Raw genomic sequence first — 60,915 nt, 5'->3', positions numbered from 1 at the left:
CAAAAAATTAACAAATTGGCGATCGAATTACCAAAAAATCGAAAAATTGAAAAATCGTGAAAACTAAAAATTGAAAAAAGAGATCAAAAAGCTGAAAAATAAAAAAGTTGAAAAATCTAAATTTTCAAAAATCAACAAAATTGAAAAATTTAAGAATTCGAAAAATTGAAAAACGAAAATCGAAGGACAAAACATTGAGAAAACAGAATATCGAGAAATAGAAGAATTGAGAAGCTCATAAAATTGGAAATCAAAAAATCGAAGAAACGAAAATCGAAAATGGAAAATTTGAAAAACCGAAAAATCGAAAGTCAAAAAGTTCCCAAAACTGAATATTGAGAAACCGAAAACTTGAAAAATCGAGATCTCAAAAAAATTTTTAAATCGAAAAATGTAAAACTGAAGAAACGGAAAAACTCTGAAATTTAAAAAATCAAATAATCGAAAATTTGACAAATCGAAGAAGGTTGAACAAAAAAAAATCGAAATTGAAATATCAAAAATTAAAGAAAAACCGAGATGTCGAAAAATCGGAATTCGAAATATTGGAGTATTAAAAAATTTACATATCCGAAAATCGTAACATTAAAAATCGTAAAATCGAAAAATTGAAAAATCAAGAATTCGAAAAATCAAAAATTTAAAAAGTCAAAAAATTGAAAAACTGAAAAATCCAAAACCAGCAAGTAGAAAAATTAAAAGACTGCGAATTTTAAACATGAAAAAATTGAAAAATTTAAAATCAACAATGCAAAAGTAGCGAAAAACTGAAAAATCGAGAAACTCAAATATCAAATCATTTAAAAAATGAAAAATTTAAGACTGGAAAATCTAAAATTTCCAAAAATCAAAATACTGAAAAATCTGGAAATCCAGAAATCGAAAATTTAAAAATTCGAAAAATTTAAGAGAGAAAAATCGAAGGACTGAAACAGCGAGAAATTAAATTATTGAGAAATCGAAGAATCAAAAAATTGATAGACCGAGAATTCGAAAATTTTAAAAATTGAAAAATTGAAAACCAGAAAATCCGAAATTCGACAAATGAAGAATTGAAAAACTCAAAAATCGAGAAGTTGAAAAGTTCATTCATTAATCGTGAAATTGAGAAATCGAGAATTCGAAAAATCAAGGAAACGAAAAATCAAAACATCAAAAAATTGAAAAATATAGAAATCGGAAATCGAAAAGCTAAGAAATCGAAAAATTGAAAAACGAAAATCGAAGGACAGAACACTGAGAAAACAAAATATCGAGAAATAGAAGAATTGAAAAACTCAAAAAATTGGAAATCAAAAAATCGAAGAAACGAAAATCGGAAATGGAAAATTTGAAAAACCGAAAAATCGAAAATCGAAAAATCGAAAGTCAAAAATCGAAAATTTGGAAAATCGGAAAATCAAAAATGGAAAATAAGAGATTCGAATAATAATCGAAAATCGAAGAATCCAAAAATCGAAAATTCGAAGAAACAAAAAATCGTAAATAAAAAAATCGAAAATTCGAAAAGCCTCAAATGAAAAAATAAAATCGAGAAGTAAAATTATTAAAAATCGAGAGTTCAAAAAATCGAAAATTGTAAAATCGAAGATTCGAAAACTCAAAAATCCAAGAAATTGGAAATTTGAGAAACGGAAAAATCGAAAAGTAACAAAATTGATAAGTCTAAAACTTGAAAAAACGAAAATTTGAAAAATTAAAAATTCTAAATCCAAAATTTCATGCATTGAAAATCGGAAAATTCAAAAATCCAGAAATTGAAAAAGTTCCCAAAACTGAATATTGAGAAATCGAAAATTTGAAATATCGAGATCTCAAAAAAATGTTTAAATCGAAAAATGTAGAATTGAAGAAACGGAAAAACTCTGAAATTTAAAAAATGGAAATTAAAAAATCAAATAATTGAAAATTTGACAAATCGAAGAAGGTTGAACTAAAAAAAATCGAAATTAAAATATCGAAAAATTAAAGAAAAATCGGAAATTCGAAATGTTGAAATTTTAAAAAATTTACACATCCGAAAATCGTAAAATCAAAAATCGGAAAATCGGAAAATTGAAAAATCAAGCATTCGAAAAATCAAAAATTCGAAAAATCAAAAATTGAAAAACTGAAAAATCAAAACCAGCAAGTTGAAAAATTAAATGACTGCGAATTTTAAACATGAAAAAATTGAAAAATTTAAAATCAACAAATTCGAAAAATTGTAAAAGAGAAAAATAGAAAAACTGAAAAATCGAGAAATCCAGAAATCGAAAAGTTAAGAATTCGAAAAATTGAAGAGAAAAAAATCGAAGGACTGAAACAGCGAGAAATTAAATTGATAGACCGAGAATTCGAAAATTTTGAAAATTGAAAAATGGAAAACCAGAAAAATCCGAAATTCGACAAATTGAAAAACTGAAAAACTCAAAAATCGAGAAGTTGAAAAGTTCATTCATTAATCGTGAGATCGAGAAATCGAGAATTCGAAAAATCAAGGAATCGAAAAATCAAAAAATCAAAAAATTGAAAAATATAGAAATCGGAAATCGAAAAGTTAAGAAATCGAAAAATTGAAAAACGAAAATCGAAGGACAGAACACTGAGAAAACAAAATATCGAGAAATAGAAGAATTGAAAAACTCAAAAAATTGGAAATCAAAAAATCGAAGAAACGAAAATCGGAAATAGAAAATTTGAAAAACCGAAAAATCGAAAGTCAAAAATCGGAAAATCAAAAATGGAAAATAGAGATTCGAATAATCGAAAATCGAGGAATCCAAAAATCGAAAATTCGAAGAAACAAAAAATCGTAAATAAAAAAATCGAAAAATCGAAAATTCGAAAAGCCTCAAATGAAAAAATAAAATCGAGAAGTAAAATTATTAAAAATCGAGAGTTCAAAAAATCGAAAATTGTAAAATCGAAGGTTCGAAAACTCAAAAATCCAAGAAATTGAAAATTTGAGAAACTGGAAAATCGAAAAGTAACAAAATTGAGAAGTCTGAAACTTGAAAAAACGAAAATTTAAAAAAATTTAAAATCCTAAATTAAAAATTTTATGCATTGAAAATCACAGAATTCAAAAATCCAGAAATTAAAAAGTTCCCAAAACTGAATATTGAGAAATCCAAAACTTCAAAAATCGAGATCTCAAAAAAATTTTTAAATCAAAAAATGTAAAACTTAAGAAACGAAAAAACTGAAATGTAAAAAATCGAAATTAAAAAATCAAATAATCGAAAATTTGAAAAATCGAAGAAGATTGAACTAAAAAAAATCGAAATTGAAATATCGTTAAATTAAAGAAAAACCGAGATGTCGAAAAATCGGAAATTCGAAATACATATTGGAATTTTAAAAAATTTACTTATTCGAAAATCGTATCATCAAAAATCGTAAAATCGAAAAATTGAAAAATCAAAAATTTAAAAAGTCAAAAAATTAAAAAACTGAAAAATCCAAAACCAGGAAGTTGAAAAATTTAAAATCAACAATGCAAAAGCAGCGAAAAAGTGAAAATTCTAGAAACTCAAATATCAAATCGTTGAAAAATTTAAGACTGGAAAATCTAAAATTTCAAAAATCATAACACTGAAAAATCGGGAAATCCAGAAATCGAAAATTTAAAAATTCGAAAAATCGAAGGACTGAAACAGCGAGAAATTAAATTATTGAAAAATCGAAGAATCAAAAAATTGATAGACTGAGAATTCGAAAATTTTAAAAATTGAAAAATTGAAGACCAGAAAAATCCGAAATTCGACAAATTGAAGTACAATAATACAAATCCAGCTTTTTCGAAAAATTATAAAATTTTATTATGCCAATTTTATTTTTTTTATGTGAACCCTTATTAGTTAAAATACAGATATGTACGTTTTACCATGTACATTTTACCATAAATACAAAATTTGACAACAATCGGCTCCAGTACTTTCGTAGATTATGTGTCTAATAAAAATCCGTGACAGACGGACAGACAGACAGACGGACAGAAGGACAAACAGACGGAAAATGAAGACCTATTTCTTCGTACTATAGGGGTCATGAAGGGTCGAGAAAACGTAAAAGTAGAGAGTAGGGAAGTAAAAAGTTTATTGAATACTTTATAAAATACAGTTTAGGGATGAATTCCGGGATCCGCGAAGTCTATGCACTTGTCCTTCCAGCAGATGACGGTTCGGGCCACTTTCGCCACTTCGTCGTCAGTCACGTCGTTGTAGGTGGAAAAATATTCATAAATTAGGAGCGAGTCTTTATTGCTAATTTCGTAGTTAAACTGAAACAACAAAATTATTATTATTATTTATATGGGTAGGTTACCAACCCCTGGATATCGTGAACTTTGCTCCTTCTGCGCCAGCTCGTACCCTTTGTGTAGGTGGTACCTGATGAACTCGCTCCTGTCTGCAAAACCTCGACATTCACAAAACCGAAAACCCGGCCAAAGATTTACCATTTTCGTTGACCCTCTGCAAGATCCTGTAGATTCGCTGCGCCGCCGTCAGGTGGCGCCCAGTGTCGGGGTCGGCGGCAACTGCCACCGCAAGTACCGCAACGGCGAGGGTCGCACACCACACTCTCATTTTGCGCGTTTACGGAATTTTGGGTCCACTGCGCTTATAAAAGGGCCAATAATCCTTATAAACCGTAGGTTTTGGAGCGTCTGGTGTTGATTTATGGGGCTCTGACAGCTAATCATTGTTTTAAGAGGGAAGATTTATGGCTGGTGTGGATAAATCCGACTTAAGTGTTTTGTCGAATTTTTACAAGAGTGTTGACGTTTTGCGTCATTTTTTTTTAATGTGAGATGAATGTGTCGTCTTGTGTATGCACATTGTAAGCTTACGAAAGATTTAAATGCGCTTTAAAGCGGTCTGATTTTATGGCGGCATTAACTCGCGCAAATTCAAATGTTTTATTATGCTATAAGAGTGGAAGGCTTACCTGCTTTCTGTTCCTTATTGCGGCTATAAGTTTTGATGTCTACGATTCCGTTTAAGCGATAGCTTTATGTCGGGATGCGGGGGCCAAGTTAAATTTCTTGATAAATAGGGGCTTGGGTGGTGTACGACGAACTCGGGTTGCATTATTATTAAAAAAAAAAAAAACATAAATCCATATAATAGTTGTGGATTAATTGAATTGGTTGAATGCTAGATCGAAAATAATTAATAAAGCTTATAAAACGATAAGAATAACTGCAAAAAAATTAATGTAATTGGGTTATGTACCTATAGGAAATAAATTATTATTATTATTATTATTATTATTATTATGAATATATAGAATCCTACACTTGTCGTTTATGAATCCGAGTTGAGTTTTTACCTTAGACACCCAGACTTGTAAAAAAAATAAAGTTGTGTAACAACATTTTTCCATTTAACTTCGTAGTGCAAAACCGATTGCTCTGAAATCTTATTTACGTTTTAAGGTCACAGATTCATCGAATTTTCCATTTTTGCAATATTCTACTTCTCAGTGTTCGGTTTTTCGATTTCCCGATTTTCGAACTTACAATTTTTCAAATTTTTGATTAATCGAATTTTCAAGTTCTCGATTTTCGTATTCGATTTTTGATCTTCATATTTGATTCTACAATTTTTCGATTTTAGGTTTGAATTTTCGATTTTTTTGTTCTTCGATTCTTGAATTTTTAAATTTTTTTACTTTTACTTTTTGATTTTTCGCTTCCCAATTTTTGATTTTTCGAATTTTCGATTTTTTAAGGTTCAGACTTCAATTTTGTTACTTTTCGATTTTTTAATTTAACAAATATTCGAGTTTTGAATTTTCAATTTTTCGAATCTTCGATTTTTCAATTATTTCACTTTTCAATTTCAGTTTTCAATTTTTGGATCTTTCAATTTTTTGTTTTTTAATTTTTTGATTTCTTGAAGTTCCAGTTTTACAATTTTCAATTTTTTTATTTCCTTATTTAGGATTATTTTGTTTCTTCAAATCTTCGCTTTCTGCATACGCTTTTTCAATTTCTCGTTTCTAGATTTTTCGATTTTGAACGTTTCAAATTTTCGATTTTTGGTATTTCGAATTTTCGATTTTTCAAGTTTTAGACTTTTCAATTTTGTTACTTTCCGATGTTTCGATTTCTCAAATTTTCGATTTGTGGATTTTGATTTTCCAAATCTTCGAATTTTCAATTTTTTACTTTTCGAGTTTTCAATTTTTCCATTTTCAGTTTTTGGACCTTTCAGTTTTTTGCTTTCAATTTTTTGGTTATCTGAAGTTTTAATCTTACAATTTTCGATTTTCAATATTTTTACTTTTTGATTTTATTTTTCAAATTGCGGTTTTTCGAATTTTTGATTTGTTGATTTCTTTATTCATAAAATTTTTACATTTTTCGATTTTCGAATTTTCGAATTTCCGATTTTCGATTTTCAAGTTTTTGATTTTCGTATTCGATTTTTCGAATTTTCGATTTTAGATTTGAATTTTCAATTTTTCGGTTTTTCGATTTCTTTATTTTTCGATTTTTCAGTTTTTAGAATTCTCAGTTTTTACTTTTCGATTTTTCGGTTTCCAATTTTTCGATTTTCATTGTTCAAATTTTCAATTTACGATTTTTGGTTTTTTGAATTTTTGATTTTTCAAGTTTTAGACTTTTCAGTTTTGTTATTTTTCGATTTTTCAATTGTTTACTTTCCGCTTTTCAATTTTTTGATTTCTTGAGGTCTCAGTTTAACAAAATTCGATTTTTCGAATTTTCAATTTTCAATATTTTTCCTTTCGATTTTATTCTTTGAATTGTAGTTTTTCAATTTTCGATTTTTCGATTGATTTATTTAGGATTTTGTTTCTTCGAATTTTCGATTTTCGATTTTCATATTCGATTTTTCAATTTTTCAAATTCTCGTTTTTAGATTTTTCGATTTTTCGATTTTCTTAAGTTTTCGAATTCCCGATTTTACGAATGTTCGATTTTCGGTTTTTGGATTTTCGATTATACGAATTTTTGATTTTCGATTTTTGATTTTTCGATTTTTGCGAATTTTAAATCTAGACTTTTCGTTTTTAGGTTTTTCAAATTTTCGATTTTCGATTTTCGTTTTTCCGAATTTTCGATTTTAAATTTTCGAATTTTTGATTTTCAATTTTTCGAATATTTAATTTCTCGATTTTCGAGAGAATAAAGAAATCAACAAATCAAAAATTCGAAAAACCGCAATTTGAAAAATAAAATCAAAAAGTAAAAATATTGAAAATCGAAAATTGTAAGATTAAAACTTCAGATAACCAAAAAATTGAAAGCAAAAAACTGAATTTTCTATTTTTCGGCTTTTTAATTTTCGATTTATATATTTTTCGATTTTCGATTTTCGTTTCCGATTTTTCAATTTTTCCATTCCTCGTTTTTAAATTTTTGATATTCGAGTTTTCGATTTTCCAATTTTTCGATTTTTCGACTTTTCGATTTTCGGTTATACGAATTTTCCGAATTTCGATTTTTCGGTTTTTCAAATTTTTGATTTCCGATTTCCATTTTTCGATTTTTTGAATTCCAATTTTCTGAATTCTCGATTTTCAACTTTTCGAATTTTGGATTTTCAAATTTTTGATTCATCGAAGTCTCCAGTTGTCGATTTTCTTATTCGATTTTCGGTTTATCAATTTTTCAATTCTTCAGTTTTTAGAATATGTATTTAATTTTTACTTTTCGATTTTTCGTTTGCCAATTTTTTATTTTCAATGTTTCGAATTTTTGCTTTCCGATTTTTGATTTTTCGATTTTTCAAGTTTTATACTTTTCAATTTAGTTATTTTATCGATTTTTCAATTTCTTAATTTTTTTTAATACATATTTGAATTTTCAAATTTTTGATGTTTCGATTTCTCAATTTTTCTAATTTTCAATTTTTCGGTTTCTCAATTTCTCGATTTTTATATTTTCCGATTTTTCGCTTTTCGGTTATTCGAATTTTTGATTCACTATTTTTCATTTCTTTAATTTTTAAAATTTTCGATTTTCATCCTCGATTTTCCATTTTAGAATTTTAGAATTTTTTAATTTTCAGTTTTTCGTGTCTCGATTTTTCGATTTTCAAATTTTCTTCAGGTTTTAAAATTTCCAGTTTTATTCTTTTTGGTTTTTGATTTCTGATTTTTCAAATTTTCGATTTTTCCATTTTTTTTACTTTTCGATTTTATAGTTTTCGGACTTTCAATTTTTCGGTTTTTGGATTTTCGACTTTTCGAAATTTTAATTTTCAGTAGTTTTAATTTTTGGATGTTTCGATTTTTCAATTTTTCCATTCTTCAATTTGTCGATCTTTCATTTTTTTGCTATTCGATATTTTGATTTTTCGATTTTTCCGAATTTTCGATCTTTTGACTTTCAATTTTTCGATTTTCGATTTTTAGGTTTTTCAAATTTTCGACTTCCGATTTTAGTTTTTTCCAATTTATGATTTCCAATTTTCCGAATTTTCGATTTTCAATTTTTTGAATTTTTGATCTTCAATTTTTCGAATTTTTTATTGTTCTTTATGAAGTTTTCGATTTTTGAGAGAATTGAATTGATTTTTCTATTTTTCGGCTTTTCCATTTCTCGACTTTTCGATTTTCGAATTTTCAGTTTTTCGATTCCTCAGTTTTTAAAATTTTTAATTTTTCTTTTCCATTTTTTTATTTACGATTGTTTGTTTCATCGAATTTTCGATTTTCGTATTCGATTTTTCAATTTTTCGATTTCTCGTTTTTAAATTTCTGATTTTCGAGTTTTCGATTTTCCAATTTTTAGATTTTTCGACTTTTCGATTTTCACTTTTTCGATTTTCGGTAATTCTCGATTTTCAACTTTTCGAATTTTCGATTCATCGATGTCTCCAGTTGTCGATTTTCGCTTTTGATTTTTCGATTTTCAAATTTTCTTCAGGTTTTACCAGTTTTATTCTTTTTGATTTTTGTTTTCTGATTTTTGATTTTTGTTTTCTGATTTTTCAAATTTTCGATTTTTCAATATTTTACGCTTGTCAATTTTTTTACTTTTCGATTTTGCGGCTTTTGGATTTTCGATTTTTCGAGTTTTGGATTTTGGACTTTTCGAAATTCTAATTTTCAATAGTTTTAATTTTCGATATTTCGATTTTTCAATTTTTCCATTCTTCAGTTTGTCGATCTTTCAATTTTTCTGTTATTCGATATTTTGATTTCTCGAGTTTTCAATTTTCCAATTTTTGATTTTTCGATTTTTCCGAATTTTCGATTTTTTGACTCTCAATTTTCCGATTTTCGATTTTTCGGTTTCCAGATTTTTGACTTCAGATTTCCCTTTTTCGATTTTTTGATTTCCAATTTTCTGAATTCTGAATTTTCGAATTTTCGATTCATCCTTGAAGTCTCCAGTCGATTTTCGTATTCGATTCCTCGATTTTTCGATTTTTAGTTTATCGATTTTTCAATTTTTCAGTTTTTAGAATATCTAATTTTTACTTTTCGATTTTTCGTTTGCCAATTTTTCGATTTTCACTGTTTCGAATTTTCAATTTTTTTACGTTTCAAATATTTGATGTTTCGATTTTTCATATTGAATTTTTCAATTTTTCGGTTTTTCGATTTTTCAATTTTTAGATTTCCCGATTTTCCGACTTTCGGGTATTCGAATTTTTGATTCACTGTTTTTCAATTCTGCAATTGACGAATTTTCGATTTTAGAATTTTTGAATTATTAAATTTTCGGTTTTTCGATGTCTCGATTTTTCGATTTTAGACTTTCAAGTTTTCCATTCTTCAGGTGTTAGAATTTCCAGTTTTATTCTTTTCGATTTTTGATTTCTGATTTTTCAAATTTTCGACTTTTCAATATTTACAATGGTTTTGATTTTTGAATTTTCAATTTTTCAACTTCAGATTTCTCGATTTTTGGATTTTTCGAAGTTTATCATTTTAACAGTAAATAATTAATAAATTTTAAACAAAATGTAAAAATAAAAACTAAATCAGAGGTGAAAAAGAATGTTTGGGAAAAATAAAACCGGAAAGGTTATAACAATGAGAACAAGATGAGACAAATAATTTAAAAATGTGACAAATAAATGAAGCATTTTTCTAACAATTCGTATTAGTTCATTGATAAATTTAAAACGTCTGTGCGTCATAAAACATGTCCGGAAAAGTATAATCCCTTAATCGTACTTGATCTAGATCAAAATTAAAATGACAAACAAATCACTTATTACAGTTTTTTGTCACTTTTCTTTTAGAAAGTAATGGTCTAAATCCCCAAAAAACACCTCTTCCCCCTTCACACATCTTTATTTCCAACTACTCAACACATGCCTCGAAATCACAATCTTCTGAATCTGCGACGTCCCCTCATAAATCTGGAAAATCTTCGCATCCCTCATCAGCTTCTCCACCGGGTACTCGCTATTAAACCCCGCCCCTCCGAACACCTGCACCGCCTCCGACGCATTCCTGTTAGCGACATCGCTAGCCAGCAACTTAGCAATCGACGCCGAGTACGAATTCCTCATCCCGTTGTCCACCTCCCACGCCGCCTTCATCCACATCAACCTCGAGCTCTCCACCCCCACCGCCATCTCCGCCAGGATGAACGCGATGGCCTGGTGCTGCGCGATCGGCACCCCGAACGTCTTGCGCTCCTGCGAGTACTTGGTGGCCTCTTCCAGACACCGCTGCGCCAACCCCACGGCCCCACAAGCCACCGAAGGCCGCGACTTGTCGAAAGTACCCATTGCGATCTTAAAACCGGCGCCTTCACCGAGGAGGACGTTCTCTTTGGGGACGCGCACGTCTTCGAAGGTCACGCCCCGGGTGTCGGAGGCGCGCTGACCCATGTTGAGCTCCTTGCGGCCGGGGGTGACGCCGGGGAAGTCGCGCTCGACGATGAAGCCGGTGAAGGCTTTCCCTAGACGGAGCAGATGTTAATGTGTGGGTGGGAGGAGAGTGAGGTGGTACCTGCGGGGCAGTTGGGGTCGGGGTTGGTGCGGGCGAGGACGAAGTACCAGTTGGCTACGCCTCCATTCGTAATCCACATCTTCTGACCATTGAGGATCCACTCGTCGCCTTTTTTTTCGGCGCGGGTTTTGGCGCCGGCCACGTCGGAACCGCCCCCGGGTTCGGTGACGGCGTAAGCCTAATAAAACTAACTTTTAGACACCCAAGTCCCACTACTGAAAAGTACTAGTCGTACCGATATCAGTGGTTCTTCGACCATCCGCCCCAAGTACTTTTTCTGTTGCTCTTTATTACCAGCAATGACTAGAGGTAGTTGCTACAACACAAAATTTAAGATATGCAAAAATAGCAAAAAACTGAAAAATCGAGAAACTCAAATATCAAATTTATTTAAGATGCAAAATCTAATATTTCATAAAACAAAACACTGAAAAATCGAAAATTTGAAAAATTGAAAAATCAAAAATAGAAATTAAAAAATTTAAATAACCGAAAATCGAAGAATCGAAAAATAGAAAAATGGAAAAATAAAATCGAGAAGCAAAAATATTGAAAATCGAAAATTCAAAAATTCGAAAATTGTAAAATCGAAGATTCGAAAACTCAAAAATCCAAAAATCGAAAATTTGAGAAATTGAAAAATCGAAAAGTGTTTCGATTTTTCAGATTTTCAATTTGTGGATTTTGATATTCCAAATCTTCGAATTTTCAATTTTTTACTTTTCGAGTTTTCAATTTTTCCATTTCAGTTTTTGGATCTTTCAGTTTTTTGCTTTTCAATTTTTTGATTACCTGAGGTTTTAATCTTACAATTTTCAATTTTCAATATTTTTACTTTTCGATTTTATTGCGGGTTTCGAATTTTTGATTTTTCGATTTGTTTATTCATAAATTTTTTTCTTCGAATTCTCATTTTTAGATTTTTCGATTTTCGATTTTTCAGTTTTTCGATTCATCGATTTTTAAAATTTTTAATTTTTTCTTTTCGATTTCTTTATTTTGGATTTTTTGTTTCATCGAATTTCCGATTTTCGTATTCGATTTTTCAATTTTTCGATTTCTTGTTTATAAGTTTCTGATTTTCGAGTTTTCGATTTTACAATTTTTCCGATTTTTCGGTTTTTCAAATTTTGATTTCAGATTTCCGTTTTTCGATTTTTTGATTTTCAATTTTCTGAATTATCGATTTTCAACTTTTCGAATTTTCGATTCATCGAGTCTCCAGTTGCCGATTTTCGTATTCGATTTCTCGATTTTTCAATTTTTGCTTTCCGATTTTTGGTTTTTGGAATTTTCGGTTTTTCATGTTTTATACTTTTCAATTTTATTACTTATCGGTTTATCAATTTCTAAAATTTTCAATTTTTGGATTTTCGATTTTTTAATACATATTCGAATTTTCAATTTTTTAACTTTACAAATTTTTGCTCTTTCGATATTTCGTATTCGATTTTTCAATTTTTTTAATTTTCAATTTTTCGGTTTCTCGATTTGACGATTTCTAGATTTTCCTTTTTTTCGCTTTTCGGTTATTCGAATTTTTGATTCACTATTTTTCATTTCTTTAATTTTTAAAATTTTCGATTTTCATCCTCGATTCTTCCATTTAACTAATTTTCCATTTTAGAATTTTAGAATTTTTGAATTTTCGGTTTTTCGTGTCTCGATTTTTCGATTTTCAAATTTTCTTCAAGTTTTAAAATGCCCAGTTTTTTTCTTTTTGATTTTTGATTTCTGATTTTTCAAATTTTCGATTTTTCCATTTTTTTTACTTTTCGATTTTATAGTTTTTGGACTTTCAATTTTTCGGTTTTTGGATTTTCGACTTTTCGAAATTTTAATTTTCAGTAGTTTTAATTTTTGGATGTTTCGATTTTTCCATTCTTCAATTTGTCGATCTTCCATTTTTTTGCTATTCGATATTTTGATTTTTCAATTTTTCCGAATTTTCAATCTTTTGACTCTCAATTTTTCGATTTTCGATTTTTAGGTTTTTCAAATTTTCGATTTCCGATTTTACTTTTTTCCAATTTTTGACTTCCAATTTTCCGAATTATTGATTTTCAATTTTTTGAATTATTGATCTTCAATTTTTCGATTTTTTTATTCTGTTTGAAGTTTTCGATTTTTGAGAGAATTGAATTGAATTTTCTATTTTTCGGCTTTTCCATTTCTCGACTTTTCGATTTTCGATTTTTCAGTTTTTCGATTCCTCAGTTTTTAAAATTTTTAATTTTTCTTTTCCATTTTTTTATTTACGATTGTTTGTTTCATCGAATTTTCGATTTTCGTATTCGATTTTTCAATTTTTCGATTTCTCGATTTTAAATTTCTGATTTTCGAGTTTTCGATTTTCCAATTTTTAGATTTTTCGACTTTTCGATTTTCACTTTTTCGATTTTCGGTAATTCTCGATTTTCAACTTTTCGAATTTTCGATTCATCGATGTCTCCAGTTGTCGATTTTCGTTTTTGATTTTTCGATTTTCAAATTTTCTTCAGGTTTTACCAGTTTTATTCTTTTTGATTTTTGTTTTCTGATTTTTGATTTTTGTTTTCTGATTTTTCAAATTTTCGATTTTTCAATATTTTACGCTTGTCAATTTTTTTACTTTTCGATTTTGCGGCTTTTGGATTTTCGATTTTTCGAGTTTTGGATTTTGGACTTCGAAATTCTAATTTTCAATAGTTTTAATTTTCGATATTTCGATTTTTCAATTTTTTCATTCTTCAGTTTGTCGATCTTTCAATTTTTTTGTTATTCGATATTTTGATTTCTCGAGTTTTCAATTTTCCAATTTTTGATTTTTCGATTTTTCCGAATTTTCGATTTTTTGACTCTCAATTTTCCGATTTTCGATTTTTCGGTTTTTCAAATTTTTGACTTCAGATTTCCGTTTTTCGATTTTTTGATTTCCAATTTTCTGAATTCTGAATTTTCGAATTTTCGATTCATCCTTGAAGTCTCCAGCCGATTTTCGTATTCGATTCCTCGATTTTTCGATTTTTAGTTTATCGATTTTTCAATTTTTCAGTTTTTAGAATATCTAATTTTTACTTTTCGATTTTTCGTTTGCCAATTTTTCGATTTTCACTGTTTCGAATTTTTGCTTTCTGATTTTTGGTTTATCAAATTTTCGGTTTACAAGTTTTAAACTCCGATTTTTTAATACATATTCGAATTTTCAATTTTTTACGTTTCAAATATTTGATGTTTCGATTTTTCATATTGAATTTTTCAATTTTTCGGTTTTTCGATTTCTCAATTTTTAGATTTCCCGATTTTCCGACTTTCGGCTATTCGAATTTTTGATTCACTGTTTTTCGATTCTGCAATTTTTCAAATTTTCGATTTTCATCTTCGATTCTTCAATTGACGAATTTTCGATTTTAGAATTTTTGAATTATTAAATTTTCGGTTTTTCGATGTCTCGATTTTTCGATTTTAGACTTTCAAGTTTTCCATTCTTCAGGTGTTAGAATTTCCAGTTTTATTCTTTTCGATTTTTGATTTCTGTTTTTTCAAATTTTCGACTTTTCAATATTTACAATGGTTTTGATTTTTGAATTTTCAATTTTTCAACTTCAGATTTCTCGATTTTTGGATTTTTCGAAGTTTATCATTTTAACAGTAAATAATTAATAAATTTTCAACGCACAAAAATAAAAATAAAACAATCCAAAAAACAAAATGTAAAAATAAAAACTAAATCAGAGGTGAAAAAGAATGTTTGGGAAAAATAAAACCGGAAAGGTTATAACACTGAGAACACGATGAGACAAATAATTTAAAAATGTGACAAATAAATGAAGCATTTTTCTAACAATTCGTATTAGTTCATTGATAAATTTAAAACGTCTGTGCGTCATAAAACATGTCCGGAAAAGTATAATCCCTTAATCGTACACTTGATCTAGATCAAAATTAAAATGACAAACAAATCACTTATTACAGTTTTTTGTCACTTTTCTTTTAGAAAGTAATGGTCTAAATCCCCAAAAAAAACACCTCTTCCCCCTTCACACATCTTTATTTCCAACTACTCAACACATGCCTCGAAATCACAATCTTCTGAATCTGCGACGTCCCCTCATAAATCTGGAAAATCTTCGCATCCCTCATCAGCTTCTCCACCGGGTACTCGCTATTAAACCCCGCCCCTCCGAACACCTGCACCGCCTCCGACGCATTCCTGTTAGCGACATCGCTAGCCAGCAACTTAGCAATCGACGCCGAGTACGAATTCCTCATCCCGTTGTCCACCTCCCACGCCGCCTTCATCCACATCAACCTCGAGCTCTCCACCCCCACCGCCATATCGGCCAGGATGAACGCGATGGCCTGGTGCTGCGCGATCGGAACCCCGAACGTCTTGCGCTCCTGCGAGTACTTGGTGGCCTCTTCCAGACACCGCTGCGCCAACCCCACGGCCCCACAAGCCACCGAAGGCCGCGACTTGTCGAAAGTACCCATAGCGATCTTAAAACCGGCGCCTTCACCGAGGAGGACGTTCTCTTTGGGGACGCGCACGTCTTCGAAGGTCACGCCCCGGGTGTCGGAGGCGCGCTGACCCATGTTGAGCTCCTTGCGGCCGGGGGTGACGCCGGGGAAGTCGCGCTCGACGATGAAGCCGGTGAAGGCTTTACCTAGACGGAGCAGATGTTAATGTCTGTGTGGGAGGAGAGTGAGGTGGTACCTGCGGGGCAGTTGGGGTCGGGGTTGGTGCGGGCGAGGACGAAGTACCAGTTGGCTACGCCTCCATTCGTAATCCACATCTTCTGACCGTTGAGGATCCACTCGTCGCCCTTTTTCTCGGCGCGGGTTTTGGCGCCCGCCACGTCGGAACCGCCCCCGGGCTCGGTGACGGCGTAAGCCTAATAAAACCAACTTTTAGACACAGAAGTCACACTACTGAAAAATACTAGTCGTACCGATATCAGTGGTTCTTCGACCATCCGCCCCAAGTACTTTTTCTGTTGCTCTTTATTACCAGCAATGACTAGAGGTAGTTGCTAAAACACAAAATTTAAGATATGCTAAAATAGCAAAAAACTGAAAAATCGAAAATTTGGGAAATTGAAAAATCAAAAATAGAAAATAAAAAATTCGAATAACCGAAAATCGAAGAATCGAAAAATAGAAAAATTGAAAATCAAAAAATCGGGAAATCGAAAACTGGAAGAAACAAAAAATCGTAAATAAAGAAATCGAAAACTCGAAAATTCGAAAAACGTCAAATGGAACAATAAAATCTAGAAGCAAAAATATTGAAAATCGAAAATTCAAAAATTCGAAAATTGTAAAATCGAAGATTCGAAAACTCAAAAATCCAAAAATCGAAAATTTGAGAAATTGAAAAATCGAAAAGTGTTTCGATTTCTCAGATTTACAATTTGTGGATTTTGATATTCCAAATCTTCGAATTTTCAATTTTTTACTTTTCGAGTTTTCAATTTTTCCATTTCAGTTTTTGGATCTTTCAGTTTTTTGCTTTTCAATTTTTTGGTTACCTGAGGTTTTAATCTTACAATTTTCAATTTTCAATATTTTTACTTTTCGATTTTATTTTTCAAATTGCGTCTTTTCGAATTTTTGATTTTTCGATTTGTTTATTCATAAAATTTTTTTTCTTCGAATTCTCGTTTTTAGATTTTTCGATTATCGAATTTTCGATTTTAGATTTGAATTTTCAATTTTTCGGTTTTTCAATTTCTCCATTTTTCGATTCTTGAGTTTTTAGAATTCTGTTTTTACTTTTCGATTTTTCGGTTTCCAATTTTTCGATTTTCATTGTTCAAATCTTTTGGAATTTTCGATTTTTCAAGTTTTAGACTTTTCAGTTTTGTTTTTTTCGATTTTTCAATTTTTTACTTTTTGCTGTTCAATTTTTTGATTTCTTGAGGTTTCAGTTTTACAAAATTCGATTTTTCGAATTTTCAATTTTCAATATATTTACTTTAGATTTTATTTTTCGAATTGCGGTTTTTCGATTTTCGATTTTCGATTGCTTTATTTATGATTTTTTATTTCTTCGAATTTTCGATTTTCGATTTTCATATTCGATTTTAAAAATTTTTCAAATTTTTCAAATTCGTTCGTTTTTAGATTTTTCAATTTTCGAGTTTTTGAATTTTCGAATCCCCGATTTTTCATATGTTCGATTTTCGATTTTTGATTTTTACATTTTCCGAATTTTGGATCTTTTGACTCTCGTTTTCACAATTTTTTGATTTCCAATTTTCCGAATTTTCGATTTTCAATTTTTCGAATTTTTGATTCATCGAATTTTCTGGTTCTCGATGTTCGATTTTAGAATTGAATTTTCTATTTTTCGCCTTTTCGACTTCTCGATTTTTCGCTTTCGATTTATCTATTTTTCGATTTTCGATTTTTCAGTTTTTCGATTCATCAGTTTTTAAAATTTTTAATTTTTTCTTTTCGATTTCTTTAGTTAGGATTTTTTGTTTCATCGAATTTTCGATTTTCGTATTCGATTTTTCAATTTTTCGATTTCTCGTTTTTAAGTTTCTGATTTTCGAGTTTTCGATTTTACAATTTTTCGATTTTTCAATTTTTTGACGTTTCAAATATTTGATGTTTCCATTTTTCATATAGGATTTTTCAATTTTTCTAATTTTCAATTTTTCGGTTTTTCGATTTCTCGATTTTTAGATTTCCGATTTTTCGACTTTCGGTTATTCGAATCTTTAATTCAGTATTTTTCAATTATTCAATTTTTCAAATTTTCGATTTTCATCTTGGCTTCTTCAATTTAACGAATTTTCCATTTTAGATTTTTTGAAATTTTAAATTTTCGGTTTTTCGATTTTTCAATTTTTTACTTTTTGCTGTTCAATTTTTTGATTTCTTAAGGTTTCAGTTTTACAAAATTCGATTTTTCGAATTTTCAATTTTCAAATTTTTCCGATTTTCGATTTTTCGATCGAGTCTCCAGTTGCCGATTTTCGTATTCGATTTCTCGATTTTTCAATTTTTGCTTTTCGATTTTTGGTTTTTGGAATTTTCGATTTTTCAAGTTTTATACTTTTCAATTTTATTACTTATCGGTTTATCAATTTCTAAAATTTCCAATTTTTGGATTTTCGATTTTTGAATACATATTCGAATTTTCAATTTTTTAATTTTACAAATTTTTGCTCTTTCGATCTTTCGTATTCGATTTTTCAATTTTTCTAATTTTCAATTTTTCGGTTTCTCGATTTGGCGATTTTTAGATTTCCCGTTTTTTTCGCTTTTCGGTTATTCGAATTTTTGATTCACTATTTTTCATTTCTTTAATTTTTAAAATTTTTGATTTTCATCCTCGATTCTTCCATTTAACTAATTTTCCATTTTAGAATTTTAGAATTTTTGAATTTACGGTTTTTCGTGTCTCGATTTTTCGATTTTCTTTTAAAATTTCCAGTTTTATTCTTTTTGATTTTTGATTTGATTTTTCAAATTTTCGATTTCTCCATTTTTTTTACTTTTCGATTTTATAGTTTTTGGACTTTCAATTTTTCGGTTTTTGGATTTTCGACTTTTCGAAATTTTAATTTTCAGTAGTTTTAATTTTTGGATGTTTCGATTTTTCAATTTTTCCATTCTTCAATTTGTCGATCTTTAATTTTTTTGCTATTCGATATTTTGATTTTTCGATTTTTCCGAATTTTCGATCTTTTGACTTTCAATTTTTCGATTTTCGATTATTAGGTTTTTCAAATTTTCGACTTCCGATTTTAGTTTTTTCCAATTTATGATTTCCAATTTTCCGAATTTTCGATTTTCAATTTTTTGAATTTTTGATCTTCAATTTTTCGAATTTTTTATTCTTTATGAAGTTTTCGATTTTTGAAAGAATTGAATTGAATTTTCTATTTTTCGGCTTTTCCATTTCTCGACTTTTCGATTTTCGATTTTTCAGTTTTTCGATTCCTCAGTTTTTAAAATTTTTAATTTTTCTTTTCCATTTTTTTATTTACAATTGTTTGTTTCATCGAATTTTCGATTTTCGTATTCGATTTTTCAATTTTTCGATTTCTCGTTTTTAAATTTCTGATTTTCGAGTTTTCGATTTTCCAATTTTTAGATTTTTCGACTTTTCGATTTTCACTTTTTCGATTTTCGGTAATTCGAATTTTTGATTTTCGAATTTTGATCTTCGATTTTCCGAATTTCCGATTTTTTGACTCTCAATGTTACAATTTTCTGAATTCCCGATTTTCAACTTTTTGAATTTTCGATTCATCGATGTCTCCAGTTGTCGATTTTCGTTTTTGATTTTTCGATTTTCAAATTTTCTTCAGGTTTTACCAGTTTTATTCTTTTTGATTTTTGTTTTCTGATTTTTCAAATTTTCCATTTTTCAATTTTTTACGCTTGTCAATTTTTTTACTTTTCGATTTTGCGGCTTTTGGATTTTCAATTCTTCGGTTTTTGGATTTTGGACTTTTCGAAATTCTAATTTTCAATAGTTTTAATTTTCGATATTTCGATTTTTCAATTTTTCCATTCTTCAGTTTGTCGATCTTTCAATTTTTTTGTTATTCGATATTTTGATTTCTCGAGTTTTCAATTTTCCAATTTTTGATTTTTCGATTTTTCCGAATTTTCGGTCTTTTAACTCTCAATTTTCCGATTTTCGATTTTTCGGTTTTTCAAATTTTTGACTTCAGATTTCCGTTTCTTGATTTCCAATTTTCTGAATTCTGAATTTTCGAATTTTCGATTCATCCTTGAAGTCTTTGACTTTTCGAAATTTTCAAAATGGTTTTAATTTCCGATATTTCAATTTTTCAGTTTTTCCATTCTTCAGTTTGTCGATCTTTCAATTTTTTTACTATTCGATATTTTGATTTCTCGAGTTTTCAATTTCCCAAATTTTGATTTTTGATTTTTGATTTTTCGATTTTTCCGAATTTTCGATCTTTTGACTTTCAATTTTTCGATTTTCGATTTTTTGGTTTTTCAAATTTTCGATTTGCGATTTTCGTTTTTGCATTTTTGATTTCCAATTTTCCGAATTTCGGATTTTCAATTTTTCGAATTTTCCATTTTTAATTTTCGGAATTTTTGATTCTTCAAATTTTTGAAGTTTTAGATTTTTGAGAGAATTGAATTGAATTTTCTATTTTTCGTCTTTTTGATTTTCGATTTTCGATGTTTCAGTTTTTCGATTCATCAGTTTTTAAAATTTTTAATTCTTTCTTTTCGATTTCTTTATTTTCGATTTTTTGTTTTATCGAATTTTCGATTTTTGTATTCGATTTTTCAATTTTTCGATTTCTCGTTTTTAAATTTCTAATTTTCGAGTTTTCGATTTTCCAATTTTTAGATTTTTCGACTTCGATTTTAACTTTTTCGATTTTCGGTTATTCGAATTTTGATTCTTCGATTTTTCGGATTTTCGATTTTTTGACTCTCAATTTTCCGATTTTCGGTTTTTCGGTTTTCCACATTTTTGATTTCCGATTTCCGTTTTTCGATTTTTTGATTTCCAATTTTCTGAATTCTAAATTTTCGATTCATCCTTGAAGTCTCCAGTTGTTGATTTTCGCATTCGATTTCTCGATTTTTCGATTTTTGGTTTATCGATTTTTCAATTTTTCAGTTTTTAGAATATCAAATTTTTGCTTTCCGATTTTTGTTTTACATATTCGAATTTTCAAATTTTTTGACGTTTCAAATATTGTATGTTTCGATTTTTCATTTTGGATTTTTCAATTTCCCTAATTTTCAATTTTTCTGTTTATCTATTACTAGACTATTATACTCAGTTCTAAATATTTAATTTTTGTAACATGTATTATGAAGCGCCAGTTAGTGTATATATATATATTTTTTTGTTAAATTGTAAGATTTTTGTATCTATATGGACACCTGTCCGTTGGAAAATAAATTACGAATTCTTTAACCCATTTTTTAAAACACTAGATACCTAAATACATTAGTCGTACCGATAAGTTATTCGAATCAATGGCGGTGAAAATTCCAGTACAACCAAACGCTATCTCCTCACCGGTTAAGCAAATATTGAACACACTCTGCCCCAAGCCCCCTACAACCCAAGAATTAAAAAACCATTGAGTGCGTTCCAGAAAGTACCAATATTTTCAGGGATGTGCCCGTTGGTCAAACCCAGAGACCATGCCTTCTTGATAAGTTCGTACGGGTATTCGCCAGTCTTGTCAAACTGGGCCGCCACCGGTACTATCTCTTCTCTGGCAAATTTTCGCGCCACGGCTTGAAATTCTCGCTGGGTGTCATTCAAACCTACACAAATTTATCACTGAGTATAAAAATAAACCGGTCGATAAGATAACGTGATAAAGCTGACGTCCCCAAAACATGTTTTGGGTACCAAAATACACATTTTAAGTGAACCTACCAAAATTGAACCCATTTGGGTGTGCCGCACTTTGAATAGCACTAAGAGAGAAAGTGCGCTGGGTCGTACCTCTTGTAGCAGTCAGTACCTAGAAAATTTAGACTTAACCTCACATATTTTCAATTAGTACTCACCTTTTGGATAAAAGATGCCATTTAGAAGCGGTAAAGTACACCTCCGGGAGCAAAAACAACCACAAAACGTTAACACTTTTATTATACAATCAACGCACTAAGAATAGATAAGATAAACAATGTTATGTTTCTGCTGGAGTTTGACCCGTGATGTGACAACTTTCCAACACAAAAAAATCAACCCGTTTGTTTCGTTGTGATATTCCTCGAAATCACCATCTTCTGGATTTGGGTGGTACCTTCATAAATTTGTAAGATTTTGGCGTCCCGCATTAGTTTTTCTACAGGGTACTCGCTGTTAAATCCGGCGCCTCCGAAAACCTGGACTGCGTCTGAAGCACACTTGTTGGCTACTTCAGACGCGTAGGCTTTAGCAATAGACGCAGTGTAGCTATTGCTGATCCCTTTGTCACACTCCCAGGCTGCTTTCATCCAAATTAACCTTGCCGTCTCTACACCTATGGCCATATCCGCCAGAATAAACGCGATCGCTTGGTGTTGGGCAATCGGTACTCCGAAAGTTTTACGTTCCAAAGAGTACTTAGTTGCTTCGTCGAGGCATCTTTGGGCAACACCTGTAGCGTTACAAGCAACCTAGAACAAATACGGTAACCGAAATGAGTAATCGTGGTAGTTAAAGTAGTACCGGGGGTCTGGTCTGGTCAAAAGCACCCATAGCAATTTTAAACCCGGCTCCCTCACCCAAAAGTACGTTCTCCTTAGGGACTCGCACATCTTCAAAAGTTACTGCGCGCGTGTCAGAAGCCCTTTGACCCATGTTTAGCTCCTTGCGGCCAGGGATAACACCAGGTGTGTCTCTTTCAACTATGAACCCAGTGAAAGCTTTACTAGCGGGACACTTTGGGTCTGGATTGGTCCTCGCGAGAACGAAGTACCAGTTAGCCACTCCCCCATTCGTAATCCACATTTTCTGCCCATTGAGTACATACTCGTCGCCCTTTTTCTCGGCTCTGGTTTGAACCCCGTTCACGTCGGAGCCAGTACCCGATTCGGTGACGCAGTAGCCCTACAAACACACGGTACTCAAAAGTTCGTACAATCGCACGCAAATGTTTTGAGCCTATGGGCGGATCGTTTTTGCCTGCCCTCACCGAAAAAGGCGGTTCAAATCCTTCAAGGGCAGAATTTGTAGGTAGGCTCAAACTACAACGAAATTCACATTTTACCCTATAAATTGTATTATAAAACAATATTTTGCAATTTAATTTTGAATTTGCAAAATCGAATACTTTGAAATCTTGCAGATGTTTTAAAATCATGATAAACATGATACATTTTTAATTAAAATATATTTGCTTATCCCCTCTAAAAAATTTATGACGTCACCTCAAAATTTTGCAGAATAAATCCTATCTTAAATGTATAAAATATGATGAGTTTTGTACTTGTGATTTATCACTGCATTAATATTTTTTAGATTTGGTTATACAGGGTGTCTAAAAAAAGTTAATGACTGAGTCAATTTATTTTATTGAAGAAATCAAGAATAGCAAAACTGAATACTTTGAAATATTGTAGATGTTTTGAAGTTTTTGTAAGCATGGTTACTTTTTCGAAAATTTGATTAATCAAATATGCGCAAAATCAAAAATCGGAAAAACTGAAATTCACTAATGCAAAAAACAGAAAATCGAAAAATACAAATCGTAAAAATCGAAAATCTAAAAATGGCTAATCAAAAAATCGAAAATTCAATGAATCAAATATCTAGGTCGATCGAAAAGTGGAAATTCACAAACCTCAAAAATCGAAAAATCGAAAATTGAAAAACGGGAAAACCAAAAAATCGAAAAGTCAAAAGTTTGTAATATTGAAAATTAAAAAAATCAAAAACAAGAATAAAAAAATCGGAAATTAAAATAATCAAAATATATAAAGTAAAAAAAATTGCAAAGCCTAAAAACTGAAACGAACAGAAAAATCGAAAATGCAAAAAATTGGAAAAACAAAAATTGGAAAAATCTAAAATCGAAAAAGTGGAAAATCGAAAATCTGAATAAAAAAACTTGAAAATTCTGAAAATTGGAAAATCGAAAAGCAAAAAATCGGGAAGTAACAAAATTGAAGTCTAACAGTTGAGAATGGAAAAATTGAAAACCCGAAAATTCTAAAAATCGACAATGGACAAATTGAAAATTGCAAATAAAAAAAAATCGGAAAATATCTAAACATGGAAAATCGAAAAATCCAAAATCGGAAAATGGAAAATTCGAAAAATCTAAAATCGAAAAAGTGGAAAATGGAAAATCTGAATAAAGAAACTTGAAAATTCTGAAAATTGGAAAATCGAAAAGCAAAAAATCGGGAAGTAACAAAATTGAAGTCTAACTGTTGACAATGGAAAAATTGAAAAACCGAAAATTCTAAAAATCGACGATGGACAAATTGAAAATCGCAAAATTTAAATTGAAAAATTGAACATAGAAAAATCCATGAATTGAAAAATCGAAAATTCGACTACTCAAATTTTCTAAAAATCGAAAGTCTGAAAACTGAAAATCGAAAATTCTGAAAAGCGGAAAATAGAATATCGAAAAATTTAAAAGAAAGAAAATTGAAGTCTAAAAACCGAAGAATAGAAAAATTAAAAATCAAAAATTCTAAAATTCAAAACGGAAAAATTCAAAGGTTTAAAAAGAAAATCGAAAAATCAAAAATCTGAAAATTGAAACTCGAAAATTTGGAAACTCGAAAAGTAAAAAAATTGAAGTCTAAAAGCTGAAAAATGGAAAACTGAACAATCGAAAATTCGAAAATCAAATATCGAAAAATCGGAAAGCCGAAAAATCGAAAATTTGATAAAACAAAATATTCGAAAAACAGAAAATCTGAAAATGCAAAACTGGAAAATCAAAAATCTAAAAATGGAAAAACCGAAAATCGAAAATTCAATGAATCTAATACGTAGGTCGATCGAAAAACTGGAAATTCACAAATCTGAAAAATCGAAATTTTGCAAGATTGAAAAAAAGAGAATTGAAAAATCAAAAAACCGAAAAATGAAAAAATCAAAAATCGAAAAATAGGAAAACCGAAAATTCGAAAATTAATAATGTTGAAAATTCTACAAGTCGACAATTCAAAAATCTAAAAATCGAAAAGTAAACAAATTGCAAAGCCTAAAAACTGACGAACAGAAAAATCGAAAAATCGTAAAATCAAAAAGTGGAAAATCGAAAACCGGAAATTGAAAAATCGAAGATTGGAAAATCGAAAAATCGAAAATCGGAATATCGAGAATCGACAAATTAAAAAACCGAAAAATCGAAAAATTAAAAAATCGGAAATTGAAAAATGAAAAAAAAAACGAAAATTCAAAAATCGAATAATCCGAAACTAAAATAATAGAAAAGTGGAAAAGCAAAAATTGCAAAGTCTCAAAACTGACGATCAGAACAATCGAAAAATAAAAAAAAATCGAAAAATATCCAAACATGGAAAATCGAAAAATCCAAAATCGGAAAATGGAAAAACCAAAAAATCTAAAATCGAAAAAGTGGAAAATGGAAAATCTGAATAAAGAAACTTGAAAATTCTGAAAATTGGAAAATCGAAAACCAAAAAATCGGAAAGTAACAAAATTGAAGTCTAACAGTTGAGAATGGAAAAATTGAAAACCCGAAAATTCTAAAAATCGACAATGGACAAATTGAAAATCGCAAAATTTAAATTGAAAAATTGAACATAGAAAAATCGATGAATTGAAAAATCGAAAATTCGACTACTCAAATTTTCTAAAAATCGAAAAATCATAAAACTGAAAAATCCAAAATTCTAATCATCGAAAGTCTGAAAACTGAAAATCAAAAATTCTGAAAAGCGGAAAATAGAATATCTAAAAAGAAAGAAAATTGAAGTCTAAAAACCGAAGAGTGGAAAAATTAAAAATCAAAAATTCGAAAAATCAAAACCGAAAAATTCAAAGATTTAAAAAGAAAAAATCAAAAATCTGAAAATTGAAACTCGAAAATTTGGAAAATCGAAAAGTAAAAAAATTGAAGTCTAAAAGCTGAAAAATGGAAAACTGAACAATCGAAAATTCGAAAATCAAATATCGAAAAATCGGAAAGCCGAAAAATTGAAAATTTGATAAATCAAATATGCGAAAAACAGAAAATCTGAAAATGCAAAACTGGAAAATCAAAAATCTAAAAATGGAAAAACCGAAAATCGAAAATTCAATGAATCTAATACGTAGGTCGATCGAAAAACTGGAAATTCACAAATCTGAAAAATCGAAAATTTGCAAGATTGAAAAACCGAGAATTGAAAAATCAAAATACCGAAAAATGAAAAAATCAAAAATCGAAAAATAGGAAAACCGAAAATTCGAAAATTAATAATGTTGAAAACTCTAAAAGTCGACAATTCAAAAATCAAAAAACTGGAAAGTAAAATAATCGAAAAATCGAAAAGTAAACAAATTGCAAAGCCTAAAAACTGACGAACAGAAAAATCGAAAAATCGTAAAATCAAAAAATGGAAAATCGAAAACCGGAAATTGAAAAATCGAAGATTGGAAAATCGAAAAATCGAAAATCGGAATATCGAGAATCGACAAATTAAAAAACCGAAAAATCGAAAAATTAAAAAATCGGAAATCGAAAAATGAAAAAAAAAACGAAAATTCAAAAATCGAATATTCCGAAACTAAAATAATAGAAAAGTGGAAAAGTAAACAAATTGCAAAGCCTAAAAACTGACGAACAGAAAAATCGAAAAATCGTAAAATCAAAAAATGGAAAATCGAAAACCGGAAATTGAAAAATCGAAGATTGGAAAATCGAAAAATCGAAAATCGGAATATCGAGAATCGACAAATTAAAAAACCGATAAATCGAAAAATTAAAAAATCGGAAATCGAAAAATGAAAAAAAAAACGAAAATTCAAAAATCGAATAATCCGAAACTAAAATAATAGAAAAGTGGAAAAGTAAAATTTGCAAAGTCTCAAAACTGACGAACAGAACAATCGAAAAATAAAAAAAAAATCGAAAAATATCTAAACATGGAAAATCGAAAAATCCAAAATCGGAAAATGGAAAAACCAAAAAATCGAAAATCGAAAACTCGAAAAATCGAAAATTCGATGAAACAAATACTCGAAAAAGCGAAATGTAAAAAAATTGCAAGGCCTAAAAATTGAAAAATCAAAAAATCGAAAAAATGAAAATCGAAAAAACGACGATCGAAAAAAAATCAAAAAATCGAAAAGTGGAAAATCGGAAAGTAACAAAATTGAAATCTAAAAGCTGCAAATTGCAGAACCATAAAAACTGAAACAAACAGAAAAATCGAAAAACCACAAAAGCGGAAAAACGAAAATCGAAAAATCGCAAATCGGAAAAGTCGTAAAGTCAGAAAATGGAAAATCGAATAATCGAAAGTTGAAAAATCGAAGGTCGAAAAATAAAACAACCGAAAAATCGAAAAATTTTATGATTAATGAAAAATCGAAAAATCGAGAATAGAATTAAAAAGCCGGAAAATTGAAAAATCGGAAATCGAAGAATTAAAAACGTAAAATCGAGAATTCAAAAATCAAAAAAATCGGAAAGTAAAATATAATCGAAAAATGCAAAAAAATTGCAAAGTCTAAAAACTGACGAACAGAAAAATCAAAAAATCTAAAAATGGAAAGACGAAAAATCGAAAATTGAAAGAATGGCAAATTAAAAAATCGAAACATCGAAAAATCGAAAAAACGAAAAATCGAAAAACGAAAAAACTGGAAACTCGAAAAATCAAAATACCGCAAATTTGAAAAATCAGAAAATTAGAAAGTAATAAAATCGAAAAGTTGATAGAAAAATGGAAACTGAAAAATCTAATTCCATGAAACTGTTGGTCGAAAAAACGAAAAATCGAAAATCGAAGTGACCTTTTTTTGAGACAGGCTGTATAAGTAAATCTAAAAAATATTACTGCAATGATAAATCACAGGTATAGACTCATCATATTCTGAACATTTTAGATAGGGTATTTATAAAATTAAAACTAATTCAGAGTAAGTATTTATAAAATTAAAATTAATTGAGGGTAAGAATTTGGTCAACACGTAAATTTCGTTGTAGTTTGAGCCTACCTACAAATTCTGCCCTTGGACGATTTGGACCGCCTCCTTCGGTGACGACCGGCAAAAATGATCCGCCCATAGGCTCAAAACATTTGCGTGTACTAAATCGACGTAATACAGTTGTTAACGGTTCTTCGAGTAGCCGCGGCAAAAACTTCCTCTGTTGGTCTTTAGTACCAGCGAATACGAGAGGTGTTACGCCCAGCCCGGCGGAACTAACAGCGGTGGCTATTCCAGAGCAACCCCAGAAGAGCTCCTCTACTACTAGACACGAATTGAAGAGACTTTCCTCAAGACCACCTACAAACAACTTTGTGGAGATTTGACGGTGGTGGGTAAGGTCGTACCGCAGTGTTTCGGAATGCGTAAATTGACAAGTCCCAAAGACCACGCTTTTTTGAAAATCTCGCTGGGGTATTCGGCGGTTTTGTCGTGGTAGGCGGCCACCGGGGCGATTTCTTCTCGGGCGAACTTGCGGGCCACCGCTTGAAATTCCTTCTGGGTTTCGTTGAGGTCTGCAAGAGTTTGAATTTAGGCGCCAATTGAGTGTGATAATGCAGGGACCGATAATAATCTCCATGCTCGTTTAAGTTTATCAAAGATGGTACTGGACGTTGGACTCCGATTTTCAGGTTATGTGACTTGCAAATGTGTTATTATCAGGTACACACGCTCAGGTTTTGAGTGTTTAAAATGTGTGAAGGTGAAAATTGTTTATTACCAAAGTTGTATCCATTTTGATGCACTACGTTAAAACTTAGGGCGCGCTGTGGCGCCCGTCGCCCTAAAACTCTAAGGAACTGGGTCATGTTTGCAAACACTGTGAACCTTGTCCCCAACTCTAAAATTGAAAAATTAAAAAATTGAGGAGAAGAAATTAGGAATTAAAAATTCGACAAGTCGAAAATCAAAAATTTAAAAACAGAAAAAGTGCAGAATTGTAAAACAGAAACTGAAACAACTGAAAATTGAAAAATTGGATCATTGAAAAATCGAAACATCGAAAAATTGAAAAATCGAAAAGTTAAAAAAAGATGGAAAATCGAAAATTTTAAAAATCCCGAAAATTCAAAAATTTAAATATGGAAGAACCGAAAACTCTAGAAATCAAAAATCTACAATTTCAAAAATTGAAAAATTAAAATATCGAAAAGTTGAAAAATTGAGAAATCGAAATATAAAACAGCCAAAAATAGAAAAATCGAAAGTTTAAAAAACGAAACACTGAAAATCGAGAAATCCAGAAGTCGAAAAATCGTAAGCTTATAAAATAAAAAAATTGAAAAATCAAAATCCTGAGAAATTGAAAAATTGAAACATCAAAAACCTGAAAAATTGAAGAATCGAAGAAGTGAAAAATCGAAACTTTGGAAAGAAATGGGAAAATATAAAAAGATTACTTCAGAAATCGGAAAACTGAAAATTTAGAAATGTCAAAATTTGAAAAATTCAAAAAATGACAAATCGAAATATTTAGAAATCGTAAAATTGAAGAGGATAATAATTGAGAAATTGTATCATTGAAACATCGGAAAATTGAAAAATCGAAAAATAAAAAAATTGTAAAACAGAAACGGAAAAAATGGGGAAATTGAAAAATTAGATAACTGAAAAAATGAAAACCTGAAAAAGCCAAAAACTACAAAGTTCTAAAATTGAAAAATCGACAATCGCATAATCAAAAATTGAGTAATTAATAAATCCAGACATTGAAAAATTGAAAAAGTGCAAAATAAATACTAAAAAAGTCAAATAACTGAAAAATCGAAAAATTCCACAATTGTAAAACCGAAAAATTGAAAACTGAGGAGAAATTAGGAATTAAAAAATCGACAAATCCAAAAATTAAAAATTAGAAAATCGAAAAAGTGGAAAATTGTGAAACAGAAACCGAAACAAATGAAAATTGGAAAAATCGAACGAGTTGAAAAATCGAATACCAAAGAATCGAAAAAATGCAAATTTATTAAAACAGATACTGAAAATATCGGGAAATTGAGAAAACTCAAAACAACAAAATTGTAAAGTTAAAAATCGAAAAAATCGAAAAATAAAAAATCTAAAATTGCAAAAGCACAACATTGAAAAATTAAAATCGGAACAATTGAAAATCAGAAATTAAAATATCAATAAATCTGAACATTGAAAAATTGAAAAATCGAAGAAATGTAAAATAGAAATTTAAAAAAAAATCGAAAAATTCCCCAACTCTACAATTGAAAAATTAAAAACTTGAGGAGAAGAAATTAGGAATTAAAAATTCGACAAGTCGAAAATCAAAAATTTAAAAACAGAAAAAGTGCAGAATTGTAAAACAGAAACTGAAACAACTGAAAATTGAAAAATTGGATCATTGAAAAATCGAAACATCGAAAAATTGGAAAATGGAAAAGTTAAAAAAAGATGGAAAATCGAAAATTTTAAAAATCCCGAAAATTGAAAAATTTAAATATGGAAGAACCGAAAACTCGAGAAATCAAAAATCTACAATTTCAAAAATTGAAAAATTAAAATATCGAAAAGTTGACAAAGTTAGAAATCGAAATATAAAACAGCCAAAAATAGAAAAATCTAAAGTTTAAAAAACGAAAAACTGAAAATCGGGAAATCCAGAAGTCGAAAAATCGTAAGCTTATTAAATCGAAAAATTAAAAAATCAAAATCCTGAGAAATTGAAAAATTGAAACATCAAAAACCTGAAAAATCGAAAAATTGAAGAATCGAAGAAGTGAAAATTCGAAACTTTGGAAAGAAATGGGAAAATATAATAAGATTACTTCAGAAATCGGAAACCTGAAAATTTAGAAACGTCAAAATTTGAAAAATTCAAAAATTGAAAAATCGAAATATTTAGAAATCGTAAAATTGAAGAGGATAAAAATTGAGAAATTGTATCATTGAAACACCGGAAAATTGAAAAATCGAAAAATAAAAAAATTGTAAAACAGAAACGGAAAAAATGGGGAAATTGAAAAATTAGATAACTGAAAAAATGAAAACCTGAAAAAGCTAAAAACTACAAAATTCTAAAATTGAAAAATCGACAATCGCATAATCAAAAATTGAGTAATTAATAAATCCAGACATTGAAAAATTGAAAAATTCCACAATTGTAAAACCGAAAAATTGAAAAGTGAGGAGAAATTAGAAATTAAAAAATCGACAAATCCAAAAATCAAAAATTAGAAAATCGAAAAGTTGAAAATTGTAAAACAGAAACTGTTCGAAACAAATGAAAATTGGAAAAATCGAACAAGTTGAAAAATCGAATACCAAAGAATCGAAAAAATGCAAATTTATTAAAACAGAAACTGAAAATATCGGGTAAATGAGAAAACTAAAAACAACAAAATTGTAAAGTTAAAAATCGAAATATGAAAAATCTAAAATCGCAAAAGCACAACATTGAAAAATTAAAATCGGAACAATTGAAAAATCAGAAATTGAAATATCAATAAATCTGAACATTGAAAAATTGGAAAATCGAAGAAATGTAAAATCGAAATTAAAAAAATATCGAAAAATTCCCCAACTCTAAAATTGAAAAATTAAAAAATTGAGGAGAGGAAATTAGGAATCAAAAATTCGACAAGCCGAAAATCAAAAATTTAAAAACAGAAAAAGTGCAGAATTGTAAAACAGAAAGTGAAACCACTGAAAATTGAAAAATTGGATAATTGAAAAATCGAAACATCGAAAAATAGAAAAATCGAAAAGTTAAAAAAAGATGGAAAATCGAAAATTTTAAAAATCCCGAAAATTGAAAAATTTAAATATGGAAAAACCGAAAACTCGAGAAATCAAAAATCTACAATTTCAAAAATTGAAAAATTAAAATATCGAAAAGATGAAAAATTTGGAAATCGAAATATAAAACAGCCAAAAATAGAAAAATCTAAAGTTTAAAAAACGAAAAACTGAAAATCGGGAAATCCAGAAGTCGAAAAATCGTAAGCTTATAAAATAAAAAAATTGGAAAATCAAAATCCTGAGAAATTGAAAAATTGTAGAATCGAAGAAGTGAAAAATCGAAACTTTGGGAAGAAATGGGAAAATATAAAAAAAGGATTACTTCAGAAATCGGAAAACTGAAAATTTAGACACGTCAAAATTTGAAAAATTCAAAAATTGAAAAATCGAAATATTTAGAAATCGTAAAATTGAAGAGGATAAAAACTGAGAAATTGTATCATTGAAACACCGGAAAATTAAAAAATCGAAAAATAAAAAAATTGTAAAACAGAAACGGAAAAAATGAGGAAATTGAAAAATTAGATAACTGAAAAAATGAAAACCTGAAAAAGCCAAAAACTACAAAATTCTAAAATTGAAAAATCGACAATCGCATAATCAAAAATTGAGTAATTAATAAATCCAGACATTGAAAAATTGAAAAAGTGCAAACTAAATACTAAAAAAAGTCTAATAATTGAAAAATCGAAAAATTCCACAATTGTAAAACCGAAAAATTGAAAACTGAGGAGAAATTAGGAATTAAAAAATTGACAAATCCAAAAATCAAAAATTAGAAAATCGAAAAAGTGGAAAATTGTAAAACAGAAACTGAAACAAATGAAAATTGGAAAAATCGAACAAGTTGAAAAATCGGATACCAAAGAATCGAAAAAATGCAAATTTATTAAAACAGAAATTGAAAATATCGGGAAATTGAGAAAACTAAAAACAACAAAATCGTAAAGTTAAAAATCGAAAAAATCGCAAAATGAAAAATCTAAAATTGCAAAAGCACAACATTGAAAAATTAAAATCGGAACAATCGAAAAATCAGAAATTGAAATATCAATAAATCTGAACATTGAAAAATTGAAAAATCGAAGAAATGTAAAATCGAAATTAAAAAAAAATCGAAAAATTCCTCGACTCTACAATTGAAAAATTAAAAAATTGAGGAGAAGAAATTAGGAATTAAAAATTCGACAAGTCGAAAATCAAAAATTTAAAAACAAACAAAGTGCAAAATTGTAAAACAGAAAGTGAAACAACTGAAAATTGAAAAATTGGATCATTGAAAAATCGAAACATCGAAAAATTGAAAAATCGAAAAGTTAAAAAAAGATGGAAAATCGAAAATTTTTAAAATCCCGAAAATTGAAAAATTTAAATATGGAAGAACCGAAAACTCGAGAAAGCAAAAATCGACAATTTCAAAAATTGAAAAATTAAAATATCGAGAAGTTGAAAAATTGAGAAATCAAAATATAAAACAGCCAAAAATATAAAAATCTAAATTTTAAAAACGAAAAACTGAAAATCGGGAAATCCAGAAGTCGAAAAATCGTAAGCTTATAAAATCGAAAAATTGAAAAATCAAAATCCTGAGAAATTGAAAAATTGAAGAATCGAAGAAGTGAAAAATCGAAACTTTGGAAAGAAATGGGAAAATATAAAAAGATTACTTCAGAAATCGGAAAACTGAAAATTTAGAAACGTCAAAATTTGAAAAATTCAAAACTTGAAAAATCGAAATATTTAGAAATCGTAAAATTGAAGAGGATAAAAATTGAAAAATTGTATCATTTAAACACCGGAAAATTGAAAAATCGAAAAACAAAAAAATTGTAAACAGAAACGTAAAAAATGGGGAAATTGAAAAATTAGATAACAAAAAAATGAAAACCTGAAAAAGCTAAAAACTACAAAATTCTAAAATTGAAAAATCGACAATCGCATAATCAAAAATTCAGTAATTAATAAATCCAGACATTAACAAATTGAAAAAGTGCAAACTAAATACTAAAAACATTGGTCTAAAGAGTTTAGGCAGTACTTCCCTCGCTGTCGGAAACTTGACGCCTGCATGGCTATTGTGTTTTTTTCTCATTACATTTTTGTAGTGGGAATTTAAAAAAAATTGCGATGACGTCATCAACATTTTTGCAAGGACACGTATATCAGTTGGGATAGATGTAGTGTAATAATAATAATAATAATAATAATAATAATAATAATAATAATAGGACTTTATTAAATAATAATAGGCGAAGTCTAGCCATAGGCTATTCCACTTAACCTTAGATTTACAAGAAAATAAAACTAACCAAACAGTTTGTACAGAAAAACGGATTAAATATCTAGACAGGAGTCAGCTAGGTAATGATCAAATTAAACAATTTAAACTAATTAAATCTAAATTAAATTAAATTAAATTAAATAATCCATAATTAGAAACTAAATTTATACAAATAATAATAATAATAATAATAACAAAAAGTTAACAACAAGCAAGAGAACCACAATAATAAACTTAAACCTAAGTATTAATCAAGCATTTTTTAATTTTTTTCCTAAAACAATTGATGGAAGAACTTGAATTAAACTCTAATAAAAATTTATTGTAAACTTTGATAATATTGTACGTGAAAGATCTCTGAAAGATAGATGTATAATGCTTTGGCATTGACAGTTCTTTAAGATTCCTTAATGGGAGACTTGAGTTTAACATACTTTTTCTTGTATGAAATTTACAACGCAAGTAGGGCGGAGAGTTAGAGGAAAATAACTTGAAAGCAAAGATAGATAGGTGATACTGAAACAATTTGTCAATTTTCATCCAACCAAGCTCACAGATTTTCTGAGACACATGATCAAATTTCCTCAAACCAAAAATGAAACGACAACAATTATTTTGGATTTTTTGAAGACGGTATTTATCAATACTGTCAAGACATGGGTAATATATTACTAGGCAATAATTTATATATGACAAGACAAGAGACTCACATAATTTCTTCCTCAATTTAAAATTGAGTAATACTAAGAATAAAATTATTGTATTCCCAAATTTTCGGGAAAATGAATTGGGTCGTTTTGAATATTGATTTTTTATAATCAATAAAATAACGAAACAATTTACTCACGTATACGGCAACTGAAAATCGTTTATGTATAAACATTCTTAATTTAAGATGACAAGCGTAACAGCATACGTGAAAGTCAAACAGAGAAACTGTAAACAAAACGACCATCGGTTTTATTGCTTCGACTTCCGCTTATTATATAAAACATTGGGTTTTATTTTAATTCTTGACGGTGAAATTCACAATTGGTTGATTATAAACATGTCTATTTCACATTCGCGGAACCAAGTGATCGCATAAAACAAATGCAGGTCTGTAATGTTAAAGTCGATGTAAATAAGCGATGCTACCCTTATGTTTCAACCGAGTTTTTCCTTTAACAAATTTTGTGTCTACCAAATTGGGTTGGTTGGGGTGTAATACTAATAATAAGTGTTGCCTTTAATTTAATCAATAAAATAAATTGACTTCATTAATTTTTTTGAACCACCTCTTAAGAAAATCTAAAAAATATGAATGCAATGATAAATCACAAGTACAAACTCATCATATTTTTTGCATTTTAGATAGGATTTATTCAGCAAAATTTAAGGGTGACGTCATCAATTTTTTTAGGAGGGATGAACAAATACATTTTGAACAAAAGTTTACCATGCTTATAATAACATTAAAATATTCCCAAGATTTCAAAGCATTCGGTTTTGTAATTCCTGATTAAATCGATAAAATAAATTCACGCCTTCATTAATTTTTTTGAGTCACCCTGCATATGCAAATCCAAAAATATGAATGGAATGATAAATCACAAGTACAGACTCATCATATTTTGTACATTTTAGATACGATTTATTCGGCAAACTTTTGAGCTGACGTCATCAGTTTTTTGTAGAAGATAACCAAATATATTTTGACTAAAAATTTATTATGCTCTTTATAACCTTAAAACATCTGCAAGATTTCAAAGCATTCGGTTTTGTAGTTCCTGATTAAATCAATAAAATAAATTTACGCATTCATTAATTTTTTTGAGTCACCCTGTATATGCAAATCGAAAAAATTTGAATGGAATGATAAATCACAAGAAGAGACTCACCATATTTTGTACATTTTAGATAGGATTTATTCAGCAAAATTTTGTGGTGACGTCATAAATTTTTTAGGGGGGACGACCAAATACATTTTGATCAAAAATTTACCATGCTTATGATAATTTTAAAATATCTTCAAGATTTCTAAGCATTCGGTTTTGTAGTTCCTGAGTAAATCAGTAAAATAAATTTACGCTTTCATTTATTTTCTTGAATCACCCTGTATACGCAAATCCAAAAAATATGAATGGAGTGATAGATCACAAGTACAGACTCATCATATTTTGTACATTTTAGATATGATTTATTCCACAAACTTTTGAGCTGACGTCATCAAGTTTTTGGAGGGGGTAAGCAAATATTTTTTGACTAAAGATTTATGATGCTCTTTATAGCCTTAAAACATCTGCAACATTTCAAAGCATTCTGGTTAGCAGATTAAAAATTAAATTTCAAAATGTTGTTTTATAATTTTGATTTTTTTTCCAAAAATCTGGACGTTTCGGGTGAAAAGTCGATTCGGAGTTGTAAACTACATGTGTAGGACTATGTTATTTTATACAATTGAAAACCCATTTACTATGTACAATTTTGAAGTGACGTCATCGCATTAGTGGTGGGGATGATTCGACAAATTTTGGTTAGCGTTTTACCATCTACATGATATTCTTAATATAAGTACAAAATTTCACAACAATCGGTCGAGTACTTTCGGAGATTATCTGTCTAATAAAAATCCGGGGGCAGACGGACAGAGGGACAGACGGACGGACAGACGGACGGGCGGACAGACGGACGGACAGACGGACAGACGGACAGACAGACGGAAATGGGAGACCTATTTCTTCGTCTTCTAGGGGTCATGAAAGATCGAGAAAACGTAAAAGTAGAGAGTCGGCCGACGGACTCGATTACAATTCTTCCTTTGCTTACGCTCGGGAAGTAAAAAGTCGAATAATTGTAAAATCGAAAAATTGCACAATTGTAAAACCGAAAAATTGAAAACTGAGGAGAAATTAGAAATTAAAAAATCGACAAATCCAAAAATCAAAAATTAGAAAATCGAAAAAGTGGAAAATAGTAAAACAGAAACTGAAACAAATGAAAATTGGAAAAATCGAACAAGTTGAAAAATCGAATACCAAAGAATCGAAAAAATGCAAATTTATTAAAACAGAAACTGAAAATATCGGGAAATTGAGAAAACTAAAAACAACAAAATTGTAAAGTTAAAAATCGAAAAAATCGAAAAATGAAAAATCAAAAATTGCAAAAGCACAACATTGAAAAATTGGAAAATCGAAGAAATGTAAAATCGAAATTAAAAAAAAATCGAAAATTTCCCAACTCTACAATTGAAAAATTAAAAAATTGGGGAGAAGAAATCAGGAATTAAAAATTCGACAAGTCGAAAATCAAAAATTTAAAAACAGAAAAAGTGCAGAATTGTAAAACATAAAGTGAAAGAACTGAAAATTGAAAAATTGGATCATTGAAAAATCGAAACATCAAAAAATTAGAAAATCGAAAAGTTAAAAAAAGATGGAAAATCGAAAATTTTAAAAATCCCGAAAATTGAAAAATTTAAATATGGAAGAACCGAAAACTCGAGAAATCAAAAATCTACAATTTCAAAAATTGAAAAATTAAAATATCGAAAAGTTGAAAAATTGAGAAATCGAAATATAAAACAGCCAAAAATAGAAAAATCTAAAGTTTAAAAAACGAAAAACTGAAAATCGGGAAATCCAGAAGTCGAAAGCTTATGAAATCGAAAAATTGAAAAATCAAAATCCTGAGAAATAGAAAAATTGAAACATCAAAAACCTGAAAAATCGAAAAATTGAAGAATCGAAGAAGTGAAAAATCGAAACTTTGGTAAGAAATGGGAAAATATAAAAAGATTACTTCAGAAATCGGAAAACTGAAAATTTAGAAACGTCAAAATTTAAAAAATTCAAAAAATGAAAAATCGAAATATTTAGAAATCGTAAAATTAAAGAGGATAAAAATTGAGAAATTGTATCATTGAAACATCGGAAAATTGAAAAATCAAAAAATTGTAAAACAAACGGAAAAATGGGGAAACTGAAAAATTAGATAACTGAAAAAATGAAAACCTGAAAAAGCCAAAAACTACAAAATTCTAAAATTGAAAAATCGACAATCGCATAATCAAAAATTGAGTAATTAATAAATCCAGACATTGAAAAATTGAAAAAGTGCAAAATAAATACTAAAAAAAGTCGAAAAATTCCACAATTGTAAAACCGAAAAATTGAAAACTGAGTTGAAAAATTAAAAAATTGAGGAGAAGAAATTAGGAATTAAAAATTCGACAAGTCGAAAATCAAAAATTTAAAAACAGAAAAAGTGCACAATCGTAAAACAGAAAGTGAAACAACTGAAAATTGAAAAATTGGATCATTGAAAAATCGAAACATCGAAAAATTGGAAAATCGAAAATTTAAAAAAAAGAATGAAAATCGAAAATTTTAAAAATCCCGAAAATTGAAAAATTTAAATATCGAACAGTTGAAAAATTGAGAAATCGAAATATAAAACAGCCAAAAATATAAAAATCTAAAGTTTAAAAAACGAAAAACTGAAAATCGGGAAATCCAGTAGTCGAAAAATCGTAAGCTTATAAAATAAAAAAATTAAAAAATCAAAATCCTGAGAAATTGAAAAATTGAAAATATAGAAACGTCAAAATTTGAAAAATTCAAAAATTGAAAAATCGAAATATTTAGAAATCGTAAGAGGATAAAAATTGAGAAATTGTATCATTGAAAGATCGGAAAATTGAAAAATCCGAAAAACAAAAAAATGGAGAAACCGAAAAAGGAACGTTTTCATTTTTTCTGTATCTTATATCTGGAACCAATTTTGTACACGACGACTGGGGACCCTTAAAGGTTCATACTAAAACAACATAATACAGTAGATAAAGGTTCCTTAATACTTGTATGGTATTCTTTCTGGGTTTCGTTGAAATCTACAAGAGTTTCAATTTAGGCGCCAAACGAATGCAGGAACCGATAGTAAATAACCTCAATGAATTCTGCAAACTCATTTAAGTTTATCAGTAGTGTTAATGGACGTTGGACTCTGAGTTTCAGGTTAGGTGAACTGAGTCATGTTTGTAAACACTGCTAACCTTGAACTAACACTACCATATCCCATATACATACCGGATGAACATCGCCATTTAGAAGACTTCTCAGAATGGGGACAAAATTTGACTCCTCAATAACAGAAAGAGACAATTCCACTCTAACCAAACTACCCCAAAGAAAACAGACTTCAACAACATCACGTTTATTAAAAATCAACAATCATCAAGCTAGTCGTTTCGTCGCATCGATAATACTCCTCGAAATCACCAACTTCTGGATCTGGGTGGTACCTTCGTAGATCTGGAAAATCTTGGCGTCCCTCATCAGCTTCTCCACCGGGTACTCGCTGTTAAAGCCCGCCCCGCCGAAAACTTGGACGGCATCCGTCGCGTTTTTGTTGGCAACGTCGGCGGCGTAGGCCTTCGCAATCGAAGCGTTGTAGCTATTCCTCGAGCCCGAATCCGCCTCCCAGGCTGCTCGCATCCACGCCAACCTCGCCGTCTCCACACCGATGGCCATATCAGCGAGGATAAACGCGACGGCTTGGTGGTGCGCGATAGGTACCCCGAAGGTTTTGCGTTCCAGAGAGTACTTTGCGGCTTCGTCTAGAGCTCTTTGGGCAAGACCTGTGGCACTACAAGCGACCTGTAACCATTTTAGTAACACGACTGTGATAATGTAGGGAATGAAGGTAGTACCGGAGGTCGCGTCTTGTCAAAGGCACCCATGGCAATCTTGAACCCGGCTCCTTCACCTAGAAGAACGTTTTCTTTGGGGACGCGCACGTCCTCGAAGGTTACTCCGCGCGTGTCGGATGCCCTTTGCCCCATGTTTATTTCCTTGCGACCAGGGGTAACACCAGGTGTGTCCCTTTCGACGATAAAGCCAGTGAAAGCTTTACTAGCGGGAGCTTTAGGGTCGGGATTTGTCCGCGCTAGTACGAAGTACCAATTGGCCACACCGCCATTCGTAATCCACATTTTCTGTCCATTGAGGACCCACTCGTCGCCTTTTTTCTCAGCACGGGTTTTCACTCCGTTCACGTCGGACCCAGTGCCGGGTTCGGTCACACAGTACGCCTGCAAAGATGATTTTAGTACGTCGTAGGTACAATCGCACACAAATGTTTTGAGCCTATGGGCGGATCGTTTTTGCCTGCCCTCACCGAAGAAGGCGGTCCAAATCCTTCAAGGGCAGAATTTGTAGGTAGGCTCAAACTACAACGAAATTCACATTTTACCCTATAAAATTTTATTGACAATAACGGGACGGACAGTAGTTATATATACATTTGGTAAGAAATTTTTAAGGCTCACACCAGTTCTCTGGAATTTGTCGGAGAAGATTTAGCAGGCAGTTGTTCCCATAAAATAATGGTCACTTTCGTTCGTGAGTAACGATGGTCCGGACATGAATTATTTTGCTTTCTAACATCTTTCGACCAATTGTTCCGTATACAAAATTTCATCACTTTTTCAAATAAAATACTCTTAAAAAAAACGATATTGTCGTTGAGTGACATGTAACTGGCATAATAATAAAAACGTGCCATTTTTGTTAACTGATATTTTTTTCATAAATGTCGCAAATTTATTAAATTTGTCTAATCATCCCCACCAATAATGTGATGACGTCACTTCAAATTCATGCATAGTAAGTGGGTTTCAAATTGTATACAGTAGCATAGTCCTACACATGTAATTTTTGACTCCGAGTTGAGTTTTTATCCCAAACGTCCAGATTTTTGGAAAAAAAATCAAAATTATAAAACAATATTTTGCAATTTAATTTTGAATTTGCAAAATCGAATACTTTGAAATATGGCAGATGTTTTAAAGTCATGATAAACATGATACATTTTTAATTAAAATATATTTGCTTATCCCCTCTAAAAAATTCATGACGTCACCTCAAAATTTTGCAGAATATATCTTAAATGTATAAAATATGATGAGTTTTTATACTTGTGATTTATCACTGCATTAATATTTTTTAGATTTGGTTATACAGGGTGTCTCAAAAAAGTTAATGACTGAGTCAATTTATTTTATTGAAGAAATCAAGAATAGCAAAACTGAATACTTTGAAATATTGTAGATGTTTTGAAGTTTTTGTAAGCATGGTAACTTTTTCGAAAATTTGATTAATCAAATATGCGCAAAATCAAAAATCGGAAAAACTGAAATTCACTAATGCAAAAAACAGAAAATCGAAAAATACAAATCGTAAAAATCGAAAATCTAAAAATGGCTAATCAAAAAATCGAAAATTCAATGAATCAAATACCTAGGTCGATCGAAAAGTGGAAATTACAAACCTCAAAAATCGAAAAATCGAAAATTGAAAAACGGGAAAACCAAAAAATCGAAAAGTCAAAAGTTTGTAATATTGAAAATTAAAAAAATCAAAAACAAGAATAAAAAAAATCGGAAATTAAAATAATCAAAATATGTAAAGTAAAAAAAATTGCAAAGCCTAAAAACTGAAACGAACAGAAAAATCGAAAAAGCAAAAAATTGGAAAAACAAAAATTCGAAAAATCTAAAATCGAAAAAGTGGAAAATCGAAAATCTGATTAAAGAAACTTGAAAATTCTGAAAATTGGAAAATCGAAAAGCAAAAATCGGGAAGTAACAAAATTGAAGTCTAACAGTTGAGAAAAGAAAAATTGAAAAACCGAAAATTCTAAAAATCGACGATGGACAAATTGAAAATCGCAAAATTTAAATTGAAAAATTGAACATAGAAAAATCCATGAATTGAAAAATCGAAAATTCGACTACTCAAATTTTCTAAAAATCGAAAGTCTGAAAACTGAAAATCGAAAATTCTGAAAAGCGGAAAATAGAATATCGAAAAATTTAAAAGAAAGAAAATTGAAGTCTAAAAACCGAAGAATAGAAAAATTAAAAATCAAAAATTCTAAAAATCAAAACGGAAAAATTCAAAGGTTTAAAAAGAAAATCGAAAAATCAAAAATCTGAAAATTGAAACTCGAAAATTTGGAAAATCGAAAAGTAAAAAAATTGAAGTCTAAAAGCTGAAAAATGGAAAACTGAACAATCGAAAATTGGAAAATCAAATATCGAAAAATCGAAAAGCCGAAAAATCGAAAATTTGATAAATCAGATATGCGAAAAACAGAAAATCTGAAAATGCAAAACTGGAAAATCAAAAATCTAAAAATGGAAAAACCAAAAATCGAAAATTCAATTAATCTAATACGTAGGTCGATCGAAAAACTGGAAATTCACAAATCTGAAAAATCGAAAATTTGCAAGATTGAAAAACCGAGAATTGAAAAATCAAAAAACCGAAAAATGGAAAAATCAAAAATCGAAAAATAGGAAAGCCGAAAATTCGAAAATTAATAATGTTGAAAACTCTAAAAGTCGACAATTCAAAAATCAAAAAACTGGAAAGTAAAATAATCGAAAAATCGAAAAGTAAACAAATTGCAAAGCCTAAAAACTGACGAACAGAAAAATCGAAAAATCGAAAAATCATAAAACTGAAAAATCCAAAATTCTAATCATCGAAAGTCTGAAAACTGAAAATCAAAAATTCTGAAAAGCGGAAAATAGAATATCTAAAAAGAAAGAAAATTGAAGTCTAAAAACCGAAGAGTGGAAAAATTAAAAATCAAAAAATCGAAAAATCAAAACCGAAAAATTCAAAGATTTAAAAAGAAAATCGAAAAATCAAAAATCTGAAAATTGAAACTCGAAAATTTGGAAAATCGAAAAGTAAAAAAATTGAAGTCTAAAAGCTGAAAAATGGAAAACTGAACAATCGAAAATTCGAAAATCAAATATCGAAAAATCGGAAAGCCGAAAAATCGAAAATTTGATAAATCAAATATGCGAAAAACAGAAAATCTGAAAATGCAAAACTGGAAAATCAAAAATCTAAAAATGGAAAAACCGAAAATCGAAAATTCAATGAATCTAATACGTAGGTCGATCGAAAAACTGGAAATTCACAAGTCTGAAAAATCGAAAATTTGCAAGATTGAAAAACCGAGAATTGAAAAATCAAAAAACCAAAAAATGAAAAAATCAAAAATCGAAAAATAGGAAAACCGAAAATTCGAAAATTAATAATGTTGAAAACTCTAAAAGTCGACAATTCAAAAATCAAAAAACTGGAAAGTAAAATAATCGAAAAATCGAAAAGTAAACAAATTGCAAAGCCTAAAAACTGACGAACAGAAAAATCGAAAAATCGTAAAATCAAAAAGTGGAAAATCGAAAACCGGAAATTGAAAAATCGAAGATTGGAAAATCGAAAAATCGAAAATCGGAATATCGAGAATCGACAAATTAAAAAACCGATAAATCGAAAAATTAAAAAATCGGAAATCGAAAAATGAAAAAAAAAACGAAAATTCAAAAATCGAATAATCCGAAACTAAAATAATAGAAAAGTGGAAAAGTAAAAATTGCAGTCTCAAAACTGACGAACAGAAAAATCGAAAAATCAAAAAAAATCGAAAAATATCTAAACATGGAAAATCGAAAAATCCAAAATCGGAAAATGGAAAAACCAAAATATCTAAAATCGAAAAAGTGGAAAATGGAAAATCTGAGTAAAAAAACTTGAAAATTCTGAAAATTGGAAAATCGAAAACCAAAAAATCGGAAAGTAACAAAATTGAAGTCTAACAGTTGAGAATGGAAAAATTGAAAACCCGAAAATTCTAAAAATCGACGATGGACAAATTGAAAATCGCAAAATTTAAATTGAAAAATTGAACATGGAAAAATCGATGAATTGAAAAATCGAAAATTCGACTACTCAAATTTTCTAAAAATCGAAAAATCATAAAACTGAAAAATCCAAAATTCTAATCATCGAAAGTCTGAAGACTGAAAATCAAAAATTCTGAAAAGCGGAAAATAGAATATCTAAAAAGAAAGAAAATTGAAGTCTAAAAACCGAAGAGTGGAAAAATTAAAAATCAAAAATTCGAAAAATCAAAACCGAAAAATTCAAAGATTTAAAAAGAAAACATCAAAAATCTGAAAATTGAAACTCGAAAATTTGGAAAATCGAAAAGTAAAAAAATTGAAGTCTAAAAGCTGAAAAATGGAAAACTGAACAATCGAAAATTCGAAAATCAAATATCGAAAAATCGGAAAGCCGAAAAATCGAAAATTTGATAAATCAAATATGCGAAAAACAGAAAATCTGAAAATGCAAAACTGGAAAATCAAAAATTTAAAAATGGAAAAACCGAAAATCGAAAATTCAATGAATCTAATACGTAGGTCGATCGAAAAACTGGAAATTCACAAATCTGAAAAATCGAAAATTTGCAAGATTGAAAAACCGAGAATTGAAAAATCAAAAATCGAAAAATAGGAAAACCGAAAATTCGCAAATTAATGTTGAAAACTCTAAAAGTCGACAATTCAAAAATCAAAAAACTGGAAAGTAAAATAATCGAAAAATCGAAAAGTAAACAAATTGCAAAGCCTAAAAACTGACGAACAGAAAAATCGAAAAATCGTAAAATCAAAAAGTGGAAAATCGAAAACCGGAAATTGAAAAATCGAAGATTGGAAAATCGAAAAATCGAAAATCGGAATATCGAGAATCGACAAATTAAAAAACCGATAAATCGAAAAATTAAAAAATCGGAAATCGGAAAATGAAAAAAAAACGAAAATTCAAAAATCGAATAATCCGAAACTAAAATAATAGAAAAGTGGAAAAGTAAAAATTGCAAAGTCTCAAAACTGACGAACAGAAAAATCGAAAAATATCTAAAAATGGAAAATCGAAAAATCGAAAATCGGAAAACGGACAAACCGAAAAATCGAAAACTCGAAAAATCGATGAAACAAATACTCGAAAAAGCGAAACGTAAAAAAATTGCAAGGCCTAAAAATTGAAAAATCAAAAAATCGGAAAAATGAAAATCCAAAAAACGACGATCGAAAAAAAATAAAAAAATCGAAAAGTGGAAAATCGGAAAGTAACAAAATTGAAATCTAAAAGCTGAAGAAGGGAAAATTCTAAAAAGCAACAATCGAAAAAAGCAAAATTAAAAATTGAAAATTTGAAAAATGGAAAATCGAAAACTCGAATATCGAGATTTTGAAAAATCGTAAAAATGATAATCGAAAAATCGAAATGCTCAAAAATCGAAAATTCGATTAATCAATATTCTAAAAATCGAAAAAACGGACACAAATCCACAAATCTGAAAAATCGAAAATCGAAATATGAAAAATTAAAAAACCGAAAAATTGAAAAATCCCAAATCGAAAAATGGAAAAACCGAAAATTCAAAAACCAAACTGTCGGAAAGTAAAATAATCGAAAAATGGAAAAATAAAACAAATTGCAGAACCATAAAAACTGAAACAAACAGAAAAATCGAAAAACCACAAAAATCAGAAAATGGAAAATCGAATAATCGAAAGTTGAAAAATCGAAGGTCGAAAAATAAAACAACCGAAAAATCGAAAAATTTAATGATTAATGGAAAATCGAAAAATCGAGAATAGAACAATTAAAAAACCGGAAAATTGAAAAATCGGAAATCGAAGAATTAAAAACGTAAAATCGAGAATTCAAAAATCAAAAAAATCGGAAAGTAAAATATAATCGAAAAATGCAAAAAAATTGCAGTCTAAAAACTGACGAACAGAAAAATAAAAAAAAAATTGAAAGAATGGCAAATCAAAAAATCGAAACATCGAAAAATCAAAAAAACGAAAAATTAAAAAATCGAAAAACGAAAAAACTGAAAACTCGAAAATTCAAAATACCGCAAATTTGAAAAATCAGAAAATTGGAATGTAATAAAATCGAAAAGTTGATAGAAAAATGGAAACTGAAAAATCTAATTCGATGAAACTGTTGGTCGAAAAAACGAAAAATCGAAAATCGAAGTGACCTTTTTTTGAGACAGGCTGTATAAGTAAATCAAAAAAATATTACTGCAATGATAAATCACAGGTATAGACTCATCATATCAAATTTTACGATGACGTAATGCATTTTTTGGCGAAGATAAGCAAATACATTTTGATCGTGGCTTTGAAAGTATTCTTCGACTTTCGTTCCATTTCAAAATTTACTCTTTGTATATTTCAGTGGTCACAACGAGTTCACTAACTACGCTGAAGTATGCGAATATTAAATTTGTCACCGAAAAGATAAAAATCACAAGCATAGACTCATCATGTTCTGAACATTTTAGATAGGGTATTTATAAAATTAAAACTAATTCAGAGTAAGTATTTATAAAATTAAAATTAATTCAGGGTAAGAATTTCGTCAGCACGTAAATTTCGTTGTAGTTTGAGCCTACCTACAAATTCTGCCCTTGGACGATTTGGACCGCCCTTCGGTGACGACCGGCAAAAATGATCCGCCCATAGGCTCAAAACATTTGCGTGCGATTGTACACGAAATGGGAAACGAATACAGCATGGAGGGGCTCTTCCACCAAGCGCCCTAGGTACTTCTTTTGTTGTTCTTTGGTACCGGCAAGGATCACCGGGCTTTGCTACAAAACATTGCCGTCTAGACTCGATTGATAAGACTGTTTTGAAAATAAATACCCCTAGACCTGACGAATTGATGGCACTTGATATCCCGGTGCACCCCCATGACAGTTCTTCCAAGATGAGACAACTGTTAAAAACGTTTTCTTCTAGACCCCCTGCAACCACAAATCATGACCTGAAAACTCATTTCTTTGTGAAAGTCGTACCGCAGTGTTTGGGAATGTGTAAATTATTCAGTCCCAAAGTCCAAGCTTTCTTGACGATTTCGTGTGGAAACTCGTTGGTCTTGTCGTAGTGAGCCGCCACCGGCGCGATTTCCTCCCTTGCAAACTTGCGCGCGACTGCTTGGTACTCCTTCTGGGTATCATTCAACTCTGGAAGAAATTTAACAATCGTCTACCAACCAAAGTAAAGGTCTTACCAAAGTTGTACCCGTTTTGATGGGTGGTACTACGCACACAAGAAACGGACAGTGCGCGTCGTCCTAGAGTGGTACTCGTGGTACATACAGTCTTCAAGAAAGCCATTTTTGACACTGTTTGCGCTTTACAAAACAACAACTACAACCATTATTTAATAGCAATAGATAAGATAACAAAAATGACTGCGCTGATTTTTTGTACTTTGACCATTCGTGAGTCAAGGTTCAATTCCAACAATGCTGTCACCTGTTTTTAGTAAGTCCGGCAACCTTTATACTCCAGTCCAAACAAAAAAAAACAAAGTAAAAAAAATAGAAACTTTATTCTGTAACCATAATACAACACTTAAGCCACACTCTTCGTGGAGTCGATCACGCTTCTTGAAACCACGAGTTTCTGGATTTGGGTGGTACCTTCGTAGATGTGGTAGATTTTCGCATCGCGCATTAGTTTCTCCACGGGATATTCGCTATTGAATCCCGCACCACCAAAGACTTGGACGGCATCAGAAGCGCTCTTGTTGGCAACATCCGCAGCGTACGACTTTGCAATCGACGCAGAGTAGCTATTTCTTATCCCGTTGTCTGCTTCCCAGGCCGCTTTCATCCAAGCCAGACGAGCGGTTTCTACACCAATCGCCATATCGGCTAGAATGAAAGCGATAGCCTGGTGGTGAGCAATCGGTACCCCGAAGGTTTTCCTCTCTAGAGAGTACTTAGTGGCTTCATCCAAACACCGTTGTGCTATCCCAGTAGCGGCACAAGCCACCTGAAACACTATGTGTAGACACCCATCAACCAGACCATCGTGACACTCACCGGTGGTCTGGTCTTATCAAAAGCACCCATAGCAATCTTAAACCCTGCTCCCTCTCCCAGAAGGACGTTTTCTTTGGGGATAAAAATAGAGAAATTGTATCATTGAAACACCGGAAAATTGAAAAATCGAAAAATAAAAAAATTGTAAAACAGAAACGGAAAAAATGGGGAAATTGAAAAATTAGATAACTGAAAAAATGAGAACTTGAAAAAGCTAAAAACTACAAAATTCTAAAATTGAAAAATCGACAATCGCATAATCAAAAATTGAGTAATTAATAAAAATCCAGACATTGAAAAATTGAAAAAGTGCAAAATAAAAACTAAAAAAAGTCGAATAATTGAAAAATCGAAAAATTCCACAATTGTAAAACCGAAAAATTGAAAACTGAGGAGAAATTAGGAATTAAAAAATCGACAAATCCAAAAGTCAAAAATTAGAAAAACGAAAAAGTGGAAAATTGTAAAACAGAAACTGAAACAAATGAAAATTGGAAAAATCGAGCAAGTTGAAAAATCGAATACCAAAGAATCGAAAAAATGCAAATTTATTAAAACAGAAACTGAAAATATCGGGTAAATGAGAAAACTAAAAACAACAAAATTGTAAAGTTGAAAATCGAAAAAATCGAAAAATGAAAAATCTAAAATTGCAAAAGCACAACATTGAAAAATTAAAATCGGAACAATTGAAAAATCAGAAATTGAAATATCAATAAATCTGAACACTGAAAAATTGAAAAATCGAAGAAATGTAAAATAGAAATTAAAAAAAAAATCGAAAGATTACCCAACTCTAAAATTGAAAAATTAAAAAAATTGAGGAGGAGAAATTAGGAATTAATAATTCGACAAGTCGAAAATCAAAAATTTAAAAACAGAAAAAGTGCAGAATTATAAAACAGAAAGTGAAACAACTGAAAGCTGAAAAATTTGATCATTGAAAAATCGAAACATCGAAAAATTCGAAAATGGAAAAGTTAAAAAAAAGATGGAAAGTCGAAAATTTTAAAAATCCCGAAAATTTAAAAATTTAAATATGGAAGAACCGAAAACTCGAGAAATCAAAAATCTACAATTTCAAAAATTGAAAAATTAAAATATCGAAAAGTTGAATAATTGAGAAATCGAAATATAAAACAGCCAAAAATAGAAAAATCTAAAGTTTAAAAAACGAAAAACTGAAAATCGGGAAAACCAGAAGTCGAAAAATCGTAAGCTTATTAAATCGAAAAATTAAAAAATCAAAATCCTGAGAAATTGAAAAATTGAAACATCAAAAACCTGAAAAATTGAAGAATCGAAGAAGTGAAAAATCGAAACTTTGGAAAGAAATGGGAAAATATAAAAAAAGGATTACTTCAGAAATCTGAAAACTGAAAATTTAGACACGTCAAAATTTGAAAAATTCAAAAATTGAAAAATCGAAATATTTAGAAATCGTAAAATTGAAGAGGATAAAAATTGAGAAACTGTATCATTGAAACACCGGAAAATTGAAAAATCGAAAAATAAAAAAATTGTAAAACAGAAACGGAAAAAATGGGGAAATTGAAAAATTAGATAACTGAAAAAATGAAAACCTGAAAAAGCCAAAAACTACAAAATTCTAAAATTGAAAAATCGACAATCGCATAATCAAAAATTGAGTAATTAATAAATCCAGACATTGAAAAATTGAAAAAGTGCAAAATAAATACTAAAAAAGTCGAATAATTGAAAAATCGAAAAATTGCACAATTGTAAAACCGAAAAATTGAAAACTGAGGAGAAATTAGAAATTAAAAAATCGACAAATCCAAAAATCAAAAATTAGAAAATCGAAAAAGTGGAAAATTGTAAAACAGAAACTGAAACAAATGAAAATTGGAAAAATCGAACAAGTTGAAAAATCGAGTACCAAAGAATCGAAAAAATGCAAATTTATTAAAACAGAAACTGAAAATATCGGGAAATTGAGAAAACTAAAAACAACAAAAATTGTAAAGTTAAAAATCGAAAAAATCGAAAAATGAAAAATCTAAAATTGCAAAAGCACAACATTGAAAAATTAAAATCGGAACAATTGAAAAATCAGAAATTGAAATATCAATAAATCTGAACTTTGAAAAATTGAAAAATCGAAGAAATGTAAAATCGAAATTTAAAAAAAAATCGAAAAATTCCCCAACTCTACAATTGAAAAATTAAAAAATTGAGGAGAAGAAATTAGGAATTAAAAATTCGACAAGTCGAAAATCAAAAATTTAAAAACAGAAAAAGTGCAGAATCGTAAAACAGAAAGTGAAACAACTGAAAATTGAAAAATTGGATCATTGCAAAATCGAAACATCGAAAAATTGGAAAATCGAAAAGTTAAAAAAAAGAATGAAAATCGAAAATTTTAAAAATCCCAAAAATTGAAAAATTTAAATATCGAACAGTTGAAAAATTGAGAAATCGAAATATAAAACAGCCAAAAATATAAAAATCTAAAGTTTAAAAAACGAAAAACTGAAAATCGGGAAATCCAGAAGTCGAAAAATCGTAAGCTTATAAAATCGAAAAATTAAAAAATCAAAATCCTGAGAAATTGAAAAATTGAAACATCAAAAACCTGAAAAATCGAAAAATTGAAAATATAGAAACGTCAAAATTTGAAAAATTCAAAAATGGAAAAATCGAAATATTTAGAAATCGTAAAATTGAAAAGGATAAAAATTGGGAAATTGAAATTGAAACATCGGAAAATTGAAAAATCAAAAAATAAAAAAATGGAGAAACCGAAAAAGGAACCTTTTTTCTTAGCACGGGTTTTCACTCCGTTCACGTCGGACCCAGTGCCGGGTTCGGTCACACAGTACGCCTGCAAAGATGATTTTACTACATCGTAGGTACACAAAACATGAAAAAAATACAGTCAGGAGGGGTTCTTCCACCAGGCGCCCTAGGTACTTCTTTTGTTGTTCTTTCGTACCGGCAAGGATCACCGGGCTTTGCTACAAAACATTGTCGTCTAGACCCGATTGATAAGACTGTGTTGAAAATAGTTACCCCTAGACCTGACGAACTGATGGCATTGGATATCCCGGTGCAACCCCATGACAGTTCTTCTAGGATGAGACAAAAATTAAAAACCTTTTCTTCCAGACCCCCTGCAACGACAAGTTATGACCTGAAAACTCATTTCTTTGTGAAAGTCGTACCGCAATGTTTGGGAATGCTTAAATTATTCAGACCCAAAGTCCAAGCTTTCTTGACGATTTCGTGTGGAAACTCGTTAGCCTTGTCGTAGTGAGCCGCCACCGGCGCGATTTCCTCCCTTGCAAACTTGCGCGCGACTGCTTGGTACTCCTTCTGGGTATCGTTCAACTCTGGAAGAAATTTAACAACCGTCTACCAACAAGAATAAAGGTCTCACCAAAGTTGTACCCGTTTTGATGGGTGGTACTTCGCACACAAGAAACAGACAGTGCGCGTCGTCCTAGAGTGGTACTCGTGGTACATACAGTCTTCAAGAAAGCCATTTTTGACACTGTTTGCGCTTTACAAAACAACAACTACAACCATTATTTAATAGCAACAGATAAGATAACAAAAATGACTGCGCTGATTTTTTGTACTTTGACCATTCGTGTGTCAAGGTTCAATTCCAACAGTACTGTCACCTGTTATTAGCAAGTCCGGCAACCTTTATACTCCAGTCCAAACAAAAACAAAGTAAAAAAAATAGAAACTTTATTCTGTAACCATAATACAACACTTAAGCCACACTCTTCGTGGCGTCGATCACGCTTCTTGAAACCACGAGTTTCTGGATTTGGGTGGTACCTTCGTAGATGTGGTAGATTTTCGCATCGCGCATTAGTTTCTCCACGGGATATTCGCTATTGAATCCCGCACCACCAAAGACTTGGACGGCATCAGAAGCGCTCTTGTTGGCAACATCCGCAGCGTACGACTTTGCAATCGACGCAGAGTAGCTATTTCTTATCCCGTTATCTGCTTCCCAGGCCGCTTTCATCCAAGCCAGACGAGCGGTTTCTACACCAATCGCCATATCGGCTAGAATGAAAGCGATAGCCTGGTGGTGAGCAATCGGTACCCCGAAGGTTTTCCTCTCTAGAGAGTACTTAGTAGCTTCGTCCAAGCACCGTTGTGCTATCCCAGTAGCGGCACAAGCCACCTGAAACACTACATGTAGACACCCATCAACCAGACCAGCGTGACACTCACCGGTGGTCTGGTCTTATCAAAAGCACCCATAGCAATCTTAAACCCTGCTCCCTCTCCCAGAAGGACGTTTTCTTTGGGGATTCGCACGTCCTCGAAGGTCACCCCGCGGGTGTCAGAAGCTCTCTGTCCCATATTTAGTTCCTTGCGACCTGGAGTGACTCCAGGGGTGTCCCTGTCCACGATGAACCCAGTGAAAGCCTTAGCAGCCGGGCACTTCGGGTCGGGATTAGTCCTAGCCAAAACAAAGTACCAATTGGCGACCCCAGCATTGGTAATCCACATCTTCTGGCCATTGAGGATCCACTCGTCACCTTTTTTCTCGGCCCGGGTTTTAACCCCGTTCACGTCGGAACCAGTGCCGGGTTCGGTGACGCCGTAAGCCTGAAACCTGGGTTTAGACAAAGTTTGACGATTTTGACAAGTCTTACAGCCACTAGGGGCTCGTCAATCAAGCGACCTAAGTATTTTTTCTGTTGCTCTTTGGTACCGGTGAGGATTACCGGCATTTGCTAGAAACATGAAAGTGAAGACGTTATGGGTGTGAGGAAGGGTAGTCTTACGCCTAGGCACGAGGAACCAATCGCGGTGGCTATCCCCGAGCAGCCCCACGCGAGTTCTTCGCCGACGAGGCAGGCGTCGAAGACGCCTTGGTTTAGACCCCCTGACAAAAAAAAAAAAAACGGTCGCTTTTAATGAACCAAGGTACAAAAGTCACACTCACCGCAATGTTCTGGAATGTGGGGGTTCACGAACCCCAATTCCCATGCCTTTTTTACGAGTTCCGCTGGGTACTCGCCAGTCCTGTCATGGTGGGGCGCCGCCGGGGCGATTTCCTCCCTAGCGAATTTGCGGGCCACCGCCTGAATTTCCTTCTGGGTGTCATTTAGTTCTAAAATACGACTATTACAAAAGAAACTGTGAAAGTGGATCGCTTTTACCAAAGTTGAACCCATTTGGGTGCTCAGACGACTTCTGGACAGCTGATACCGAGAACGCCCGAGTAACAATTCCGCCGGACGCGGATTTAAGTATCTAAATTTATGAATATTTTAGTAAAAAAACGACTTTTCGTAATAAATAAAATCCTTACCTTTTGTAGAGCGTAGGCCATTTTGCTTAAATTCACTTTGTGCGCTTCAAACGTAAAATGTACACTCTGAAATGTGGACTTTGTACTCTGAGTTATAATGGGTTTGTTTTTATTTATTTCTTATCTTATCGCACTTTCGAGTACGTTTAACACACCTACGACGACCGTCAATTTCTTTAAATGTATCACAAACAACTTCGGCGGTAAATAATACCCTTGTATTATCAATTTTATCGCTTAATATATCACTAATGGTTCCAATAAAGTGAAGTAAGTGTTAATTAGAATCTCAGAGCTCGTGTCAGACTGTCTGTTCACATTCACGCTTTTATGCACACAGTTTATACGAACGATAATGTATGTGATGTACTACAATTAGGGGAAGGGATACTCAATTCATTGACCTCGTAGTCTCCATTGTGCATAGGGGAACGTGGAACCCTACTACGGCTTCTAGCCGCTCTAGCGCCATCTAGTGGTAAATCGACCAAGAAGCTAGTTTCTTTGAATGACAGTTCAAATTTGAATTTGATGCAATTGAAATAATAAAATACCATCCTGTTTAATCAGTGATTAAATTTCACCCACCATGAGTTTCCAACGCGGAAGCGGAGGTTTTCTGCGTGAATAAAAAAGTCACTCTTGGGGAAATTTTGAAAGGTTTGCATTCTTTAACTATTCAAAAATATTATATTTATATAGTTTTTTTGGAAACAACACAATAGTTAAGCATGTTTTCAGTTTCTTGTTGGGAAAAGACGACTTCGTATATTAAGAAAAAACGGAAAAAATATAAGCCCCACTCACCCACCCTGTCGCATTTGTAATATTTTTTTGTATTCGTTGTGAGTCGAAAGGCGGAGCTTAATTGCAAATTCCTCATTTCTCAACAAGACATTACCATATCAAACATGTTTTTAAGTATCGTGTTGTTCAAAAAAAACTGTACATGTTAATAGGAAGCCAAAGATTAAGCACCACCTACACGTGCCGATTTTAACTTTGCTAAATTTTTCATTTATTGTTACACCGAGGGGCGGAGTTTAATGGTAAAATCCATATGTTCCTACACAAATTCACCATTTTGAAGATGTTTTAAGTTTCTTGTTGTGAAATGACGACTAGTGTATTTAAAAAAAGGGGCAAAATATAAGCCCCACCCACCCACCCTATCTCAATTGTGATGATTTTTTTTGTATATCGTAAGCCGAGGGCGGAACTTAGCTGCAAAATCTTTATTTCTCTACAAGAAATATCCATTTAAAATATGTTCTTGAAAGAGTAAAATTTTGCAAAGAAATATGCATTTTGCAATTAGACTCCGCCTCTCGGTGTGACAACGAATAAAAAAAATCATTACAACTGCGATAGGGTGGGTGGGTGGGGCTTATGCTTTTGTCGTTTCCTCTTAATATACGTAGTCATCTTTTCACAACAAGAAACTTAAAACATGTTCAACATTTTTGCAGGGAAATGCATATGTATTTTGCAATTAGGCTCCGCCCCTCGGTCTGACAACGAATAAAAAATTCATCATTCATTTTTAGTTACTTATAGTTTTAGTTGAACAACACGGTAGTTAAATATGTTTTTAATTTCTTGTTGGGAAAAAAGTTTTCGTGTATTAAAAAAAATGTACAAAATATAAGCCCCACCCATCCACCCAGTCGCATTCCTAATGATTTTTTTTATTCGTTGTGAGTCGAGGGGTGGAGCTTAATTGCAAATTCCTCATTTCTCTACAAGACATTACCATATCAGACATGTTTTTTAAGTATCGTGTTGTTCAAAGAAAACTGTGCATGTTAATAGGAAGCCAAAGATTAAGCACCACCCACCCGTGCCGATTTTAACTGTGCTAATTTTTTCATTTATTGTTAGACCGAGGGGCGGAGCTTAATGGTAAAATACATATGTTCCTACACAAATTCACCATTTTGAAGATGTTTTAAGTTTCTTGTTGTGAAATGACGAACATGTATATTAAAAAAAAGGGGCAAAATATAAGCCCCACCCACCCACCCTATCTCAATTGTGATGATTTTTGTTATTCTTCGTGAGCTGAGGGCGGAACTTAGCTGCAAAATCTCGTTTCTCTATAAGAAATTATCATGTGAAATATGTTCTCGAAAGAGTAAAAGTTTGCAAAGAGATATGCATTTTGCAGTTGGGCTCCGCCTTCTTGGCTCACGACGAATAAAAAAAAAATCATTACAACAGAGATAGGGTGGGTGGGTGGGGCTTATATTTTATCGTTTCCTCTTAACATACGTAGTCTTCTTTTTACAACAAGAAACTTAAAATATGTTCAAAATTTTTGTAGGGAAATATATATTTTGCAATTACGCTCCGCCCCTCGGTCTGACAACGAATAAAAAATTCATCATAATTGAGATCGGAGCTTTTTTTAGTTATTTATAGTTTTAGTTGAACAACACGGTAGTTAAGTGTGTGTTCAGTTTCTTGTTGGAAAAAGAAGACTTCGTATGTTAAGAAAAGATGTTCAAAATATACGCCCCGCCCACCCACCTCCTCTCAATTGTAACGATTTTTTTTATTCATCGTTAGCCGAGGGCGGAGCTTAGCTGCAAAATCCTCATTTCTCTACAAGAAATATCCATGTAAAATATGTTCTTGAAAGAGTAAAATTTTGCAAAGAAATATGCATTTTGCAATTAAACTCCGCCTCTCGGTGTGACAACGAATAAAAAATCATTACAAGTAAGATAGGGTGGGTGGGTGGGACTTATATTTTGTCCTGTCCTCTTAACATACGGAGTCTTCTTTTTACAACAAGAAACTTAAAACATGTGCAAAATTTTTGTAGGGAAATATGTATTTTGCAATTACGCTCCGCCCCTCGGTCTAACAACAAACAAAAAAATCATTACAACCGCGATAGGGTGGGTGGGTGGGATTTATATTTTGTCCTGTCCTCTTAACATACGTAGTCTTCTTTTTACAACAAGAAACTTAAAACATGTGCAAAATTTTTGTAAGGAAATATGTATTTTGCAATTACGCTCCGCCCCTCGGTGTGACAACGAATAAAAAAATCATTACAAATGCGATAGGGTGGATGGGTGGGGCTAATTTTTTGTCTTTACCTCTTAACATACGTAGTTTTCCTTTTACAACAAGAAACTTAAAACATGTGCAAAATTTTTGTAGGGAAATATGTATTTTGCAATTACGCTCCGCCCCTCGGTCTAACAACAAACAAAAAAATCATTACAACCGCGATAGGGTGGGTGGGTGGGGCTTATATTTTGTCCTTTCCTCTTAATATACATAGTCTTCTTTTCACAACAAGAAACTTAAAACATGTGCAAAATTTTTGTAGGGAAATATGTATTTTGCAATTACGCTCCGCCCCTCGGTGTGACAACGAATAAAAAAATCATCACAAATGCGATAGGGTGGGTGGGTGGGGCTTATATTTTGTCCTTTCCTCTTAATATACATAGTCTTCTTTTCACAACAAGAAATTTAAACATGTTGAAAATTTTTATAGGGAAATATGTATTTTGCCATTACGCTCCGCCCCTCCGTCTGACAACGAATAAAAAATTCATCATAACTGAGATCGGGACATTTTTTTTAATTACTTATAGTTTTAGTTGAACAACACGATAGTTAAATGTTTTTAGTTTCTTGTTGGGAAAAGAAGATTTCGTGTATTCAAAAAACGATAAAAATATAAGCCCCGCCCACCCACCCCATCTCAATTGTAATGAAGTTTTTATTCATCGTGAACCGAGGGCGGAACTTAGCTGCAAAATCTCGTTTCTCTACAAGAAATTATCATGTGAAATATGTTCTCGAAAGAGTAAAATTTTGCAAAGAAATATGCATTTTGCAGTTAGGCTCCGCCTTCTTGGCTCACGACGAATAAAAAAAAATCATTACAACAGAGATAGGGTGGGTGGGTGGGGCTTATATTTTATCGTTTCCTCTTAACATACGTAGCCTTCTTTTTACAACAAGAAACTTAAAACATGTGCAAAATTTTTGTAGGGAAATATGTATTTTGCAATTACGCTCCGCCCCTCGGTGTGACAACGAATAAAAAAATCATTACAACCGCGATAGGGTGGGTGGGTGGGGCTTATATTTTATCGTTTCCTCTTAACATACGTAGTCTTCTTTTTACAACAAGAAACTTAAAACATATGCAAAATTTTTGTAGGGAAATATGTATTTTCCAATTATGCTCCGCCCCTCGGTCTGACAACGAATAAAAAACTCATTATAATTGAGATCGGGACTTTTTTTTAGTTACTTATAGTTTTAATTGAACAACACGGTAGTTAAATATGTTTTTAGTGTCTTGTTGGAAAAAGAAGTTTTCGTGTATTAAAAAAAAAGTACAAAATATAAGCCCCGCCCACCCACCTCCTCGCAATTGCAATGATTTTTTTTATTCATCGTGAGTTGAAGGGCGGAGTTTAGCTGCAAAATCCTCATTTCTCTATAAGAAATTACCATATAAAATATGTTCTTGGAAGAGTAAAATTTTGCAAAGAAATATGAATTTTGCAGTTAGGCTCCGCCTTCTTGGCTCACGACGAATAAAAAAATCATTACAACTGAGATAGGGTGGGTGGGTGGGGCTTATATTTTGTCGTTTCCTCTTAATGTACGTAGTCTTCTTTTCACAACAAGAAACTTAAAACATGTTAAAAATTTTTGTGAGGAAATATGTATTTTGCAATTACGCTCCGCCCCTCGGTCTAACAACAAACAAAAAAATCATTACAACCGCGATAGGGTGGGTGGGTGGGGCTAATTTTTTGTCCTTACCTCTTAACATACGTAGTTCTCCTTTTACAACAAGAAACTTAAAACATGTGCAAAATTTTTGTAGGGAAATATGTATTTTGCAATTACGCTCCGCCCCTCGGTCTAACAACAAACAAAAAAATCATTACAACCGCGATAGGGTGGGTGGGTGGGGCTTATATTTTGTCCTTACCTCTTAACATACGTAGTTTTCTTTTTACAACAAGAAACTTAAAACATGTTCAACATTCTTGTAAGTTAATATGTATTTTGCACTTAGGTTCCGCCCCTCGGTCTGACGACGAATAAAACATTCACCATAATTGAGATCGGGCCTTTTTTTGGTTACTTTTAGTTTTAGTTGAACAACACCGTAGTTAAATATGTTTTTGTGTATTAAAAAAATATATAGGAAATATAAAAGTTTTTAAAGTCTTTATTGTTTATTTTTGGATCATTCTGCGTACAATCAGAACCTCAAAAACTGATTATTAGTACTACTTTAATTAAAATAAATACTACACAATATGAAAATATATACAAAATTAAAGCACGCAGACGAATAATCCTCGTGACGTAATAATACACATGACAATTTCGTTGATTATTCTAACCTCACTTATATTTTTTTCTTCAATATATTCATTATAATTATGATTACTATTATCAAGAGTGTCGTTTTTTATAAAAATAAAATTTGTATCCATCTCTATGTTAACCCCCAACATTACAAAACCAAAAATCAGTATCTCCTAAATTGTTTCTTGAACTTCTCATAGTGATAATCATCAGTAGCTCTCTCATCCTTTTTCTTAGGTTTCTCCACCAACTCCTCCACCTTATCATCAACCTTGTTCTTCTTCTTTGGAACGTCGCTCTGATCTATATTAACTACATTAAAAATAATAATAATAATAATTATAATAAATCAACAACCCCCACTTACACCTATTATGTTGTACAAAATTCACAGCCATATTCGTGGGCACGAACTGCGACGGCCCGTCCTTCTTGTTCTGCTTCTCCCACAGCAGCCTCAACTTCGCCTCCTCAGTCGCCTCGATGTTCTTGATTTTCGCCTCGATCCCCAAATCCACCTCCGGTATCCCGTTCAGCATCTGATTGGACAACATCTCCTCCGACCGCTTGGTCGAGGACTCCCGCAGGTGGTCAGGCACCGCCCGCAGCGCCGCCTCCTCGGGGCTCGTGTACGCCGACTTGTTCTTCCTGTCCTCGCCCAGCTCCTCCGCCTCGATTTTGCGCTTCTTCTTCGACAGCTCCTCCTCGATGAACCTCATCATTTCTTCGTCTTCGTCGCGCTTGTTGGTTTCTACCGAGAACTGGGTGCCGATGCCCGTGTCGTAAGCGTCGTCCACTTGCTTGACTCGGCCGCTTTTCAGGGCTTGCATGTTGACCATGCCGCCGGACTTGATCTTGAAGGGGTCTTTCTGCAAAAAGGGGATAGAAAAAGGGGGCGAAGAGAGTCAACGTACCGAGAGACACTCATCTTCCGCTGAGATTTTCGTGCCGAGGGCGAGTCCGAGGGCGTTCACGCCGTGGGGGCGCTTGCGGAGGTTTTGCAGCTCTTTCATTTCTTCCAACTTCGAGCTGGAAGTTTAGCGTAATTTGAATAAAATTTAGAAGTGGAACAGTACCTACCTGACTTCTTCAGTTTCATTGTCGCTGTCTTCAGATATCTTTCTCTGGCGAATTTGTTTACGCTTTTTTAGCTTGAAAAGGGACGGCTTGGCGTCTGAAGAGTCGTCGGATTCGGGTTTAATTGTGGGGGTTTCAGTTGACATTTTTGAATTGAGGTTATGTAGAAAACTCGTCAAAACTACTATTAAACAAAAAATCGTCCGCAGTCGTTTCGTAAGATTATTTTATAGCGTTTTCTCTCATTCAACTATGAGTGTCACCAGTATTCCGCTTGTTCTAGCCGGGAGGTCTTCAATTTTTGACATTTTGAGGTTACAACGAAAAATTGTCTACAATCGTAAGACAAGTATTACACGTCTTTAAACACGTTATTTTGACTAACTTACAGTCCCAGAAGTGCGTTTTTATCTAAAAAATTATATATTTTTGTTTTCAAAACAAAACGTTTTTGTTGACGTTTGGTTACCACTTTTGGGGAATTTTTTGCCTGAAGATTGACCATAGAAAATCCTACAATAGAGGCGCTTGTACCTTGTACCTTTCACGACGTATTTTCTTCCCCACTCACCAGGGGTCGCATGACAAGAAACCTGTAAACGCTGATTCGCGCGGATTTTCAAAATTTTAGAATTCACATCCTTGCACACGACACTACTTTCCCCTAACACCCCCACACCACCAAAGAAACACCACAGTTCTAAGGTCCGTGATGGACAGAAATAATTACGGCCAAAAAGGATTTGGAAATTGCAAAAAGAGATGTGGAGATATTGGAAATGAAGTTTCAAATTCTAGAAACTAAACTGGTAAGTTAATATGAATCTATTATCGATTACTTAGTGGAAACCTTTATGATTGTTATGTTTTAGAGAGAAAAAAATTGGGTAGAGTTAAAAACCTACAAAAAATTTACTATACGTTCATTTTTCCAAACATTTGGAAAATCATGTCTAAAAAAATTGCCTGGAGAATGGCCCGATAAGTTACGCAATTTTTTGAAAACCAACATACAACTTTTGCAAGAGTGGCATTCTAATACAATTCAAGAGTTCGAAAACATTTATTGGAATTTATACCAGAACATGAATCAGATGGCACATCCTGTATTCATTGACGAAGATAAGTTATAAGTTATTTCTCAAAGAAGAATTCAGAGTATTAGGGTTCTTATGGGATATCTCTGAATATCCTTTAAATAAGTTTATAATTACATACAATTATTCCAAGCCGGATGAGCCAATTTCTACACTGAAGAAAGGCAAGAAAGCCACTTAACCACCAACAAACTGAATGAAAAAGTACAAAATGTTAAATTGTTTTTTTTAATACATTTTTATAAATTTTATAGTGTGTTATTTATCTTAATTAGTTTCAAAACTAAGAATCCAGTTTATTTAATAAAGTTTTCAGTTGTTCCAAAATACCTAGATTGAGACAATGAATACTGAAAGTACTAAAATCAAATTGGGCAGCTTTTATTAACATATTTGAAAATTGATGAAATTCATATAAATCGCTTTATCTTTCTTTTTTAAAAAATCAATATGTCATTTCTATTGCAAAAGACAACATTTACATCAGCTAAAACACCAGGAAATAGTTCATTATTAAGCAAAAAATTCCTTAAATTCATTGTAAGTCAGGGAGGTCATTAAAGGAACTTTAAAACTTAAACAGGTCATTTAACAACTAAAAAATTATGTCATTAAATGGATTATTGTAAAAACTGTAAAAAGAAAACTAAAAGCATTGGAGAACCTAAATTTATGAAAACGAGAAAAATGTGGAGAAGAATATCAATTTGTAGAATTTGTAATTTAGAAAAAAATAATAT

At 31.1% G+C, this 60,915-nt stretch overlaps 6 protein-coding genes across 9 annotated transcripts; all 6 read right to left on the bottom strand.

Annotated features, from left to right (window-relative positions):
- Positions 1-4,063: 4,063 nt before the first annotated feature.
- LOC135131513 (uncharacterized) lies at positions 4,064-4,610 on the bottom strand. The gene is made up of 3 exons (XM_064059290.1): positions 4,442-4,610; positions 4,313-4,392; positions 4,064-4,264 (listed from the first exon to the last, which is right to left on the bottom strand). Exons 1-3 carry the CDS (start codon positions 4,569-4,571, stop codon positions 4,106-4,108), a joined length of 369 nt encoding a protein of 122 aa, XP_063915360.1. The 5' UTR covers positions 4,572-4,610; the 3' UTR covers positions 4,064-4,105.
- Positions 4,611-10,244: 5,634 nt separating this feature from the next.
- On the bottom strand, positions 10,245-21,560 carry LOC135131266 (medium-chain specific acyl-CoA dehydrogenase, mitochondrial-like). 2 transcript variants are annotated; one of them, XM_064058934.1, is made up of 7 exons: positions 21,451-21,540; positions 21,317-21,404; positions 21,034-21,201; positions 20,886-20,986; positions 11,165-11,245; positions 10,930-11,107; positions 10,245-10,879 (listed from the first exon to the last, which is right to left on the bottom strand). In XM_064058934.1, exons 1-7 carry the CDS (start codon positions 21,469-21,471, stop codon positions 10,263-10,265), a joined length of 1,254 nt encoding a protein of 417 aa, XP_063915004.1. In that variant the 5' UTR covers positions 21,472-21,540; the 3' UTR covers positions 10,245-10,262. The 2 variants fall into 2 exon arrangements, with proteins under 2 accessions (XP_063915004.1, XP_063915003.1); XM_064058933.1 differs by lacking the exons at positions 10,245-10,879; positions 10,930-11,107; positions 11,165-11,245 and adding exons at positions 14,941-15,575; positions 15,626-15,803; positions 15,861-15,941 and having other exon boundaries at positions 21,451-21,560.
- On the bottom strand, positions 21,515-28,376 carry LOC135131267 (medium-chain specific acyl-CoA dehydrogenase, mitochondrial-like). Its single transcript, XM_064058935.1, has 5 exons — positions 28,269-28,376; positions 27,895-28,062; positions 27,666-27,847; positions 22,097-22,477; positions 21,515-22,044 (listed from the first exon to the last, which is right to left on the bottom strand). Exons 1-5 carry the CDS (start codon positions 28,354-28,356, stop codon positions 21,628-21,630), a joined length of 1,236 nt encoding a protein of 411 aa, XP_063915005.1. The 5' UTR covers positions 28,357-28,376; the 3' UTR covers positions 21,515-21,627.
- Positions 28,377-38,758: 10,382 nt separating this feature from the next.
- LOC135131430 (medium-chain specific acyl-CoA dehydrogenase, mitochondrial-like) lies at positions 38,759-46,678 on the bottom strand. The gene is made up of 6 exons (XM_064059181.1): positions 46,517-46,678; positions 46,302-46,469; positions 46,150-46,250; positions 46,014-46,094; positions 39,271-39,651; positions 38,759-39,217 (listed from the first exon to the last, which is right to left on the bottom strand). Exons 1-6 carry the CDS (start codon positions 46,620-46,622, stop codon positions 38,795-38,797), a joined length of 1,260 nt encoding a protein of 419 aa, XP_063915251.1. The 5' UTR covers positions 46,623-46,678; the 3' UTR covers positions 38,759-38,794.
- Positions 46,679-46,820: 142 nt separating this feature from the next.
- LOC135131468 (medium-chain specific acyl-CoA dehydrogenase, mitochondrial-like) lies at positions 46,821-50,881 on the bottom strand. The gene is made up of 7 exons (XM_064059241.1): positions 50,736-50,881; positions 50,521-50,688; positions 50,369-50,469; positions 50,233-50,313; positions 49,989-50,180; positions 47,336-47,434; positions 46,821-47,285 (listed from the first exon to the last, which is right to left on the bottom strand). Exons 1-7 carry the CDS (start codon positions 50,839-50,841, stop codon positions 46,863-46,865), a joined length of 1,170 nt encoding a protein of 389 aa, XP_063915311.1. The 5' UTR covers positions 50,842-50,881; the 3' UTR covers positions 46,821-46,862.
- A 154-nt stretch (positions 50,882-51,035) lies between these two features.
- Positions 51,036-59,573, bottom strand: LOC135131326 (medium-chain specific acyl-CoA dehydrogenase, mitochondrial-like). 3 transcript variants are annotated; one of them, XM_064058998.1, is made up of 7 exons: positions 58,958-59,027; positions 52,489-52,519; positions 52,272-52,439; positions 52,111-52,211; positions 51,979-52,059; positions 51,551-51,931; positions 51,036-51,500 (listed from the first exon to the last, which is right to left on the bottom strand). In XM_064058998.1, exons 1-7 carry the CDS (start codon positions 59,012-59,014, stop codon positions 51,078-51,080), a joined length of 1,242 nt encoding a protein of 413 aa, XP_063915068.1. In that variant the 5' UTR covers positions 59,015-59,027; the 3' UTR covers positions 51,036-51,077. The 3 variants fall into 3 exon arrangements, with proteins under 3 accessions (XP_063915068.1, XP_063915065.1, XP_063915066.1); XM_064058995.1 differs by lacking the exon at positions 58,958-59,027 and adding an exon at positions 52,641-53,023 and having other exon boundaries at positions 52,489-52,582; XM_064058996.1 differs by lacking the exons at positions 51,036-51,500; positions 51,551-51,931; positions 51,979-52,059; ... (1 more) ...; positions 52,272-52,439; positions 52,489-52,519 and adding exons at positions 57,832-58,313; positions 58,369-58,870; positions 59,082-59,410; positions 59,468-59,573 and having other exon boundaries at positions 58,916-59,030.
- Positions 59,574-60,915: the final 1,342 nt, after the last annotated feature.

Source organism: Zophobas morio, unplaced genomic scaffold (assembly GCF_036711695.1).
Source record: "Zophobas morio isolate AGI-343-1 ecotype UQ-CSIRO unplaced genomic scaffold, CSIRO_AGI_Zmor_V1 ptg000020l, whole genome shotgun sequence".
Lineage (NCBI taxonomy): Eukaryota > Metazoa > Arthropoda > Insecta > Coleoptera > Tenebrionidae > Zophobas > Zophobas morio.
This window is presented reverse-complemented; position numbering and strand designations above follow the sequence as displayed.

Excerpts from the sequence above, each read along its gene's own strand:
- LOC135131513 (XM_064059290.1), bottom strand. The coding sequence starts at position 4,571 with ATGAGAGTGTGGTGTGCGACCCTCGCCGTTGCGGTACTTGCGGTGGCA. Across the intron at positions 4,393-4,441 it reads GCAGAGGGTCAACGAAAATG|ACAGGAGCGAGTTCATCAGG; the intron begins GTAAATCTTTGG and ends GAGGTTTTGCAG. Across the intron at positions 4,265-4,312 it reads AAAGTTCACGATATCCAGGG|TTTAACTACGAAATTAGCAA; the intron begins GTTGGTAACCTA and ends TTGTTGTTTCAG.
- LOC135131266 (XM_064058933.1), bottom strand. The coding sequence starts at position 21,471 with ATGGCATCTTTTATCCAAAAG. Across the intron at positions 20,987-21,033 it reads GCACATCCCTGAAAATATTG|GGGGCTTGGGGCAGAGTGTG; the intron begins GTACTTTCTGGA and ends CTTGGGTTGTAG. Across the intron at positions 15,576-15,625 it reads CGACCCCAACTGCCCCGCAG|GTAAAGCCTTCACCGGCTTC; the intron begins GTACCACCTCAC and ends TGCTCCGTCTAG.
- LOC135131267 (XM_064058935.1), bottom strand. The coding sequence starts at position 28,356 with ATGACCCAGTTCCTTAGAGTTTTAGGGCGACGGGCGCCACAGCGCGCC. Across the intron at positions 28,063-28,268 it reads TCAAAATGGATACAACTTTG|ACCTCAACGAAACCCAGAAG; the intron begins GTAATAAACAAT and ends AAACTCTTGCAG. Across the intron at positions 22,478-27,665 it reads TCGAAGAACCGTTAACAACT|GGCTACTGCGTCACCGAATC; the intron begins GTATTACGTCGA and ends GTGTGTTTGTAG.
- LOC135131430 (XM_064059181.1), bottom strand. The coding sequence starts at position 46,622 with ATGGCTTTCTTGAAGACTGTATGTACCACGAGTACCACTCTAGGACGA. Across the intron at positions 46,470-46,516 it reads TCAAAACGGGTACAACTTTG|AGTTGAATGATACCCAGAAG; the intron begins GTAAGACCTTTA and ends AATTTCTTCCAG. Across the intron at positions 39,652-46,013 it reads TGGAAGAGCCCCTCCATGCT|GCGTACTGTGTGACCGAACC; the intron begins GTATTCGTTTCC and ends TCATCTTTGCAG.
- LOC135131468 (XM_064059241.1), bottom strand. The coding sequence starts at position 50,841 with ATGGCTTTCTTGAAGACTGTATGTACCACGAGTACCACTCTAGGACGA. Across the intron at positions 50,470-50,520 it reads AAGCATTCCCAAACATTGCG|GGGGTCTGGAAGAAAAGGTT; the intron begins GTACGACTTTCA and ends TTGTCGTTGCAG. Across the intron at positions 47,435-49,988 it reads CTAAATATTTCGATTTTTCC|TACAATTTCTCTATTTTTAT; the intron begins ATTTTTGAATTT and ends GTGTTTCAATGA.
- LOC135131326 (XM_064058995.1), bottom strand. The coding sequence starts at position 52,661 with ATGGCCTACGCTCTACAAAAG. Across the intron at positions 52,060-52,110 it reads TTGGTTCCTCGTGCCTAGGC|CAAATGCCGGTAATCCTCAC; the intron begins GTAAGACTACCC and ends TCATGTTTCTAG. Across the intron at positions 51,932-51,978 it reads TTGACGAGCCCCTAGTGGCT|GCTTACGGCGTCACCGAACC; the intron begins GTAAGACTTGTC and ends CCCAGGTTTCAG.